General features: G+C 47.6%; 1 protein-coding gene and 2 pseudogenes across 7 annotated transcripts; 2 read left to right on the top strand and 1 right to left on the bottom strand.

Moving 5' to 3' along the window:
• The first annotated feature begins 19,160 nt into the window (after nt 1-19,160).
• On the top strand, nt 19,161-24,780 carry LOC109771995 (protein NRT1/ PTR FAMILY 4.6). Of its 7 annotated transcripts, none has more exons than XM_045233151.2 (8): nt 19,161-19,526; nt 19,679-19,996; nt 20,084-20,599; nt 21,396-21,534; nt 21,670-21,887; nt 23,084-23,524; nt 23,623-23,747; nt 23,856-24,780. In XM_045233151.2, the coding sequence occupies exons 4-8, from the start codon at nt 21,447-21,449 to the stop codon at nt 24,661-24,663; spliced, it is 1,680 nt and encodes a 559-aa protein (XP_045089086.1). In that variant the 5' UTR covers nt 19,161-19,526; nt 19,679-19,996; nt 20,084-20,599; nt 21,396-21,446; the 3' UTR covers nt 24,664-24,780. The 7 variants fall into 7 exon arrangements, with proteins under 7 accessions (XP_045089086.1, XP_020186276.1, XP_045089088.1 ...); XM_045233152.2 differs by lacking the exon at nt 19,161-19,526 and having other exon boundaries at nt 19,612-19,996; nt 20,084-20,142; nt 20,454-20,599; XM_020330687.4 differs by lacking the exon at nt 19,161-19,526 and having other exon boundaries at nt 19,601-19,996.
• A 278-nt stretch (nt 24,781-25,058) lies between these two features.
• On the top strand, nt 25,059-31,054 carry LOC109772006 (protein NRT1/ PTR FAMILY 4.4-like; annotated as a pseudogene).
• Nucleotides 31,055-31,064: 10 nt separating this feature from the next.
• LOC109772002 (uncharacterized) lies at nt 31,065-32,742 on the bottom strand (annotated as a pseudogene).
• Nucleotides 32,743-72,089: the final 39,347 nt, after the last annotated feature.

Raw genomic sequence — 72,089 nt, forward strand, 5'->3', positions numbered from 1 at the left:
AACTCCTCGTGACGTCCGGGATCTCATCCGGGACTCCGAACAACTTTCGGGTTTCCGCATACTAATATCTCTACAACCCTAGCGTCACCGAACCTTAAGTGTGTAGACCCTACGGGTTCGGGAGACATGCAGACATGACCGAGACGCCTCTCCGGTCAATAACCAACAGCGGGATCTGGATACCCATGTTGGCTCCCACATGTTCCTCGATGATCTCATCGGATGAACCACGATGTCGAGGATTCAATCAATCCCGTATACAATTCCCTTTGTCAATCGGTATGTTACTTGCCCGAGATTCGATTGTCGGTATCCCAATACCTTGTTCAATCTCGTTACCGGCAAGTCACTTTACTCGTACCGTAATGCATGATCCCGTGGCTAACTCCTTAGTCACATTGAGCTCATTATGATGATGCATTACCGAGTGGGCCCAGAGATACCTCTCCATCATACGGAGTGACAAATCCCAGTCTCGATCCGTGCCAACTCAACAGACACTTTCGGAGATACCCGTAGTGCACCTTTATAGTCACCCAGTTACGTTGTGACGTTTGGTACACCCAAAGCACTCCTACGGTATCCGGGAGTTGCACGATCTCATGGTCTAAGGAAATGATACTTGACATTGGAAAAGCTCTAGCAAGCGAACTACACGATCTTTTGTGCTATGCTTAGGATTGGGTCTTGTCCATCACATCATTCTCCTAATGATGTGATCCTGTTATCAATGACATCCAATGTCCATAGTCAGGAAACCATGACTATCTGTTGATCAACGAGCTAGTCAACTAGAGGCTTACTAGGGACACGTTGTGGTCTATGTATTCACACATGTATTACGATTTCCGGATAACACAATTATAGCATGAACAATAGACAATTATCATGAACAAGGAAATATAATAATAACCATTTATTATTGCCTCTAGGGCATATTTCCAACAAGGGCTTCGTACTCGGCGACGTTGTTGGAGGCGGCGAAGTGGATCTGGAGCACGTAGCGGAGCCGGTCGCCCTTCGGGGACGACAGTACGATGCCGACCCCCAAGCCGAGTCGCATCTTGGACCCGTCGAAGTGCATGCGCCAATGCGTCGAGTCGGGAGGCGGCGGCAAGTACTGGGTTTCGGTTCAGTCGACGAGGAAATCGGCCAGGGCTTGAGACTTGATCGCGGTGTGGGGCTCGTAGAGGATGGTGTGGCCGGCTAGCTGGATCGCCCATTTGGCGACCAGGCCAGAGGCATCCCGGCACCCGATGATTTCTCCGATAGGCGTCGTGCTGACCACGGTGACGACGTGCTCTTGGAAATACTGCTTCAGCTTCTTGGCGGTGAAGTACACGCCGTAACACATCTTCTGGTAGTGCGGGTAGTTCCGCTTGGAGATGGAGAGCACCTCGCTCAGGTAGTAGACTGGGCGCTGGACGGCTTGGATCTTGCCCTTCTCTGGTCGCTCGACCACCAGCACCGTGCTGACCGCCCGCGAGGTCGCGGCTATGTAGAGCAACAGCGGCTCCTTGTCGGTCGGCGCGGCCAGGACTGGCATGGTGGAGAGTATGCGCTTGAGGTCTTGGAAGGCCTCGTCTGCCTTGCCGTTCCATTCGAACGGGCTCGTCTTCTTCATCAGCTGGTACAGGGGTAGCGCCCTCTCGCCCAGCCGGCTTAGAAACCGGCTGACCGAGGCCAAGCATCCGGTGAACTTCTGGACATCGCGCAGCCGAGCCGGCTTGCGCATGCGCTTGATGGCCTTGATCTTCTCCGAGTTCGCCTCAATGCCGCGTTCTGAGACGAGGAAGCCGAGTAGCTTTCCGGCCGGGACGCCGAAGACGCATTTTTCCGGGTTAAGCTTGACCTTGTATTCGCAGAGGTTGGCGAAGGTTTCCTTCAAATCGTCGAGGAGCGTGAGGTGCTTCTTGGTCTTCACCACATTGTCGTCCACGTATACGTGGATATTGCGACCGAGTTGCGGTAGCAGGCATTTCTGCATGCAGCGCTGGAAGGTGGTGCCGGCGTTCTTCAAGCCGAACGTCATGGTGATGTAGCAATATGCCCCAAAGGGCGTGATGAAGGACGTCTTCAGGGCGTCGGCCGGGTCTAGCTTGATCTGGTGGTAGCCGGAGTAAGCGTCCAGGAAGGACAGGAGCTTACACCCGGCGGTCGAGTCGATGACTTGGTCGATCCGCGGGAGGGCGAATGGATCCTTGGGACAGGCCTTATTGAGGCTGGTGTAGTCGATACACATGCGCCAGGTCTTGTTCTTCTTCAGGACGAGGACTGGGTTGGCCAGCCACTCGGGGTGAAACACTTCCATTATGAAGCTGGCCACCAAAAGCTTGGCGACCTCTTCACCAATGGTTCTTCTCTTCTCTTCGGAAAATCGTCGTAGGGGTTGATGGACAGGCTTGGCGTCCTTGCGGACGTGAAGTTTGTGCTCGGTGTACTTCCTCGGGATACCCGACATGTCCTTGGGGGTCCATGCGAAGATATCCCGATTCTCACGGAGGGAGTCGACGAGCTCGCCTTCCTATTTGCTGTCGAGGCGGGCGCCTACGACAACGTACTTATTGCAGCTGGGGTCTTCTAGGTTGAGCTTCACTTTCTTGGTCTCCTTGGAGGGCTTGAAGGCGGCCTCGTCGGCCGAGTCCGGGGTCGGGATTGACGCGGTGGAGGCCTCGCCTGCCAGGGCGACGATCCGGTCGAGCTGGCGCCGCTCCTCGGCAATGACCAGCGACTCGGCCAACTTGGCGCCGTCTCGGGCGCACTCAAGGGACTTGCGGTAATCGCCGGCGACGGTGATGAGGCCCTTGGGACCCGGCATCTTCATCTTCAGGTACGCGTAGTGGGGAACCGCCATGAACTTGGCGAGCGCGGGCCGGCCCAGCAACGTGTGATACGCGCTGGACAGGTCCACCACCTCGAACCAGACCGGTTCGCGCCGGAAGTGGCCGCTGTCACCGAACAGGACATCTAGCCGGACCCGGCCAATGGGGGAGCAGGAGAGGCCGGGTACGATGTCGTGGAAGATCGTTCGGGTTGGCTCCAGGTCCTCGGCCTTGAGGCCGAGCTTGGTCATCGTGTTGCGGTAGAGGATGTTGATGTTGCTGCCGCCGTCGATGAGGACTCGGGAGAGCTTGCATGTGCGCCGTGCGACGATGGTGGGGTTGAGGACGAGGGCGTAACCACCCGGGTTGGCATGACTGCCGGGTGATCCTCCCGGGTCCAGGTGATCGGACGATCCGACCAATGCATGAACTCCGGTTTGGCCAGGACGACGGTGTTCACCTCCTGCCGAAGGAGGCGCTCGCTGCGCTTGTCGTCGCCGAGGCTGGTGAAAACGACGTAGGCCGCGCTCTGGTCTGGGTAGGCGTCGTCGCGCATCGCGCTGCCAGCTGGAGGCGGCGGTGGAGGCGGAGGCGGCTGTCCCGCGCCTGGAGCCGGAGCCGGAGGAGGCGGGATGTCGCCCTCATGATGCGCTTGGTGATGGCGCACTGCCGAAGCATGTGTGTGGAGGGTCTTGCGCCGCTGTGGTGCTTGCAGGGGGCGTCGAGCATCTGCTTGAAGCTCATGGCGGGTTGCCATGCCATCTTGTCGGTTTGCCGGCGCTTCGCCGCCGGGTCCGCCGCGGGCTCGGTGGCCGCGACGAGCCGGTTGTGGTGACGTGGCGCCAGCTGGTCGGCCTTGCGCTTGTTGTTCTGGTGATGCTGCTGCCGGCTGCTTTCGCCGGCCGGCCTCGGAGGGGGAATCGGCTTCGCCTTGCAGGCTTCATCCAGCGCCACCTGGATCTTCATGGCGGAGTCGGCGTTGGCGTACTTGTCCGCCGTCACCATGAGCGCGGCCATGGTGGCCGGCTCGGAGCGTAAGAGCTTGTGCTTGAGAAGGGTGCCGTCTCGGCACCCGCTGACGAAGTACTGGATCGCCTGGACTTCATGGACGCCCTCGCAGCTGTTCCGGAACTCGGTCCAGCGTGCAAGGTACTCGCGACCGGTCTCCGTAGGCCCTTGCACGCACATGGCGAGCTGGCTAGGGCGGCCGGGTCGCTTGTAGGTCCCCGTGAAGTTGCGGACGAAGGCTTCCTCGAAATCCACCCACGTGTTGATGTTGCCCATCGGCAGGCTATTCAACCGCGTGCGGGCCGACCCTTGGAGCATGATCGGTGCGTAGCGCACGGCGAGACGACGATTGGCACCGGTGATGCCAATGGCCGTGGTGTAGTCCGTGAGCCAGTCTTCTGGCTTCACCGTCCCGTTGTACTTGGGGGTGTCGTGGGGAGCATGAATCCTTTGGGGAAGGGCTCCTCCCGGATGCGCAGGCCGAAGCACGCTGGCCCGATTGCGCCGCTCTCCTCCACCTCCAGGGAGCGAGCGTGCTGATCGAGGCAGTGGCGAGCGTCGGTGTCGTCGATGGCGCGCGGGCCGAGTCGACTTCCGGCCAGGCCACGGGGGGCCGGATCGGTTGGAGCCGGACGCCGGCCATGCTGTCCGGGTCCGCGCTGGGTCTCCAGGACGGGCTCGTTGCCCAATACGCCAACGGCTGTAGTGGCCAGAACGCGCCGAGTCCGGGCTTGGTCGGAGCGCGCCTCGCCGGGTGGCGAGGAAGCGGTGTGCAGAAGTTCGCCGGGCCCGCCAAGGCGGGCGGAGCCGGATCCCGCCGGCTTGGCGAGCTAGTTGAGGCGGTCCTGCTCAGTGTTGGCGGCGTGGAGGAGTTCGCCCATCCGCTCGATGCACTCTTTCAGCTCCTCACCCGCGAGCTGGTCCAGGCCGACTGTGGCTGCCTGGGCCGCGCGCATGTTCTTCGCTAGGGTCTCGTAGACGGTTGGGACAGCGCCGAGGGCCCGGCCGATCGCTCCTCCCCGGGCACGCACATCGGCGACCCGGCTTGGCTCGGCCACGACGGGCGTGAATCCGTAGGCGGCGTCGCGCTCCAGCTGAGCGGCGTCCAGGCAACGCTGAGTGGCGGCGAGCGTCTCAGATAGGTCCATCATCTGATGGCGCCTTTCCTCGAGCTGGGTTCGGGCCTCAGCGACGTTGGTGGCGTCGACGTCGGTGCCGATGGGGATGCGGAGGCTCTGCATCGCGGCGCGCAACGGATCGGACGGCTCGATCCGATCTGCTGCGGCCCTGGCTTCGACAGCCTTGCTCGTCTTGCTCGACGAGGAGGAGGCGCCGTCGCCGGTGACGAAGACCTCCACATGGACGCCCGTTACCCCGGCGGAAACACCGCCATCGAGGGAGAGGGGAGAGTCGGAGTAGCTGAGCACCTCGCTGGGTACTCGTCGGCCGCGAACGCATCGGAGATGCGCAGCGTGGCGAAGGAGGCGACAAGCGCGCCGACGACGTCGTCCGCCAGAGTGACGGACTCATCGGCGTAGGAGAAGGGCCCCGTCCGAAGCATGCTCCCGGCCAGCTCCTCGAGCTGCCCCACGGTGGGCGCCAACTGTCGTGGTGGGCGCACGACAGATGCCAAGGGATGGCTAAAGAGAGGAGGAGGCTCGATGGCGCTGGTGGGCTCCAGAGGCGAGGTTGGCATGAGCGGGCGCGGGACGCCGGACATACCCAGGTTCGGGGCTCTCCGGAGAGATAATACCCCTAGTCCTGCCGAGTGTAGTTGGATGATCGATAGTACAATGTTGCTCCTGGAGCTGTATGAAGGAGGAAGGAAGCTGGCCAAGGCTTGGGCTGCTCCTTCTCTCCGGTGTTGCTGTTTTTTTGTGGCTAGTCCTTCTGCTTCGCCCCCCGAATGATCGTGGGCTCCCGGGGGTTTTATAGTCCAACCCCTCGGGGATACAATGGTAATGTTATAAGTCGGTGGGTCCGTGTAGTCGGTGTCCCGGGCTGGGCCCCGCTGAGGGCTTGTGGTTCGCCGGGTTCCCCTAGGTGCGGGCCCCGCAAGCCTAGGGGGACTGTGCGCCGTCTTGTCGATCGTCAGGGCGTGGCCGAGTCGAGCCGCGTACAGTGCTCTCCGTCAGGTTGCCGCTTGCTGTCGTCAGCGGTGAGGGTGGGGGCACTGTTGCCACGCCGGCCCTGGTCATCGGGTAGGTTAGGGGCACTGTTGCCACGTTCCTGCTGACCAGAGGCATGGGCGGGGCACTGTTGCCTCGGTCATCGTTGATTGAAGTCTCGTCCCCGTCATACGGCCTGGATGGGACGGGAGTTGACCCGCGGCTGGATTGCGTAGCACGCCATGGGTGGCGCTGGCTCGGTGAGGAGGCTTTGGCCGTGCCGGGTTCGGCTGTCTTGCGCCAGTTGTTGGGGCCGAGTCGACGTGTCTTGCCGGTTCGGCTAGTCTGGCCGGCTTGGGGGGCTTGGCCGGGTCGAGCGACCCGGCCAAGCGCGCGCGCCGGTATTGAGGGGCGGTGCCAGCCCCGTCGTTTTTGAAGAGGATCTGCGTTCCGTTGCCTGCCCGGGGTCCATTCCCCCGACGGCCAGAATATGTTGACTGTTGGTGTCGGACATCCTGCAATGAGTTCAACTGATTAGATTTTCTAGTGTAAACAGTAACCAAGAAAATATATCAATGTATTGAACTTCTTCGTTTAATGCTGTAGTAATACCATAATTACCTACCGCAACATAAAAAAATCATTAATCATAGCTCAAGCATTTTTAGTAGAAATACATATAAACTAACATTAATAGATTCCCATTCTCTATAAACACTTTGGAATTATTATTTTCATAACAACACAAACAACACAGGGAATTGAAAAGTATCATTTCCATGCATCCAAGAATCTAAAATTAGATAGCAAAAACATGCATGGATTGAACTCCTCCTCTAAAAATGTTTTAATTTCACATGCATCCCTTCAGGACACCTATTTTCAAGACTGTATAGGATATTTTAAGTAAATGGGAGATCTACCTCTTTTGCCTCAAACGAAGTGTCCAAATAAGTTCAAATGATGTCCAATTTCATATTTGACTCGCTGGCCCTGGTAAATGTGAAAATAAGACACGGTTAACAAAGATGGAAATGAACCGATTATGCACCATATATTGCACCAGCTGAAAAAAACTGAAAAAGACAATGCGTCATTAGGATGCTACAACAACGAAAACAATAATCCTAATAAGGGAATAACAGCAAGAAAATGCTCGATAAGTAATAAGGAAAATAGAATATACCTCTCTCCCCACTAAGCTGCAAGTATGCTACCCCGTTGGTACTAAAGTTTCACTAGAATAACCTGTAAACCAATAGGAACAAAAAATCCATGTTGAATCACAGGAAGCATCAAAAGAACATATTGGAGAAGAATGAACCGCTTATGTACCCAGACTGAACTCAGTGTGTTCATCCCTATTCTATGTAAAAAATTAGAAAAGTAAGCTATGACAATCTACTATACCTGGGGATGTGCAGCTCGCCCACCTCGTCGATGTCTCCTTTCCAGCATTTCACGCTCAGCCTGTTGAGCGCCGGTGAGGAAGAAGGGGCGGAGCACTGGCCGCCGCCTTCTGGTGGTGTCATGCGCTAGGAGTTAGAAACCCTAGTGCGACGCGCGTGCCGAGCACGATGTAGCCGGGGGCTCGGTGAAGGAGCAACGACCACCTACGCGAAGGATCCAACAGAGGCGGCGGCTGGGCAAGACCTTGTGGGACGGGGGAGAAGGATTGGGCACCGCATCATCTGCCCTCACCGCTTCCAGGTCGAGCCGGCGGCTTCTGGTATGCCTCCATCGCCGTCTCCGGACAGCGCCCAGGGGAGGGGGGGTGGGGAGCTTGCAGCTGTCACTCTAGAGAGCGCTAGCCGGCGGCTCGAGATGAGGGGCGACGGGGACGGGGTGTGGAAGCCGAGGCACAAGGTCGCGTGGATGGGGAGGAGGAGAAGACGATGCTGGCAGCGGCGGCGACTCTCCTCACACGGGAACATAAATATGGAGGGGAGGAAGCCGATTGGGAGAAACCTAGGGCATTGGCGTTTTTATACAACCACACAAAATTCAAGTTTTGCCTTCCGCGGGTGGCCAAAATTTCGCGCGGTGGCATGATTTTTCCGCCGCATGTAGACAACACCGGGAGCACTTGCTTTTGCAGTCGCTGACAGGCGCGACCCACCACCTCCTGACCCCACCTTTCATAGACATAGAGGACGGCAGATCGGGGGAGAAAAATCACGCACTATTCATTGCTAGTCACATCAGTTCGATCCGACCGCCAGGATCATCTCACCTCAAGATCCGACGACCCAGATCATTTTGGGTAGCTAATCCGACGGCCGAAAATCCAATGCCCTGAGAAGGCTCCATCTTTGGCCAAGATGTAATAATGGGATTGTAGAATATAATAGTTCAACTTTTATTTAATTTCTGGAAGCTTTTATAAAAAAGGCCATGGGATTGTAGAATATAATAGTTCAACTTTTATTTAGTTTCTGGAAGCTTTTATAAAAAAAGGCCACCTCCTGCAAAGATAGATAATACTCCCTCCGTTCCTAAATATAAGTCTTTTTAAAAATTCCACTATGAACTATATACAGAGAAAAATGAGTGAATCTACATTCTAAAATATCTCTATATACATTCGTATATAGTTTGTAATGGAATTTACTAAAAAGACTTAGATTTAGGAACGGAGGGAGTATTTCGTTAGAATTCATGAATCGTGATGAGCAGGGCCTCTAAGCATGGAGGCCCTGTGCGGTCAAATAGATGTTGTTGCTTTGACCGTGCTTGCTGCACGGTGAATCAGGCACCTGGTCACCACCTTTTATGCGACGCGATGTTCCCCTCGATTACCGGTGTGGTACTAATCGACCGGGCTGCCGTGGAGGAAAAACGCTAGCTGCCGTGCCGTGCCCTGGCGGGAGCATGCGTGCATGCCATGCACGCGGCCGCGCGTACCGATCGTGTCCAGCACGGCAGCCTAAAGTGCTTATCATAACCGGCCATGCCTGGGGGGTGTTGGCAGAGGACTGACGACGACGTAGGTCTTGGACTTAGAGCAACCGATCGGGCTGAAGGATGAAGCAAAGCATGGGCGCGCACACGCCGTAGCCCGTATGGCGTAGGTTAACAGACGCAGCGATATGGCGCCCTACTAGTCAGGTGGCTCCCCAGGTCCTCCAAAGGCCGCCCGCGCATGGATTCACGTGAGACACGGGCCCGGGAGAAGGCACACGACACGCGCGGCTCGGAACGGACGCCCTGCCGGCTGCGCCCGCGGCATATCCGCGGCGGCGGCGGCGGCGGCCGTGAACGTCGGTACGTGGCGCCGCTCGATGGCTTGACCTTGACGAGTGGACTGTTGCTCGGAGTGTCGCGCTCCGCGCCGCGCCGCCCGCGCGTGGGCACGGCGCGGCGGCCAGCGCTGCGGCGCGTGCGTACGCACTCGGGTACGGGTTTTTCAACAGAGGGACACGGGCGATGCGGATGGCCGCCCGGGAGCGGTTCCGGTGCGGCTGCCTGCCTGCGTCCCTTTCTGGCGCCGTGGTACACAAGGCAGGCACGTGACGCCACGCAGGGGCGGCCCGCCCCCACCCATTTTGACTTCCTGAGTTAACCAAATCCTGCATGCCTGCACGCAGAAAACAAGTCAGTATAGATACGCGCATCGGCGTGATTTGATCTGGACAGGAGGATCCGAGTTCAGAGGTCGCACTTTCCGGAGAAAGCGCTCCTGCTCCATGTATTACTACTACAGGTTCCCATGCAGAGCAAGCATGTTCTGATTCTTCTCTTCTACAGTACCGTATAGTACTGTATGTCACAGTACGCTGATTGTATCCCTGCTCTTTCCCAACGCTTGTGAATCTCTTGTAGGAGAAGCTAGCGCGTCTTCTGCGGCCGTGCATATCTTTAAATTGTTGCTTCAATGTACAGGAACCACCAGGTCAGATGATCTTCTGACTCAAACACACCAAATGGTGTATCAACTAAAAACACATTTTTAGTTGAGGGAGGGCACAAAATCATTGTTAAAACTAAACACAGGATGGTCAAACGCCATGTGCATCATCCCCTATGCGTGCTAAAAGCAAGTTTTTAACTGCAAATCGTGCCGTCCCCTGTAATATTTTATCTACAAACAGCTGTAAACAGATAGATACACCCCTGCAGCAAGTGCAGGATAATATATTACGCAGTCTCCTCAGCATGTACTACTTGCAGAAGACTTTTCAAGACAAAACAAAATGCACCCATTTGCAAGCTAGAATGATACATCCGCAGTTTCATATTGTAGCCAGCTAATCAGTTACCAGCTCTCAATATGCTTGTTAGTTGCATCTTTAATTGCACACAAGATCTGCTTGACGCGAACAGAAACAGTGACATCGCCGATCGATCGACGTGGGAGACTACTCCAAAGTTCAAACCAGCCAAGAGATCCGATCACAATGGTATCAGCGATCCACAAGCTGGGGCTGTGGCTGGGCTGGTTCTCCATCTTAACTGGAACTAGAGGACAATCCACAGGGTAAACGCTCGGCGGGATCTCAGCTCCATAAAACAAACCACCCTCCACGTCCCCCGCCGCGCGGTCTATACGCGGCGTCACCTAGAGAAACGAGAGGCACACATTTAAGCGGAATCACGTGAATGATCTATCTATCTATAGATTAAGCTATCACTTGACTTCCGGAGTGCTTTGCTTCTCTTTTGTTTTGTTTTGTGCCTCCAACAAACACTGTCCATGAGTTTGCACAGCTTCTACATACATATATAGGAGCTAGCCAGCCATGAGCACTACGTTGTGTTTGTGTCGTGCCATCCATGCATGTGAGAGAGGGATAAACTAGCTAGCCAGGGCTGTAGAGGAGCATATGCTGGTTAGCCTGGGATAACCAGGAAGCATATATATACTCGATCATGGAGCTTGAAGGGTGTGTAGATTGGAGAGGGAATGCTGTGGATCCAAGGAAGCATGGAGGCATCAAGGCTACAATCTTCCTCTACGGTGAGCAGCTAACCATGCATATAGCTTGTTTCTGTCATACTTTTGCTGGGCGCGCATGCATGCATATGGTTCCGTGTGATGCACTTGGGGTTGTTTTTGAGAACTCTACTTGTCTTGGCTAATGTTCCATAAACTGCGCACCGCTTGAGATTCTGTGACACATGAATGTGTTATTTGCTACGTTGTCTCTCAGCCTCTGTTGTTTCTGTTCTTCGATATGCTTCTTGTTATACAACAATAATTGTACCAACACAACATGCTAAGGATCGACGATGCAACAATCTAAGGACCTAGGAAGAGGTGCTTGTTGCATTGGATGAAGATGACCCTTGCTGCATGCATGCCCAGTGATTTGGTCGCATTCTATCTTAACTGACATGCAAAGTGTAGGGATCGATAAGTACGTCTTTGGTGCGTCAACTGTTCACATACTAGTAAACTTTGTCCCTTTATATCTTGGTCCATCATCTCTCTAAACCGGGCAAACTTGATTCCTTAGCCGATCTGAAGCAGCACCCTTGCTTATATGGCTCCATGCTGGCATATATGAACTTGCCACATCATAGCATACGAACACACACCAAAGTAGAGGAGAAACATGGAGGAGGCATGGCTCCGTTGAGGGCGGGGCTAAGAGCTTGCTGGAGCTAGAAGTTTTATCTCATAGACTATTTTTGTGTGTGCATGAGTAGCAGTCAACTAAACTAGGGTGGCATGTACAATATATTACACGTGGCAGTCTATGACAGGGTCTCTTGTCGTCTCCCCCCGCAAAAAAGAGATCTCCTACCGCCTTAGCAAAAAGATACATTTTTTTCGGGAAAAGGCAAAAAAAAAAATGATGGAATATCAATCGAAATCTCAGTACATAGTTTATGACTTCCAAGCATTAAACAAGAAATAGGGGCGAGTAAGTTAAAGAGCAGCCAAATCCTCATTGATCATGCTAATCATGATAAATTTTGACAAACTCTCATGGTCAAGAATCAATGATCCTTTTCTCCTCTTCTTACACTTCTCTCGAGCAAGAAAAATAAAAACGTTGTCATGGGAAATATTGAAATACGATGAAAATACACCACATCTGACGAAAAATGTTGGTGAAGATCATCTGTGCAGCTGCAACATTTTGTACCTACCATGGATATAACAAGAAGTTTGACACTTCAAATTTTGACTCAATCTCCACCAAATGAACAATTTTACATGTACAATATATTACACCTGCCATTGTATGACAGCATGTCCCCACCCCCGGCGCATGAAAAAAAGATGATCTCTTACCAAAATGGAACATCAAACAAAATCTGAGGACATAGTTTATGATTTCCAACCATTAAACAAGAAATGGGGCAAGTTAAAGAAGCAGCCAAATCCTCGTTTGATCATGAGAAATTCTGATAAAATCTCATGGTCAAGAATCAATGGTCCTTTCCTCCTCTTCTTACACTTCTCTCAAGCAAGAAAAAATATATAAATAAATAAAAAGACGGTGTCAGGGCAAATATTGAAATGCGATGAAATACACCGCACCTGACAAAATGTTGGTAAAGATCATCTGTGCGGCTGCAAGTACCATGGGCGTAACTAGACATTTGCCACTTCAAATTTTGACTCAATCTCCACCACATGAACAATTTCTAAGGTTCCACCTCTTGAGAGAGTATGTTTTTTCTTAACTAGAGTGACATGTACAAGATATTGCACTTGGAAGTCATGACAGGACCTCTTGTCATCGCCCCAGCAAAAGGATCTCCTATAGCCTCAGCAGAAAGATACATCTACCAAGATAAAATATCGAACAAAATCTCAGGACATAGTTTATGACTTCCAAGCATTAAAAACGAAATGGGATGAGGAAGCTAAAGAACAAGCCAAATCCTCGTTGATCATGCATGGTCATGAGAAATTATGACAAAATCTCAGGACATAGTTTATGACTTCCAAGCATTAAAAACGATTTTTTTTTAAGAAAAGGAGGAAGACCCCGGCCTCTGCATCTGGACGATGCATACAACCATTTTATTAATTATTAACACAAGACCTTACAAAGTCATACAACAGTAAGACTAAAACCACCGTCTAAGCAACATCTGTCGCTACTCCTATCCAGTTGATGAAGGGGCGCTGATAGTCTAGGCCTAATACCAAACAGACCTCGCAGCCAAACCTAACATCTAAGACCTGAGGTCCCAACTAGGACGCCTGCCGGGTATGGGCACCCACTAGTCTGGCGTGCTCCTCAACCAGGACGCCTGCCGGGTACGAGGCCGCCACAGCCACCTGCCACCAATCCATCTTTAGAGCTGTACTGCTGCATCTACCTTGCCCGGTCTAGCTGCCGCCGACGCCACCACTACGCCAGACAGGGTCGACCTCCTGCGCGTGTCCATCGCCACACATCTGACGCCAAGCCTCCACTGCTCCCATGCCGCCAAGAGCCGCCGCCATGAATATGTAGAAAGAAACACCGCTCCACCGAAGAAGCCATCCGCTGGTCCCTCGAGCCCGAGTGCATCTCCAAGAATGCCGCCCCCAAGGGGGTAACGACACATGAATGCCGCCGTCATCCGATCAACTGATCTAGGGTTTCCCCCGGAGGTATTGGGTGAGGTTGGGAGTTTTACCTCGATGATGCCTTCATGAAGGAAACAATGATAAAGGCATCGTCATCACCGGCTCCGGCCAACGACCGAAGACCAAGTTTTCACCCGGATCCGTCCCAAGAAATCCACCCGACAACCTGTGCACTGTCTTGACCGCCTTCAAAGCCCCAGATCTAGCCGCCTAGATCCGGCGACCAACCGCAACAGCAGTGCCACCGTAGGAGCCCTGGCGCACCGGCCACTGCCTGAATGCGCCACCACTGGAGCCTGGGAGGAGGGCTCCCACTCTACCTCGCCAAACCGCGAGAGCCGCCGAGATGGATCCCGCACACTCATCACCGTCTCTAATCGGAACCAATCCGTGGCAAAACCACGAGATCGCCGACGCAGATCCGCCTTGGATATGGACTGCACCACGCCATGCCGCCGTGGGAAGCCCGAGCTTCACCCGCCGCCACCTTCCAGGGCCGCCGCCCCGGGATCCAGCCGCCGCCGATAGGCCGAGCTGCCGGCCACCGCGACCAAAGCCGCCATGACCCCGTGAGCCCACCGACGGCCGGCGCCACCAGATCTTCCTCGAAGCCTAGCAACTCCGTCGCCTCTGTCCAGCACCACGCCGCCACCTTGCGCCATCGCCCAAGACGAACAGCCGCACCGCCGCAACGCAAACCGGGGAAGGAAGCGCCCCGGCGCCATGGGTGACCCGCCTCACCTGATGGCGCGGGAGGGAAGAGGGCCTTCGCCGCCGCCATCAGCCGCCCGGGGCTTCGCCCGGCGACCTCCTCTAGCGGCGGTGGAGGGGAGGGGGAGGATGGACGCGCCCGGCAGCGGGAGCTAGGGTTTCCACCCGAGCCGCCCTAGCGGGAGGGCGACGCGGGGGCTACGTAAAGACAAAAAGGGATGGATGAATGCCTGGGTCAGCATTAAAAACGAATGGGATGAGGAAGCTAAAGAACCAGCCAAATCCTCGTTGATCATGCATGGTCATGAGAAATTCTGACAAAATCTCATGGTCAAGAATCAATGTTCGTTTTCTCTTCTTAGACTTCTCTCAAGTAAGAAAGAGGAAAATAGTTAAATAAACAAAAAGACGCTGTCATGGCTAATACTGAAATACGATGAAGATAAACCACATCTGACAAAATGTTGATAAAGATCATCTGTTCAGCTACAACATGTTGCACCTACCATGGATAAGTAGAAGTTTTACATTTCAAATTTTGACTCTACACCATATGAACAATTGTAAGATTCCACCTCCGAGAACCACCTCCCTTCGCTGATCATGCATCTACCAAGATAGAATATCAAACGAAATCTCAGGATATAGTTCATGACTTCCAAGCATTAAACAAGAAATGGGGCGAGGAAGTTGAAGAACCGGCCAAATCCTTGTTGATCATGCATGATTATGAGAAATTCTGACAAAATCTCATTGTCAAGAATCAATGCTCCTTTTCTCTTCTTCTTACACTTCTCTTAAGCAAGAAAAAGGAAAACAGATAAATAAATAAACGAAAAGATGTTGTCATGTCTCCTATCGCTGCAGCAAAAAGATATATCTGCCAAGATATATAGGATACCAAACAAAATCTCAGGACATAGTCTATGACTTCCAAGCATTAAACAAGAAATGTGGCGAGGAAGTTAAAGAACCAGCCAAATCCTCGTTGATGATGCATGATAATGAGAAATTCTGACAAAACCTCATGGTCAAGAATCAATGGTCCTTTTATTTATCTATTTTCCTTTTTCTGGCTTAAGAAGAGAAAAGGACCATTGATTTAATCAATGGTCCTTTTTCTCTTCTTATTACACTTCTCTCAAGGAAGAAAAAGGAAAATAGATAAATTAACAAAAAGACGTTGTCATGTAATACGATGAAAATACACCACATCTGGAAAATGCTGGTAAAGATCATCTGTAAAGCTGCAACATTTTGTACGTACCACGGATAAGTAGAAGAACAACCTCCCTTTGGTTGAAAGCGGCATGCTGCATGTGCAAAATAACTCTATACTGAATATCTGGAAGATCTGCCACAGCATGGTCAACCTCAGACGGTATTACCAGCAACTCAGTTTCGGGCAAAGCAAAGTTTGGGCTCAACTGAATTCAGACTAGTTGTGTTTGTTCAAGCATGATATATCTATTAATTGGGCATCTACAACTCAGCTTGGTAAAACTGAGTGAATCTCATTGGTCCACACAGATCTGTTTGTAGGAATCAAATGGCTTAGCCTAACCTGAAAAGTATGATTCGTTTCACTCTTGCTGATCCTAAAATAATATAGTTGCATGTATCTTGAACCAGAATTGAACAATCTGTCGGAGCTGAATTCTATGTTCATTTGCAGTTTTGGTCGTGCTGCGAAGTTGCCCCAACAGTGCAAACTTCAGCCTTGTAGCCTATTTCCACAGGATACTACATCTGGATATTGTGACCTCCTCAGCTGTGATCACCTATCTGGTCGGTGCAATATTCTTCTTTGCTGCCCTGATGAACTTTATCGCTGGCGCATATATCCAGCGAACCACTGCTATATTTGTATTCAGTCCCCTTGCAGTCCTGGTAATTCTCCTTGCCCATTAAACTCCCTGTAAGAGCAATGTCAATCAAGCCTAATAGTGAAGTAGCAAACTTTTAATGGCCTTCATTATCTTGGTACTATCAAGTAAACTGTGAAGCTTTATGTTTCCCTTTGGCTTCTTAAGTTTCTATTTCGGCTACCAGGTTGAAGTAGAGATGCTGTAGTGAAGCATATTATCTAGAATTTAGTTCCCTTCTTTTTTGTTACTGACGACTGCAGTTATTGTATAAGATAGGATATAATTTTAGTCTTCTATAAAGACAATAAACATAAGAGCATGAACCAAAGGGTTGATAGTATTTTGTTTCAGTAACTGACCAATTCAAGAGAGTGACCGCCCGTTGATTGAGCAATCTGCCAACAACTTAGACAATTTTGGCCATGTGTATCAGTGTATGATCATGCTCCCATATACTCCCTCCGTTCCATAATTCTTGTCAACGGGCGGTCATTGTATGGAACGGGGGGAGTACTTAACAGTAACTACTATCAGATCATTTAGGTATCTAATAATTGTGATTGTGGAAGTAGATGACAAATCCTGAATTCTAAATATTTTCTGTTCAACGACACAGGGCTATATGTTGCTAGCATTGCAGGCATACTTGCCTTCACTACATCCTCTGGATTGTGAGATAAACAAAGAACCAAACAACTGTGAGTCAGCTAAAGGTTGGAGCTTAACACTGCTCTACTTGAGCTTATTAATGTTTGCCATCGGAGAAGGCTGCATGCGCGCTTGCATACCATTGCTTGGTGGAGATCAGTTCAGCAATGATGATCCAAAAGAAACACATCTCAAGAGTACGTTCTTGAGCTGGATCAAGTTTGCAAACTCCGTTGGAGCACTCATGGGATTGGTATTCTTAGTCTGGATCGAGAACAATTTGGGCTGGGCCCTTGGCTTTATGATATCTGCACTTATTGTACTTGTAGGGCTGTTTGTGGCAGCCAGTGGACTGCCTTTCTATAGAACACAGAAGCCTAATGGAAGTCCTCTAAAGGGAATATTGCAGGTAAAACTTCATACAGAGCACAGTATGCATGCTAATTATGAAGGTTCCAGTACTCATTAGTCTCATGTCATCGTTCCTACATCCTACTCCAAGTGAACAACACAATTCTAGACTATCCGGTCCAAGTTTTACAGGGTAGAACAGAATTTTGCTTGATCCCAATGCACTGTATTAGTCATTCTTATAATCTTAATCCTGAAAGGTCACCATGTCCCATCCCTAACTAGCATATTAGTTACTCATCAAGCAATAAAGGAATCAACACGCTAATTTTGAAAAATTGAATGTGTCTCCTCCTGCATCTATCAAGTTAAAACAAGAAAAACTGAAGATGCAAATGGTTCTCAACATTCAAGTTATATTCTCCAGGTTCTTGTCACTTCATCAAAGAAGAGGCAGGTTGCTACCATAGATGTTATCGAGCTGCAGGAGATAGGAGCGGCGGATAGTGTTGATGGGGAAGGCAAATATGACAGCAAGAGCACTGGGTAAGTTCCTTAGTGGTCAATATTCCCAAACTCTTGCCTTCTGTTTAGCTAATTGTTAGTACATTTATATTTCTGAAAATAAGTAGAAGTGTTACAACCTAGGATGTCAACAATTTAAAGAGTAAAAGAAATGCCCGGACGTAGCAATATCGTGATATTAACTCAAGTACTCAACTATAATCCTTTTAGCATATTCTTAGAAAAATCTAGAATATATTTGATGGAGGTAACAATTCATTTTCATTCTGCAGCACCACTCGGGTCGAGGAGTTAACAAAGGCCATCACCCAAATGCTTCCAATCTTCATCAGCTGCTTGCTCATCTACCTGCCCTTCACGCTGCTAATGACACTAACGATACAAGTCGGCAGCACCATGGACAAAGGGATAGGCGCGATCCAGATACCTTCCGCCTCTCTCATTGCAATCCCAACAGCATTTCACATGCTTATGCAACCATGCTACAGGCAGATATTGACGCCACTGCTAAAAAGATTTACAGGCCACACACACGGAATCACCCCACTGCAGAGTATCGGTGCTGGCTCGGTGTGCGGGGTAGCAGCAGCATGCCTTGCGGCGTTAGTGGAAACAAGAAGGCTGACCGTCGCAGAACAGCATGGACTAACATCGACAGGAGCAGGCGTCCCGATGTCCGTGTTCTGGTTGGTGCTGCAATTCTTCCTGCTAAGCATCATGGATGCAGCATCCTTCAGTGGACTGATTGAGTTCATAAAGAGCGAGTCATCCCCAGAAATGAAGCTGGTAGCACCGGCGGCGCAATCCATCGTTGCTGGAATAGCAGCCTGGTTGGCATGTGCCTTCATACAGCTAGTGAACAATGCGTCACGGCACGGAGATGGCGGAAGAGGGTGGCTAGATGGAGCAGACTTCAACAGGACGCGCCTTGATCGTTTCTTCTTGTTGCTGGCAGCCTTGGAGCTGGTGGCACTCATCAACTATGCTTTCTGGGCGAGGAGATATGCCAAGACGCAACAGAGCAGTGGTACTGGATTAGTTGGTGATAGCTCTGAAAACTAAATAGCCAAGCATAGCGAGATACATAGGCAAATAGGTGATAGACCAAATATTTTTTGATGAATTGTTTTAGATAGTGTATCAATGCTATACAGACTGTAACTGAGAAGTACTATAATTGGACCGATCAATATTCAATAGTAGCTTGACAGCACCAGTGATCGATAAAATGTGTCATATAGATATGTTCCCTTTCAGGTGAAAATGGACAAAACTGGCCCTTGTCTGAAACTTCAACACAAAATGAACCCAATCTGAAAATGTTTCACAAAATGGCCCTTTTTTGCACGACGCCCCAAACTGGGCGCCATGCTAGAGAGCATGACGCCCCGGGCTAGGGGCCATGGTTGCGACATGTAGCATGACTCCCCGGGCTGGGCGCCATGCTGAGTCATATGTAAAAGGGCCACTTTGTGAAATATTTTCAGGCCATTTCGTGTTGAAGTTTGGAAAAAGGGCCAGTTTTGTCCAATTTCACCCCTTTTAGTGAAGAGAAAAAAGAAGTGTCACACAAAGTCATCAACAGATTCATTGCGAATCGTGGTAGATGGAGTAATTGGGTAAGAACCATCGTATCCATCTTCCCAAGTCGATAACCCTCGCAGTCTTCCAGCTGGAGGCCTCAGCGCCGCGGCACCCCCAAACTAACCACGAAACGCGGTGGCCGGAAAGTAAAAGTGATAAAGCAGTCCAGATGCGGATAAGGAAAACCTACCGCGGCGAGTCTCCGGCGAAGCGCGGGGACCAGAGGTGTTGGACAATGCGGGGACCGAAACGGCGAGGTGGACGGCCGGTGTGCGTGAGATGGTAGGGAGAGTTGGGGAGTGGAGGGGCTCGTTCGCTCGGCTCGGCTCGGCTCGGCGGTGGACGCCGGTGGCGAGAAGAAATGCAGGTGGGTAGTCCAGTTTACCTCGACAGCTGGGATCAGCTTATCAGTCACACCGACGAGTGGGTCCCACCTGTCAGCATGCCCTTCTTGCTCCTCTTCCTCTCTCTCCTTTCTTGTTCGGCTCTTCCCCTCACCAATCAATCACAAGCCCCCAGCATCGTGGACACTGGCGCTGCAGTTTTCAGGGTTGGCAGAAGCTACGTCTGAGGTCCACGAGACAAGGAGTGCGGACGCGGACCGTGGAGGCGACGGCGGCGGCTGAGCTACGTCTGACTGAGGCACCGCCGCCGTTGGCTGCGGCAGGCGCGATGGAGGGACTCGGTGGATTTAATCCACTCAGAGCCAGCCTCTGGCCACCGGCGCCCGCCCGGCGGCCACTCGCCCTGCCTCCGAGGCTCCGTTATTCTTCCCATCCATCCCAGATTGAGGCGGAGATGCCGCTGAGAGAATTTTGCCCCAGGAGAATGCAGGAGGTAGTATCTTTACAGTTTATACGCTTTACTTCATGTAGCCCACATCGATTTGTCAAACTTGACATGCATTGCTTCATTGCTTGACAGATTCTTGCTGCGGTATGTACAACATGACCATGTGGATAATGGTTATGAACACAAGAACTGTATGTCTTTCTTCTTAGCTTTCAACTCTCAGATATGACTTTACTATTGTCGATATGTCGTTCTTTTTTTTCTTTTGTTGGGCTGTTCGTGTTTGGCTGTGTGCATCCTAACTATGCAGAGGCCGGGTGTTGCTCATCATGCTTTGTATCCGCTTGATGCTACATTTTGAGTTAATAAAAGCACCCTTTATCGGAAAAAAAAACTCTCGAATGTCACAAGCAAACACATTCTTGTAGTAGTCACGACATCAGCAGTACATCATAACCTCACAAGCTAGATGGATACTTGGATATGGATGAAAATGATGCAGGGATGATGAATATACCACAAAGGCTCCCCCCCCCTTGCTTGTGTGCTGGAAAGAGATACGTTGTTGTCCGTTAGCGGCTTGGAGGAGGATTAACATACCTAACCAACAAGTGATGTTGATTGCAGTTCTTTGACTTCTCTACTCTGGTATGGCCAATGATGATATTTGAATTTAGACTTCATTTTCTTATTGGCTTAATGTGCCTTGCTTTCTGATTTCTAGTAAACCACTAAACATATTAATTACGTTAGCCCATGAATAACAACGAGTAGAAAATACTCACTCCGTTTGGAAGTGTACGGCGCAGTTTGACTGTCAAGTGAAAGCTCTGACCAGCAATCAGTACCGCAGTGTGAACACAAAGTTGATACCTTATGCCATACATTTACAAACATGGGGAGTATATTTTTTGTCTTGACTCAATGCATTGAGCACCGATTGATAATTTGTTGTTTTACTTTTGAATTTTTATATACATTGTTGTCAGGTCGCTTTCATACGCGAGCCTTCCAGTTCATAAGCTAAGGTGCACTACTCTAAAGGAAGTTAGCCTATCAAAGGACTTGTTCTCGAAACAATTAATGAATAAGGAGCCAACTTACAAAATGTTGCTATCAGGATGATGGCACACTGATATCAATATCTGCTAGTTGTTGATACTTATTGACTTCAATAGCCTCATTGTACATGGCACCTAATCTTTTATTTTTCTACTTCATCATTGCTCAATGTCTTTTGTAATGCCCAAATTTTTAGTTAGTAGGAATTATGAACAATGGGAGTCAAATTATTGTTGATAGTTTATAAAATGGAAGTCAAATTAGTGTTGATAGTTGGTAACAATGGAATTAAATATTTAAGAATGTTTGATTAATCCTGTTGATGCTGTCACTCCTTTGAATATGGATATCACCTGCTTATTTATACCCCTCTTATGGTCAGGGATGCTATGGGCAGGCAGAAAGGAAGTGATTAGGAGGAATAAGAAGCACCATGGCACTTGTAGGCTTCGTGGATTGGAGGGGAAATGCCATCAGGAAAGAGGTGCATGGTGGAGTCAGAGCAGCATGGTTCTTGTACGGTAATTTACTATACACCGAATCTAGTATGCAGACATTTATATATGTGTGGGCATACAATATCTCATTGTTTCTATTTTCAAGCTTCTGTTCTGAGTTCAAAACATTGAACTATTTTTTTGTAATCTCCCTTGCAGTTCTGACTGTGGTAACCAACGTGGTTATTATCCCAAACCTGCTGAATCTGGTTACTTATCTTCATGGAACAATGCATATGGGGGTCTCGGCCTCTGCAACTACAACCACTAATTTTTTTGGTGCCACATCCGGGTTTGCAATGATAGCAGCTTTCCTCTCCGACTCCTACATTACTCGCTTTAGAACTATGCTCCTCTTTGGTCCATTTATGTTTCTGGTAATATCCATCTTCCTCTGTTCAGTCATCTGCATGATTTCTGATTTTCCTTATGATCCAATTATTATTTTGTTACTTACATGTTCTCTTTCTTTTTGTAACAAGAATTGTGCCCATGATAGAGATTAGAGAGTGTTAATAATACCTGTTGGGCTTTATCAAATACTCCCTCCGTTCCTAAATATTTGTCTTTTTAGAGATTTTAAATGGACTACCACATACGGATGTATATAGACATATTTTAGAGTGTAGATTCACTCATTTTGCTCCGTATATAGTCACTTGTTGAAATCTCTAGAAAGACAAATATTTAGGAACGGAGGGAGTAGTTTTTAAACACAAGCAGCTATGTTAGCTAAAGAAGTGAAAATAAAATCCTACCACCTTACTACCCTTGGATTGGTCCTAAAAATGATTACAAAGTTGCTGCAAATTTATCATAATTTTGATATACTTTTATTGTAATTATCCTAATTGTGATGTGATCCCACAAACATGAGTAAACCTGTTATCTGCTTTGATGAAGACTTTTCAGAAGCTGAAATGTATGGACGTACAAAATTGGAAGGGGTGAGGTGAGAATGGACTGTAAATAACTAACTATATTACTAAAGCAGCGATGCTTCTCTAACATATGGAGAAAATACTAAAACCTAGAACTGCCTTATATAATAATAGAAAAAAATCAACCAACAGGAACTAGCACCTGTGGTGTTTATATTTAGAACAACCGTGAGGCACCGCTGGGAGACCAAGCCTCGAACATGGGTGGGCTGACCAAGCACACAAGCAGATAGTTAACTGGGTGATGCTCAGTTCTTGAGAGCTGCCTTATAACATAACATGCTTTAGTACAGCTCAATTCCTGACAAATAATACTTACTCTGGCATATCCTGGACCATTAGATCCACTTAATGTGAATATGACGATAGTTACGGATGCCTTTTGGTGTAAAAGGCTACTACGCCATCTTCATTGTTGTCCTATCCTATAAATCCTTACATTAACACCCTTCATGATCTTTACTTGTAAAAAAATATAATTATGCTGCAAAATATTTTTCTCAGCCTCTAAAATACCTTTATAAGGATGTCCACGAGTGAAATGTCACTGGCTGACAGCTGTTTTATGCACCTTCTATAGGAAATTATATATATAATGCTATTGTTTTATAATCAAACATGCATCTGTGCAGGGTTATGGATTGCTCGCACTGCAAGCCTACCTTCCTTCACTCCGTCCACCAGCTTGCAACATTGAAGCAGAGCTAAACAGCTGCGAAGTGGTCCATGGATGGAATGCTACCTTATTGTACACAGCCTTGTATATGACTGCATTTGGTGATGGTTTTATCCGTGTTTGCTTGCCATCCCTCGGAGCAGACCAATTTGACCATGAAGATCCCTCTGAGTCCCGCCAACAGTCCAGCTTCTTTAACTGGTATACCTTCGGAATCTCCTTTGGAGGTTTTGTAGGGCTTATTCTCATAGTGTGGCTCGAGAACTACAAAGGGTGGGATATCGGACTTGGGGTGTGTGCCATCCTAATTCTGCTAGGATTGCTCATAGTTGCTGCCGGTTTTCCCTTCTACCGCAACCAAGTACCACAAGGAAGTCCTCTAACTCGAATACTGCAGGTCGTGCTTCGTATTCCTGGCTTACAACATAATATGCCATCCCAATTCTCAGGAAATGTGTTAGAAACATTACTTAACTACAATTTTGCCTCTCCCAGGTTCTTGTGGTTGCATTTAGGAACAGGAAACTTGAACTTCCTGAAAAACTGGAGGAAGCGACGGAAAGCTGCACTGGGACAAGGGCATGTTCTGTTGATGCACTCGCTCCAACAAATAGTCTGAAGTAAGATTCAGTGAAATAATACCTTTTTCTGACTTTTGTATGTACTACTTATCAAGTTGGCATTGAGAGTAGTGTATGAGATTATAGACTGTTCATGCATCTTGGCAGATTCCTCGACAAAGCTTGCATCAACCGTGGCCAAAGTGGAGCCTGGTCAGTTAGCAGTCTGAGAAAGGTGGAGGAGACAAAAGTTATCCTCCATGTGCTTCCTCTCTTCGTCAGCTCCATGATCGGATATATATCGAACGTTATCCTCTTCACATTCACTGTGCAGCAAGGCACCATGACGAACACAAGGCTGGGCAAGATCCATGTTTCCCCCGCGACACTCTTTATCATCCCCATCATATTCCAGATGCTAATGCTTGCTGTCTATGACCAGTTCCTTGTGCCATTCTTGCGTAGACGCACAGGCTATGTCGGTGGTGTCACTCATTTGCAACGCATTGGTATTGGGTTTGTCACCATGCTACTTGCGTCAGTCATTGCAGCAATTGTTGAGAGGAAGAGAAAGGAAGCTGTGGTGCAGATGTCCCTCTTCTGGCTTGCACCTCAATTCTTTCTTCTTGGTGTGGCAGATGTGACATCATTCACCGGGCTCCTTGAGTTCTTCAACAGCGAGGCACCACGCGGCATGAAGTCTATTGCCACAGCGTTGTTCTGGTGTGCTCTGGGGCTCGCGTCCTTGCTGGCCACAACGCTGGTGGAAATTGTGAACAAGGCCACAAGGCATAGGCGCCAGGGAGGCTGGCTCGAGGGTACAAGCTTGAACAACAGCCGTCTTGACCTGTTCTACTGGGTTGTGGCTGTTGTCGGATTGCTTGGCTTCTGCAACTATCTGTACTGGGCCAAGAAGTATGTGTACCAGCACAATCCACACATCGTTGAGACATCGGTTGATCAGGATTCGCCTTGAAATATTGCATACCCGTTGTTTTTACTTGAGTACAAATGTAACATGTATGATTCACCATAACATGGATCAGTTAAGTTTGCAAAGCAATGTAGAAGCCTGTAACCGGTGTTCTGCTCTGATGTGCTGTGCTGATTGGTTGGGTTCATCCTTGATATACTCCATTTGTGAAATTGTCAAAAGAAATGGCTTTCTGCATAACACTACCTAACGTGGATTGTTCATGTCAAAATAATATCCAAGGGCAAATATCTTACTTCTCCTAACAGTGAGTTATGGTCTTTGGTTATATTTCAGCATTGGTTACTACGTACTCCTGTAGAAGGTGTGTATATCATTCACCTTCAGTATGTATTAGTTGTATACATTATACGGTAGCTTTGCTTTACTCCCATAAATTCATTTACTTAGCTGAGTCTAATGATTAAACTGGGATCATCAGTTTCCTTTGGAAAACTGAATCATCACTTCAGGCTTTGGAGTTGAGGCAGGGGCACGCAGCATTTGTGCCACCTAGGGGCGCTGTTGCTCCTCCCCACAGCTTTGGGACGCCTCCCAGGTGACGGCACCAGTAGTCCACTGCTCACTGAGTAACCGAGCATGGCTTCGACTGGCACCCGACACCGCAGTAACCCCACTGGCTACAGCACAGGTCAGGGGGGCAGTTGCCGCTCTGCGCGGCATTAGTTTGACTCTCCAAGTTCAGTCTCCTGACCAAATTAATCTAATAAAGTAATATTGTATGGGTTATGTTACACAATATTGATAGGATTCGTAATCAAGAGCACTTTCTTATAATTCTGATATTGTAACTGCTTACAAAATAGAGTAAAAGAAATTTACAGGCAAAGTTCAATCTTGGGCAGTCATATTGCGCCTTTCATTTCCAAACAGAGGGAGTATGCTATTTTGAAGAAGAAAAAACAGAGGGAGTATGCTTTTTGTCCCATGGACCAGTGTGTCGAGCACTGGTTGATAATTTATTTTGTTGTACTGCTGAATTTTTATATACTTGGTTATCATGTTGCTTTCAGACGTGAGGTTTCCAGTTCACAAGTTAGGGTGCTCTACTTTGAAGGAAATTAGCTTATCAAAAGGACTTGCAAAATGTCACTTTCATGATGATGACACACTGATATCCATATCTGCATGTTTGTACTTGTGGAATTCTATAATCTCATCTTACATGTCCCTAATCTTTTTATTCTGCTTTGGCATTAGTGAATGTCTTTATAGTGTCCAAATCCAAGTCAGTAGGAGTTACCAACAAATGGCAAGAATCAATGATTCTTCCTGTCGATGTTGTGTCTCCTTTGAATATGAGCATCCACATCTGCTAATTTGTACCCCTGTCAATTACTTAGGGATGCCACATGCAGTAATCCGAAGGAAGAAGAAGCACCATGGCACCTGGAGGCTTTGTGGATTGGAGGGGAAACGCCATTAATAAAGAGGTGCATGGCGGAGTCAGAGCAGCTTGGTTTTTGTACGGTAAGTCATTATGCACCAAATCCTTCTGCAGACATATTTGCATATGCGTGGGCTGGGCATATGCACTATCTCACTGTTGCCATTTGAAGCTTCTGTTCCGAGTTCAAAATATTGAAGCATTTTTGTATGATCCCCCTTGCAGTTCTGACTGTGGTAACCAACGTGGTTATTGTCCCAAACCTGCTGAATCTGGTCACTTACCTACACGGAACAATGCACATGGGGGTCTCAGGCTCTGCAACTACAGCCACTAATTTTATTGGTGCCACATCTGGCTTTGCACTGATGGGAGCTTTCCTCTCGGACTCATACATTACTCGCTCTAGAACTATGCTCCTCTTTGGTCCGTTTATGTTTCTGGTAATGTGTGTTTTAGTCTGTTCGGTTACCTACATGATTTCTGATTTTCTATTACGATCCAACGGAACTATTCTTTTATTCTTGCATCTTTTCTCATAAAATTTATTTTCTTGTATTTCTCGTCATTGTGATGTGGTCTGACCAAAGTTAGGGAGAAGCGTTATCTGCAGTGAAGAAGTAATTTCCCAAAGTTGAGATGTATGGGTGTACAAAATCATATGGTGTAAGGGTGAGAATGGACTCTCAGTATATCTAACTCAAACAGCTATGCGCCTGTTACATATGGAGCAAATGCTAAAACTGAGAACTACCTTACAATTTGTGGTGGTTTAATACAGCTCATGTCCTAACAAACATATAATACTTACTCTGGCATATCCTTTACATAAAATCCACTTGATGTGGATATGAAGGGATACCTTTTAGTGTAAAATGCTAGTATTAGCATCTTCTTGTTTGTTGTATCCTATCAGGCCTTACGTTGATACAGTTTACGATGTTGACATGTAAAAAATGTAGTATTAATTATGATGCTACACAATTGTTTTCTTAGCTTCTGAAATTCCTTCATAAGGATTTCAAACAGGCTTAGATTTTAACACCAAGTTCTTACTAGTTGACAGGTATTTTTGCACCTTCCATAGGCAATTGCACAATTGTAGTATAATCAAACATGCATTTGTGGAGTGCTGGCTGACAGCAGTACTTTTGCACCTTCTATAGGCAATTGTGCCATTGTAGTGTAATCAAACATGCATTTTTGCAGGGATACGGATTGCTAGCACCGCAAGCCTACCTTCTCTCACTCCACCCACCACCTTTGCAATAGTGAAGCAGAGGTAAACAACTGCAAAGAGGTCCATGGCTGTAATGCTACCTTACTGTACACAGCCTTGTATATGAGCGCACTTGGTGCTATGCGTGTTTGCTTGCCATCCCTCGGAGCTGACCAATTTGACCACGAAGATCCCTCCGAGTCCCGTCAACAGTCCAGCTTCTTTAATTGGTATACCTTTGGAATCTCCTTCGGAGGTTTTGTAGGGCTGATTCTCATAGTGTGGCTTGAAAATTACAAGGCGGCTGCTACGAATAAGTCGGGTGATTTCTCGAGAAAATCATCCGCCTAGCCAGCCGTTGGATCTGCCAGCTTGCAGCCGCTCGATCGCTGCAAGGCCACAGCAGCAGCAACCACGCGATGCTTCAACGCAGCGGTTATGGCACCTCGGCAAAGCTCCACTGCAGCTCTCATGGTGCACTGTGCGGCGGCAATTGCTCCAATGTAGCATCGACGACATCCGGCGAAGCTCCAGCGCAGCATCGACGGCGCCGGCGAAGCTCCATTGCAGCGCCGGCTATGCTTCCGGCGGATTGCCGTTGCTCCATTGCAACACCGGCGGTGCTACCTGACAGCTTCAAGGCAACATCGCCGGAGTTGCGACACCTCTGTCGAACACTCGCCGCGGTCACCGTCGCAACAACGCGCGACGCTCCATTGCAGCTCACGGAGACGGACATGGCGGGCGGTGGTCGGCGTAGAAGCTTCTCTCGATTTGTGGTCTCCGACGCGGCGGTGCTCCATCACAGCACCGACTGCCTCCATCGCAGCTCCATCCCGTCTCTCTCCTCACGGTGTTTTTGGGCGGCGGGGCTCGCAGCATCCCTCGAACTCGACGGGGAGGAGGGAGAGGGGGAGGAGGAGGAGCAAATCTCCAGCCGGCTCCGCTTCCTCCCAGCGGTCTGCATCAGGGGAGTTACCAGAGGGAAAGAGACGAGGGAGAGAGATGCTCGAGAGGAAGATGACTCGCGTGTGGATGAGGATTGATAGGGGAAAACGATGGAAATCAACCGACTGATTTCAGCGTGTCGTAAGCCGCCTCGTTTTCGTGACACGTGTCCCCTCACGCGCTCTCCCCCTACCTCCGCATAACCACTCATCCCTGGCATCCTTATCCTTTCCCGTCCCCCGACCCGGCCTCCACACTCGACCCCACCTCACCCCCCGCCCTCGCCGCCGACGACGCGCCCCTCCTCTGCCGTAGCGGCGACCCGAGATCCGCCCTTCCCCGACGACCATGCCGGTGGCGCAGGCGGGAGGGCAACCCGTGGCTGCAGACAGCGCCTCGTCCCGCAGGAACCGCCGCCGCCAGAAGAAGTCCTCCAACGCCAACGCCGCGGCTGCCCCCGTGGTCGCTGTTCCGGCGCCGGTGCCGCCCACGCCGATGCAGCGCCTCTTCGACACCAGCCACGAGGTCTTCGCCGGCTCCGCCCCCGGCTTCGTCCCCCCGCCCGACGCCGTCGCCCACCTCGCCGCAATCCTCAGTGAGCATCCCCTCCAGTGCCGTCATGCTACGTGGGGGTCACCGGTGCTGCTACGGTGGAGCTGCAATGCAACACCGGTGGCGGAGCTGCAACGCTGCGTGCATGGACCTCAAGTCATCGGCGGCGCGGCAGAGCTGCGATGCAGCGCGTGTACTGCTGCGATGGAGCATGGACAGGCGGCTGCCGGTGCTGTGATGGAGCACTGTCGGACCACCAGTGCTGCGACGGAGCAGCTCCCTTGCTGCTATGGAGCATCGCCGGACCACCGGTGCTGCGATGAAGCAGCTCCCTTGCTGCTATGGAGCATCGCCGGACCACCGGCGCTGCGATGAAGCAGCTCCCTTGCTGCTATGGAGCATCGCCGGACCACCGGCGCTGTGATGAAGCAGCTCCCTTGCTGCTATGGAGCATCGCTGATGGCTACCTGTGCTCCGATGTAGCACTCGGCGGCGGCTCAAGGTGCCGCATCGCAGCGCTTGCGACGGCCACCAGTGTTGCGACATCGAAGCAGAGAGGGGAGTGGGGGGCTGGTTCCTGGTTGTCGGGGGAGATGTGCGTGCGTTGACCAGTCCATTGGCTGAGAGGAAGGATCAGACGGTTCGGCCGGGCTGATCTAACGGTCAACTAGGCGGCCTAAAATTTCCTGGCATCAGCCGGCTTACGCCTAGCATCGGCCATTGATAGGTGGAGAGGATAAGGCTGGGGATGCGGTGGGCTGGCCTCAAAGAGGGGCACGTGTCAATCGGAGGAGCAGGTTTACGTGAGAGACAAATCATCCGGCTGATTATAAACGTTTTCCAAATTACAAAGGGTGGGATATCGGACTTGGGGTGTGTGCTGCTCGGATTGTTCATAGTTGCTGCTGGTCTCCCTTTCTACCGCAACCAAGTACCAGAAGGAAGTCCTCTAACTCGAATGCTGGCATACTGCAGGTTGTGCTTCATATTACCGAAAAAGGCTTTCTCCCCGCTTTATAAATAAAGCAAACCACCACCACAGCCAACGGATACAATAAGGTTCACACCCACACACACAGACAGAAAGCGAAACAGGACAAGTAGTGCGAGGTTCTGCTGAGGGCACAACTCAACAAGCCCAAAACATAAAAACAAGAACACAACAACGCGGGCAGGCCGCGGGCAGGCCGCAGATGACGAGATCTAATCCGGCTCTGGAGGTTGTGCTTCATATTCCTGGCTTAAAACACAATGTGCCATCAGAATTTTCAGGGAATGTGTTAGAAACATTAGTTAACTACAATCTTGCCTCTCCCAGGTTCTTGTGGTCGCATTCAGGAACAGGAAGCTTGTACTTCCTGAGAAACCGGAAGAAGCACAGGTAAGCTGCACTGGAACAAGGACAAGTTCTGTTGCCACACTCTCTCAAACAAACAGTCTGAAGTAAGATTCACTGAAACAGTAACATTTTCTCGCTTCTATGTGGACTATTTTCATATTTTGGCATGGGGATGCTGGGAAACCTTTTGTTACTCCATTATCTCATTGATAGTGGAGCGTGGTCATTTGTTTCGTTTGAAAATAGAAGTTGTAGACACTCTAGAATTATAATAGTGTTCCCTACTATAAACTCTTTCATGCATCTTGCTAGATTCCTCGACAAAGCTTGCATAAACCATGGCAAAAATGGAGCCTGGTCAGTTTGCAATACAACGAAGGTGCAGGAGACGAAGATTGTGCTACGTGTGTTTCCTCTCATCATTAGCTGCATGATTGGATATGTGTCGGACATTATCCTCTTCACATTCACTGTGCAACAAGGTCGCATGACGAACACAAGGCTGGGCAGGATCCATGTTTCGCCCGCGACACTCTTTATCATCCCCACCACATCCCAGATGGTAATGCTAGTTGTCTATGACCAATTTCTTGTGCCGTTCTTGCATAGACGTACAGGCTATGTTGGTGGCATCACTCATTTGCAACGCATTGGTACAGGCTTCGCCACCATGATACTTGCATCTGTCATCGCAGCAGTTGTTGAGAAAAAGAGAAAGGAAGATACAGTGCAGATGTCCCTTTTCTGGCTTGCACCACAGTTCTTGCTGCTTGGCGTGTCAGATGTGACATCATTCACCGGGCTCCTTGAATTCTTCAACACCGAGGCGCCACGGGGCATGAAGTCAATTGCCACAGCCTTGTTCTGGTGTGATCTAGGGCTTGCGTCATTGATGGCCACACTCCTGGTGCCTGGTGGATTTTTTTGAAAGATCCAGCATCGCTGGCATTTCATTGATAATAGCAGGAAGCAGCGGAAAACAACAAGGTGGTGAAAGTCCTAGGACCAGATCCGAAGATCAAAGAAAGAGAAAAGGGAAAGAAAAAAAAAACTACAGCCCTAATAGCCGCGGCTCAACACTCCAAACCAATCCATACTAGGCAGCGCAGCGACTTCGACGGCGAACTACTAAGGAAGCTAGGCAGGGGTGGCATCACAGAGATCACCGAACGAGCCATTTGTTATGCGTCATCGTATACCACCGCCCCCCACTATGGCTTTGACTTCACAACAAAAGGCAGTCGAGGCACACCCACGGACACGCCGGAGAAGAAGAGCCGACTACCATGACCAAGGCCACGCCTCCGACATTGCTCACCATCGTCATCGTTGCCACAGAAACCACCGTGTCATCGTTGCCACAGAAACCACCGTGCGTGTCCAGTTGTTGGAAGCACCAAAGGGATAAAAGTCTTCAAGATGGTGCCCTAAAGAGGGGAACGGCGTTGAAGACGACGCCACCGCCCGACCCTGCAGCAGGATCTGGGTTTTCACCCGAAAGACTTGACCCGGGAGATCTGGCTGTGCTATTCCCGACGACGCCTCCAAGGAGGATAGCGACGCCCACAGGCGCCGTCGTCGCCTGCCGGCCAGCATCGGCCAAGCTTTCACCCGGGGCAGCCACTCCCATGCAGCAGGTCGAGGTCGACCCGTGCCTCCACTGAACCGCGCACCCCCCACACAGCAAGCGCGCCACCGCTGTGCCGGGCCACCACCAAGCCTCCCCGACGGCGGGCCTGCAGAGACCATATCGGGTCCTACACTCCGCATCCAACCGCGGTCGGAGCCTCTCTGCTCCAGCACCGCCCGCGCTCGCCCGCTGCGCAGCCTCGGACCTCCTCCACTACGCACTGCAACCGCGCGTAGCCTCCGGCCTGGACGGGCCCAGATCTGGTCGGCCGTCCGCAACCTTGCGCCTCGCCTCACCAACGCCAGCCCCAACATGCTCGCCGGATCCGCGGCCGTCCCTGGCCACCAACTAGCCGGATCTGCAAGTGCCCGCCACACCACCGCCAAGGGCGCTCGCCGCAGCAGCGAGCCACCCGCGCCCGCCCGGCCACTCAAGGCCCTGGTAGCACCGCACCTCCCCTCTGCCTCAAGCACCGGCGACTGCGCCAGATCGCTGCAGCCCCGCGCCGTCTCCTTGCGCCTGCCCGCCCGCTCAAGGGCCCACGTAGCACCACAGCTCCTCTCCGCCTCGTCCACCGGCGACGGCGCCAGATCCGCGCAGCCCCGCGCCCGCCATGGCACCAGAACCTCGCGAGCTTGCCCCACTCGCGCTCCTCCACGCACCTCGCCGTGCCGAGCTCCCTTCCCCGCCAGATCGAGCCACCCGCGCCGCTCGAGCCTGAGCAGAAGGGACCAATGGCCCCGCCGCCGCCGACGCTGCACAGGCTTTGCCTGGCTGCGCACACCGGCGGCGGCGAGGGGAGTAGGTGTGGTGGGTGGGCTTCCGGCGGTGGCTAGATTTTCCTCTCCCGAGCCGCCCGTGGGAGCGGCGCGAGAGAGGCCTGTCAAACTGGCATTTGTCCTAGCCTCCTGGTGGAAATTGTGAACGTGGTCACAAGGCATTTGCTTCGGGACCGCTTGCCCTCGGGGACAGAAGTCCGTAAGCGCAACGGCCCGGGCGACGACATTTGCCCTCTCTGTAGTGTCCCGGAGATGGGCTCTCACATCCTGTTCTCTTGCATGGCGGCGAGGGCGCTGTGGAGCTTTGGGCGGGACGCACTCGGGCCCGACAGGGAGGGCGGAGACCTGGTGGAATTCTTGCAGGCCAGGGCAACCCAAACTGGGCGCAAGTGCCGCCTATTCTGGCTTATATTTGCGGCATTGACATGGACCCTTTGGACTACTCGCAATAAAATGGTGATTGAGCGGATCTTCCCGCGACAGGCGTCTGATTCGTTCTTCAAATTTCTGGCTTTTTTGCAGCACTGGTACCCGCTTGCTAGGCGGCAGGATCGCGAGCAGCTTGGGTTGATGATGGATGTGCTGGTGGCTTCGGCGCGGCGTCTTTCAGCTCCATAGACTTCCTTAGGAGCTTGCCACTAGGTGGCCTTTTATGTTTTCTCTCTAGTTTTTTGGGCATGCTTGTGCTGTGGCCCCAGCTGTTTGCATCTTCCTTCATGTTCGTCACTTGATTGTATGGATGTTGGCTTTATTTATAAAGCGGGGCGAAAGCCTAGTTCGAGAGAGGAAAAAGTCCATTTTAAACCTTGATCTCGTAAAGGTTCGGCGAATCAAACCCTCAAGTCCAAATCTGTGTCGTTTGCACCCTGAACTATGCAATTCCGGTCTAAATCAAACCCTGAAATCGTTTGCCAAACAGGGATTGCAAAGGATGGCCGGGATTGGTGGCTAAACCTATTTGCCGCCCGCAGTAGTGGCTACGCCCGCGGGTGGGCCGGCCCATTATGCGGCAGCGCGCTGCCCGTTCACTGCTTTGTTTTTTCGTTCATTTCTTTTGTTGACCTTTTGTTTTATTTTAACTTTTAGGTTTTTTCTTCCTGGTTTTCTTTTCTTTTTTCTTTCTTTTCATTTTCCTTTTTCTTCCATTAATACATGTATTATGAAAATGTTCATCATATATTTAAGAAAATGTTCATTATGTACTTAACAATGTTCAGCGTATATGAAAAATGTGTTCAATATGTATGTTCAAATTGTTCAGCGCACATCACAGTAATGTTCATTGTGTATTTTCGTGAACCAGATTCTGGAGAGAATATAAAGTTATTCGTGAACCAGATTATAAAATTATTTGGGAATTTTAAAAAATGTTCATATTTTGACAACTTTTTAAAGAAACCTTTGTGATTTCAAAAACTGGTTCGGTTTCAAAAATTGTTCACAAAATTAAAAAATGTTCGTGTGTTCTAATTTTGTTCTGGAGTTTCAAAAAATATTCCTACATTTCATAAAATTCTAAAAATGTCCGTGTTTTCAATAAAAATCGGGAGTTTAAAAAATGTTCCCGTTTCAAAATTGTTTGCGAATTTTAAAAACTGTTCATTTTCCAAATTTTGTTTTGGTGTTTTAAAAAATGTGCATGTTCCAAAAGTTTGTTTGAATTCTCCAAATTTATTTTCGTAAATTTGTTCACAAATTTGAAAAGTGGTCGCTGTTCATAAACACTCAAAAAGAATCAAAACATTTTTTGCGTTCGAAATTTAAAAAATATTCGAATCTGGTGTTGATTCATATAGCTTTGTGTTGCTTTGTTTTAGAAGTATATTGTTTTGTGTTGCTATATTTAAATAGATATAATCGGTATCTCAATTGGTAGTCCCAGCGTATATGTAGCTACAGATCCGGGGTTCGATCATTGTCTAGCGCGCATTTTTTTAGTCAGTTTTCATTGGCCGGTTTTCCTAGAGCAACGAGGGAGTCGTTCAATAATCCGGCGACCGTGGCCAAGTTTCTCTTACCATGCATAGCCTTGGTGTGAATGAACCTGCTCAATATACCGTAAGTACAAAGGATGGTCGCATGATGATTGATGCTAAAGGATGGTCAAGGTTCAAAACTAAATCAAATCTCGCGGTAGGGGATGATGTCAAAATCGAACTTTCTCGGCAAGGAGAGCGGGTCCAAATCAACTTTAAAATTCTTCAGTAGCAGCACGCAACTGCCGAACTGATCTATTCTCCGAGAGCTTTTGATGTAATAATATGGCATGGTGAAACAAGTGTCCTGTGTGTATAAGTAGCACGCTGGTATTATTTATCACGTAGGATATCGTGAAAGAATTGCAACTCTGATTGTTGGTTAGGAACTGTCGTTCGATTTCATTCTAACAGCAGTCGTGCTTTATTTAATTTTCTGTATTCGCCGTGCGACAACATCTAAAACCAGCGCTGTACCGATCGCTTGCAATATGAAATGCACCGAGTTAGAACACATGGGCCCCCAAACATGCAGGCCCACCGGCCTATGGCCCAAAGTCCAGAACCATGAGCCTGTCTGAGTATTATATTCTCAGCTGAACCCCCATATTATGTTTTATATATTCCCATTGATTTTTCTTATGTATAAAGTTGCGATATAAAAGATTTTAATATTTCTTTACAGAGGGAGTATCTCTCTATCAAAAATATATTTATGTGTAATTAGTTACTCCTGCCTTTCTACTCCCTTTCGCTGATATGTGGGGCATCCGGCAATGGGGTCCATGTGCCATGCACCAAATTAGAGTGCACAACTGCACGGTAGACTCACCCCGGTCGTAGCGCCGCAGTAATGCCCAATGAGCCATCAAATCACAAAAACCCCCACATTTCCAGCTTTAGCAGTAAGCTGGACGGACGAAGCAACAATATTTCACAGGGCCTGAATCCCCTTCTCCCTCGTCTGCTTGTTCAGAGAAAACCCCCTCTCGGCGATTGCATGGGTTTTCTCATGGAGAACCATGCACGAATTCTTCATCCATCCCCAATAAATCCAAGTCCCTTCGTCGCGGGTAATCCTAGGATGGCAGCTGCCGTCGTTGATGCATTTTTCTTCTTACTGAATCTAGTGTGTTTCATTTGCAGTGCCCAAAGTGCGAGGACCCTACAGGTTTCTGCACCCTCGGCGAGACGCCACACTTGTTCCTTCTTATCCTAACACATGACTTTTAAACACGCACAGTATGTTCCTAGAATCCTCTTTTCTATCCGGGAGGGTGGGGGTTTTTGAACATGCTGTCGACTAATTTGGAAATTTGGATTGCTATATATTTGGATAAAAGGTACTAGTACCATGGTCAACACTGCGTGAAGGAGGAATTATTTCTAGATTTGGATAGCGAATACATTGTGTTCTCATATTATTTTTCCTGCAGTGCATTCCTTGCTCTGCCAGAACATATGTACTCAGGATGGTCGGCCTTGCCATAACTGGATACACCGTTTAATGGTCACATTGAAGACAAGCCATGGATATAAGTTCCGAGTTGGGTTCATGAACCAAGAAGATCGCTGCTTTTTTTATGGCTGAACTTGGATAAACTTTCTCAAGTGTTACAGACTGAAAGTTGGCGCACGAATGTTGATGGAAATAGCAAAACCTGGTCTCATCTTCACTGCGATCTTCCACCCCGATGTTGTTCCAGTAGTTCATCCATCTTAGTTTTGTATCTTGTTCTTGCTTGTTGCCTCGATTACTTCTTAATCAACCTATTCTGTCTAACTAATCACAATTTAACTTTAGAAGTAGCAACGTTATGATTCCTTCTCTCACGAAGATGCTACTTCTAACTAATATTTCTTATAATTGGTGGCACGTTTGGATTATTTCAAAGTTAAGCACGCTACTCGTTTATTATTCTATAAGAACTCGACTGTTACTGATGGCACTGAAGTTGACTGGGACGACATCCACCAGTTCCTACACTTTATTGATCGTCTTGAGGTCCTTGTGGGGCGTTTCAATGGTGGAAGGCCACGTGGGATATGTGTGCCACTGCTGCACACGTTGAATAAACTCTTGCTTATACACAATTTTACTGTTGTGATCTTCTTGAAACAGAAGTTGCCCAGTTATATTGTTCCTATACAGATGCCTGACCATGGTCGGGTCAGAGTTGCGCTTGGTCACAACATGATGTTTATGTCGACCTACTCCATTTCCCTTGGAGGTGAAAAGATAATTATTCATGGGTGGTCTCAAATAATGAAGGCCTGTCCATCTTGGAGAATAGGACAGAAGGTTATGCTCATGCTTTTCCATGGCTCTAAAGTGAATATCCTATTATTGACCACATTGCGAGATGAAGCCACTTTCAGAAGGTTGTGGATGCGCGGGGTGGCGCCTGGGCCTTGTCCTGGGGCTTGGTGGCCTCACCCTTGGTTAACTGTAGGCAAAGTAGCACTGTTCGAGGCGTGCTTTGTACGGTTGAACCTGTATAAGTACTCATACTGCTTTCAGCTATGGTTGTTAAGTGCCCCTGATACGTCTCCAACGTATCTATAATTTTTGATTGTTCCATGCTGTTATATTATCATTCTTGGATGTTTTACAATCATTTTATAGCAACTTTATATCATTTTTTGGGACTAACCTATTGACATAGTGCCCAACGCCAGTTGCTATTTTTTTGCTTGTTTTTTACTTCGCGAAAAATCAATACCAAACGGAGTCCAAACGCAGCGAAACTTTTTGAAGATTTTTTCTGGACCAGAAGACACCTGTTGGGCCAAAGAAGTACCAGAGGGGGGCTCCGAGGGGAGCACAACCCACCATGGCGCGCCCAGGTGGGTTGTGCCCACCTCGGTGGCCTCCCGCACCGCCTCTTTGCTCTATAAATACCCCAATATTCCAGAAACCCTAGGAGAGTCGATGAAAATCAATTCCAACCGCCGCAAGTTCTAGAAACCATAGATCCAATCTAGACACCATCACGGAAGGTGTTGAGGATATAGCTACTGGTGTAACCCGCCGTAGATGGGCCGGGTTACGTTGCGACAGCTCTTCGTTCAAGAAGCCCAAGGACAGGTTAAGGATGGTGGTTTAGTAATAGGTTTAAGGCCCAGAGGCGGCTTAAGGCCCGTAGTGGTAAACCGCCATAAGGCGTGACTTGTAGTGTAAGGCAAGAATAGTTAAGAGTATGAGGTGGACGCTGTTTATAAGCCGGCCGGGACTCTGAGAGCCGCTGGGCGTTAACCTCTCTATGTAAAGGGACGACCCGGCGGCGGTTCAGGACAAGTAAGATCAGATCGATAGCTAGGCAGAGCGGTTTAGCTCCTGGTCATCGAAACCCTAAGCAATACCACCTCAACTGGAAGTAGGATTTTACCTTCAACGTAAGGGGCCGAACCAGTATAATCTTTGTGTCCTTTGTTCCGTTTAACCCCTTTAAGCTTCCTAGCGGCGATGGCTCCACGACTAAGTCCTTGCTCGAGGACATCTGCCGTGACAATTCCACGACAGTTGGCGCCCACCATGGGGCCAGCGCACGGTGGATTTGAGTTCTTGAAGGTCAGCTTTGAAGGGCTCAAGGGATACGCTGTGGGCCGGATGACCAAGAGTCGTCGCGGCAAGCTCTACATCGACGATGCAAGCTGGGGCCCCGACGCCGGCTCAATCGAGTACGGGTACCGGGTCCCCTTCGGCGGAATCCACGTTTTCATTGGCAAGATTGGCAAGCCGGGCCCTGAGCTGGACCTCCGCGTCGACCTCATCGAGACGGCTCAGCGTGCAAGACCTGCCCGGACTCTGCCTGCCTTGAAGCGTGCTTTCGTGGGATGCGTCCATGGAGGACTCTCTGAAGGATCTGGATCTGGCGATGAGACGGCCGCTCGCTCTGACGGCGAGTCGTCCACAGATGAGACCAACTCGTTATATCAACTTCAAGATGGCAGGCTCAAGGGTTGTTCCGATGGCGACCGTATTCCGGACCCCTTTGAGCCGCCCAGCCGGGTTGGAATCTTCATGGCTGGCGCACAACCTGTTCAAAACCCCGCCGCTGGGGCAGGGGGCCTTGCGCACTCGCCGGCTCAGGTGCTAATGGATCTCACAGATAAGATGACGGCCCTGTTAACCGCTACGGTCGTCCCAGCGGATCAAGCTCAGCATGATGCGGAGGTGGCATAGTTAAAGCTGGATATAGCAAGAGCCAAGGAAGATCTGGCAGCGGAAGGGATCAGGATGGCTGCAGAGCGGGCGGCTCTCGACGCCCAGACTCAGCTGATTCAGGCGCAGTCTTTCCGGCTCACGATGGATCAGAACGCATCCAATGAGATCATGAGAAGGAGGCATCAGAAGGCTCAATCTCGACTCCCTCCGGTTTACGATCCTCGAAACCTCTTCAACACGCCTGGTGCCGGGCCCAGTAACCCGCCAGAGATCACGGCACCCGGGGCTGGAACGCCGATTCTGCCGCAAGTGATGGGGCCTCCCCGTGTGAACACTACCCCGCCTCAGTACGTGCCAATACCACCGGGTCATTATGCCAACCCGTTGGAAAACATGGTCGCCGCGGCGGCGCGACTGGCGGCTCTCCCAATCGAGGGCGACTCTCCAACGGCGGTCGAAACCCGCCGGGTCAGAGAACTTCTTCAGACGGCTCTGGCGCAACAGGAGGCATATTCATATAGCCGGGACAGGATTCATTCAACCCCTCGTCCAGGCCGGAGCCCAAGTTATAGCAGACACATGGTTTCAGCGACCGGCTCAAGCAACGTCCGGCGCCGTGACTTGCCAGCTGGCCATGGCCCGGCTCATAATGGAGCCTTTAATGCGGCAGACCCAGACAGAGCACGGCAAGAGGCGGAGCAGATGCCTCAGTTGATGGCTTACCAGCCCCTCCCGGTTTATCCGACGGCTTCTATCAAGGCGGGTATACCTGCAAGGACCGGGGGTGTCCCTTGTCTGGTGCCGGCTCTCCGTAATGAACGTCTGCCCAAGGATTTCAAAGGACCTAGGAAGGTACCTAATTATACGGCTGATTTACAACCCGGAGCATGGATCGAGAGCTACGAGATGGCTATGGAGTTACTAGAGGTCAGCGAAGCAGCAATGGCCAAATACTTCACCATGATGTTGGATGGGACCGCCCGCACTTGGTTGAAAGGACTGCCGCCTAATTCTATCGGGTCATGGGCAGAGCTAAAAGCCCGGTTCATCCAAAACTTCAAAGATACATGTAGGCAATCTATGTCAATTGTGGATTTGACTAACTGCAAGCAGCAGGAGGGCGAGTCTACAACCCATTGGGTTCGCCGGGTCAAAGAGATAATACATTCGTCTGATAAGATGGATGCCGGCTCTGCAGTTTTAATGTTGGAGCAAAATTGTCGTTTTGCGCCCCTGAAGATGAAGCTCGGGCGGCTCAAGCACGATTGCAATGATATGGGTACGCTGATGGCGGCTCTGGTCAAGTACGCCGACTCTGATAGTACCAAGGATCCCGCGTCGGATGATGAAAGGACAGGGAAGGGAAAGAAGAACGGCAATGGCAAGGGCCCTCAGCATAACCCGACGAACCAGGGAGGTAACAAACGTAAGGCTGATGGCAGTATGGAGTTTGTGGCCAACGCCAATGCACAGGGTAACAACCACCGACGTAAGGGGAGACCACCTCCCCGAGCCGGCGGGTCAGGCCCGACGCTTGAGCAGTTGTTGAATGAGCCTTGTTCAAGGCATGGCTCTAGGGAGAAGCCGGCCACTCATCTATGGAAAGACCGCGCAATCATGAAAGCCTTCAAAAATTCCAACGCTTTTAATGGCAACAATGGGCAGGGCGGCGGCTCAGGCGCCGGCGGCTTTCATGGCCCGGGCGGCGGCTCAAATTCCAATTCTCAGAATTTTCAAGGGGGTTTTAATCAGCAATCTGGCCAGGGTAATCAGCAGCAGCAGCAGGGGGGATACCAGACCAATCCAAAGCAGCTCAATGGTGGACAGTATCATGTGTTCACTACCAGTCTGTGCAAGCGAGACCAGAAGCTTCATAAGAGGGCTGTAAATGCTGTTGAGCCGGTGGTTCCCCGCTATTTAAGATGGTCTGAGCAGCCTATTGTATGGAGTAGGGAAGATCATCCTCCCCGGGTTGATAATCCTGGTCACCTGGCCTTGGTGGTGGCTCCTCAGGTTGGGGGTATATATTCACTAGAGTGCTCATGGACGGAGGCAGCAGCATCAATATCCTCTATTATGAGACCTTCCGTCGTATGGGATTAACTGATAAAAACCTCAGCTAGTCCAACACTGTTTTCCATGGGGTAGTGCCCGGTAAGTCGGCGTATCCAGTCGATAAGATCGAGCTGGAAGTAGTCTTCGGAGATGAGTACAACTACAGGGCGGAAAAACTAACCTTTGAGGTGGTTAAAATAAGAAGCCCGTACCATGCTTTATTTGGGCGGCCGGCTTACGCCAAGTTCATGGCACGACCGTGTTATGTGTATTTGCAGCTCAAGATGCCGGGTCACAATGGGACCATTACGGTTCATGGCAGCCGAAAGATAGCCTTGGAGTGTGAGGAAGGTGACGCTGCTTACGCTGAATCTGTTTGTGCGATAGAGGAATTGAAGTTTTACAAGGATAATGTTGACCCGGCAGATATGACGTCTTTGAAAAAGCCAACCACGGAGCATGAGCCGGTAATGAAATTTAAGTCAGCTGATGAGACTAAACTTGTTGACTTTGTTCCAGGTGACTCATCTAAGCAGTTCAACATCAGTGCCAATCTGGATCCGAAATAGGAAGGCGCGCTCATCGAGTTCATCCGTGAGAACAGGGACATCTTTGCATGGAAACCTTCTGACATGCCAGGTGTACCAAGAGAACTCGCTGAGCACACTCTCAATATTGATCCGAAATTTAAGCCAGTCAGGCAATTTCTCCGGTGGTTTAATGAGGAGAGATGGAAAGCCATTGGTGAGGAAGTAGCCCGGCTCTTGGCGGCCGGGTTTATCGTTGAAGTCTTTCATCCGGAATGGTTAGCTAACCCGGTGCTCGTGCTCAAGAAGAACGACACCTGGCGTATGTGCGTGGATTATACGGATTTAAACAAAGCTTGTCCGGTTGATCCTTTTGCTCTCCCTCGTATTGATCAAATTATTGATGCTACGACGGGTTGTGAGCGTTTGAGTTTTTTGGATGCGTATTCTGGTTACCATCAGATCAAAATGGCTGTTAAGGACCAAGAGAAGACGGTGTTCATTACTCCTTTTGGAGCCTTCTGTTATGTGTCTATGCCTTTTGGGCTCAAGAGTGCACAGGCGACTTACCAGCGTTGCGTGCAGAATTGTCTTCATAATCAGATTGGGCGCAACGTTCATGCCTATGTGGATGATATCGTGGTCAAATCCAGAAAGAAGGAGACCTTGATAGATGATCTGAGAGAGACCTTTGATAATCTCCGGGTCTACAAGATGATGCTTAACCCAACCAAGTGTGTTTTTGGTGTTCCTGCAGGCAAGCTCTTGGGTTTTCTGGTTTCTCACCGAGGCATTGAAGCTAACCCGGAGAAGATCAAGGCAATCACCTCTCTGGCTAAGCCGGCGTGCATAAATGACGTCCAGCGTCTGGCGGGTCGGATCACTGCTTTGAGTTGGTTTATAAGCCGGTTGGGGGAAAAGGCCATGCCACTGTATCAGATGATGAAGAAAACAGATGACTTTGTCTGGAATGATGCTGCTAATGCTGCTTTTGAGGATTTGAAAAGACAGCTAGCTGAGCCGCCAGTCCTTGCTGCTCCTGTCGACAAGGAGCCTTTGTTGTTGTATGTAGCCGCTAACACACGAGTCGTCAGTGTGGCTGTGGTGGTGGAGCGTAAGGAAGTGGGTAAGGAACATCCGGTTCAGCGGCCGGTTTACTACATCAGCGAAGTACTCATTGAGTCCAAACAACGGTATCCACATTGGCAGAAGCTTGTCTATGGGGTGTTCATGGCAAGCCGGAAGCTTAAGCATTATTTCCAGGGCCACCCTATCACTGTGGTCAGTTCTGGTCCCCTAGGAGATATCATCCAAAACAGAGAAGCCACAGGAAGAGTTGCTAAGTGGGCTATAGAACTTGGACCTCATGGTCTAAAGTACGTGCCACGCACTGCTATCAAATCTCAAGCATTGGTGGATTTCATCAACGATTGGACAGAGCTGCAGGTGCCTGAAGAGAAACCAGATAATACATACTGGACTATTCACTTTGACGGGTCCAGGCAATTGGAGGGCTCGGGGGCTGGAGTTGTGTTAGCTTCCCCTCGAGGTGACAAGTTTTGTTATGTACTACGGTTGATGTTTCCCTGTACTAACAATGCAGCTGAGTACGAGGCCTTGCTCCATGGTCTTCGGATGGCTAAGAAGATGAGCTTAAGCCGGGTAAGGTGCTTTGGCGACTCAGATTTAGTGGCCCAACAAGTATCAGGCAAATGGGATTCCAAGGACCCCCTCATGGCGGCTTATCGCCGCGAAGTTGATGCCATTGCGGGACATTTTCAGGGTTACCAAGTAGAGCACATCGATCACAGAAAGAACGAGGCGGCTGATGCATTAAGCTGGTTAGGCTCTCAGCGAAAGCCGGTGCCGCCTAATACTTTCTTGGATATTCTACATAACCCTTCTGTCAAGTTGCCTACAGAGGAAGACTTGGCTGTTCCTGACCCAGAAGCACAGTTGGTGGCGGCTCTCCACGTCATCCCAGATTGGACAGTGCCATACTTGGCTTACATGACCCGGGGAGAATTACCTGAGGATGAAACTTTGGCTAGACAAATAACCCGGCGATCTAAGTCAATGGTAATTATCAATGGTGAGCTGCATCATCACAGTGTCACTGGAGCTTTTCAGCGTTGTGTTTCCTCTGAGGGAAGGTCAAGAAATTTTACGTGAGATCCACGAGGGGGATTGTGGCCATCATGCCGGCTCAAAGTCCCTTGTGGCCAAGGCTTTTCGTCATGGTTTTTATTGGCTGACGGCTCATGCTGACGCAGAGGACTTAGTCAGTAAATGTGACAGTTGTCAGAAGTTCTCAAGACGTGCTCACGTGCCGGCTCAAGAGTTGAGGATGATTCCAATCACTTGGCCGTTTGCAGTCTGGGGGCTTGATATGGTTGGGCCTTTCAAAAGGTCCAAAGATAAGAAGACCCACCTCTTGGTGGCGGTTGACAAGTTCACAAAGTGGGTTGAGGCAGAGCCCGTTAGTAAGTGTGACGCAGCCACGGCGGTTCAGTTCATGAAATAGGTGATATTTCGCTTTGGTTTTCCACACAACATTATAACTGACAATGGGACCAATCTGTCTAAAGGCGCCATGAAGGAGTTTTGTCAACGAGAGCATATTTGGCTTGATGTTTCATCAGTGGCTCACCCTCAATCCAATGGTCAAGCTGAGAGAGCCAATCAGGAAATCTTGAAGGGCATCAAGCCCCGGCTTTTGGTCCCTTTGCAACGGACGCCGGGTTGTTGGGTGGAGGAGTTACCCTGCGTGTTATGGAGCATCAATACTACTCCTAACAGGTCTACGGGTTACACGCCTTTCTTCATGGTTTATGGAGCGGAGGTGGTCCTCCCTAGCGACATTCGTCATGACTCGCCTCGAGTGGCGGCTTATGTCGAGGCGGATAATGAGCAGGCGCGTCAAGATGCTCTTGACTTGTTGGACGAACAACGTGACGTAGCAGCAGCTCACTCGGCGATTTACCAACAAGACCTGTGCCGCTATCACAGCCGCCGGGTTAAGTCCAGGGTCTTTTAGGAAGGTGATCTGGTGCTCTGGCTCATCCAGGATCAAACAGATGCACACAAGTTATCCCCGCCTTGGGAAGCGCCCTTTGTGGTCAGCAAGAACTTGCACAACGGGTCATACTACCTTATCGATGTTCGGGAGCACAAAGATTCACGTAAGTCGGAGGAGGAGACCCGCCGGCCGTGGAACATAGCTCAGCTTTGGCCTTATTACACTTGAGCCACCGGCTCTCATAATGTATATATTTCTATAGCCATGTATATATTGTGATAAATAATAAAGCAGGACCTCTGTCCTTTTTTCCTCCAAAGGTAAATGTATCATTGTTATTTTCATTATAATATTACATGGTCACTTGGAGGTTGATCTGGCTTATGATCGTATTCGAATCTAGCCGTTAAAAATATGATCACTTGGGGGCTTCCTGTTCAAACATAGGTCGTATTCGAACCAAAGAGAACATAGCTGTCGATACCCACTTGATTGACATATTGCCGAGCTCATTGGGGAGTTTTTCTTGATCATATTTGAATCATAGCTCAACCCCCTTTGGGAACCGACGTGGATCGTATTCGAATCAGCGTCGTTAAACAACTCTCAAGGTCATTTGGGGGCTTCCTGTTCAAACATAGGTCGTATTCGAACCAAAGAGAACATAGCTGTCGGTACCCTCTTGATCGGCAACGCCAAAGCCACTGGGGGCTATATGATCGTATTCGAATATTAGCTTAACCCCTTTGGGACGGTTCTCTGGTCGTATTCGAATCAGAAGCCTCCAAATTTTTGACATCTTTTTGTTGCAAACAAGTTCTTTTGATCATATCAAAAGTATTCAAGGGTGGTTCTAATTCCACCGGCTTAACCTTGATTAATAATGTTGATGGCACATAATAAGTATTATAAGTGCTGGTGAGCCGGAGTTCTCAACCTCATTATTCGGGTTATATAAACCGGAAGTATATTTGAAGGCTCGCAGGTATGCTGTTATGGTTATCTCGAAGATATAATTGAGGGCCAGTTTATTATGACCTTGATTCATATTCCGGGTTATATGTGAAATAGGTGACTCTCCATGCAGTAAGCTGCCTAGAGACTTGTGCTTTGTTTTTTTTATGCAGGACAATTGAGGACAACTCTTTAAACATAAGGAAAACAGAGGATCAAGCATAACCCGGAAGAATATAAAAAGGGCAGCTTACACAATGTTGAGCGTTACGCACATGCACGATGGCACGACAAAATTAGGTGTTTGTCCTACTCTATTACATGACTCCCCGAGTCCGAAAGGTGAGGCATCATTTTTTAAAGACATCATATGAGCCGCCTGCGAGATCAAGGGCGTTGTTGGCCTGAGGTTTCCGGGTCATCCCTCTCCGCTCCTCCGGCTGTGTCCATGACCTGGAAGGTTGATGATTTCCAGTCAATGCCACTCAAGGCTTCAAATTGAGCCTCATCATCAATTAACCCGGCCGGGTCAACTTCAGGGGCGAAGGTATGCTTACGAGTCAGAGGAATCAGGCTGACTGCTTCATAGCATGGTGTTGGGATCCTCTACTTCTCCGCGTCATAGCCCGGCTGATACTTGGTAAGGTCTGTATCATTACTAATCAAGGTGGCCACCGGGCGAACGCTCTTCACACAGGCGGCGAAGTCTTTCTGGTCAAAGGGGGTGCCGTCTTCCTTCAAGCTGGGGTATCCAAGAGCGATGTCGGCCGGGTCTAGCTCCGGTAGAAACGCCTTGGCCCGGCTCAGAGCGGCTATAGCTTCGGCTCTTGCAGAAGCCCGTCTCAACTCTTGGAAGCGTTGAGGAAGTACGGCAAGCCGCCTGAGTACATCTGCCAGGTGAGTGGGAACCTCATTTGACAGAGCCACAACGGCTAAGGCACGCTGTGACCCGGTGTAAAGTTGTTCTACCAAGGTATAAACCGCCTTCAGCTTGGTCAGCACGTTCTAATTGAGATTGGAACTTCTGGGACCTGCATTACAAAGTCAGGTGAGCTGATGGCAATGGTGATACTTATGGGAAATGAACGATGTAAACTAGTTAGAAACTTACAGAGTAACTTACCGAAGATTGCGGAGACCATCTGAGATACATGGCGTTTTAAGCTGGAAAGTTCGGCGGTTCTTTCAGTAAGAGCGGCCTCTGCTTGTTCGGCCCGGCTGAGCAAGGCAGTTTTCTCGTCCGCCCAGGCTTTTCTTTCTGCTTCAAACTTTTTCTTCAGTTTCTCTTGTGCAGATACACGGAATTCGAATTTGGAATTCGCCTTTTGGGTCTCACTTTCCTGAGTCTTCAGGCGGTTCTTTAGATCAGAGATTTCCGATTCAAATTTCTTACAGGTGGCCTGTACAAATTCCGAGTTACAGTTAGGGTGATTATAATGCAACATTAAGTCCCAAGCACTTTGCAAGCAAAGACACTTGGCACTTGGGGGCTAATGTATGCTGAAAAGCTCTATTTACAGTGCCGGTTCATGAAAATAAGTCCCAAGCACTTTGCAGGCAAAGGTACTTGGCACTTGGGGGCTAATGTGTAAAGTTGCTCAATTACTTGATTAAAGTAAGGAAGGAACCGGGTCAACTATGCTGTTTAAGCCGGCCCTTGAGTGTTACCAGGTAAGCCAGTTTTCTTGCAGTGATTATTAAGCCGGTATTATGTCTACAACATATTTTATCATAAGTCATAGACTTGGGGGCTGGCATGGTAAGGATAACTATGGAGTAAGCAAGAGAGTCATACCTCAGATTTTTGCTGTATTTGCTTCACCATGTCAATTTCCAGGTCCCGGCTGTTGTGCACCTGATTAACATAGCCAGAGACAATATCTCCAATGCTCAGATTGGTATAGTCAGTGATGTCCAGCCTGGCCCTGCGGCGTTCCAAAAGCTCTTCCTTGGCAGAGCATCTAGCTAACACGGTGGGTCTTCCTGGTTCGACAAACTCTGTCCGGGTGATTACAACGTCTGGATCATCTGGATGAGCCGGGCTGGGGATCTCTGGGTTATCCGAACCTTCCATAACTTAATCATCAGATGGAGCAGTGGTGGTGTCAGGAGCCGGTGCAGACGGCGGCTCATGAGCAGAAGCTTCAGGCTCAGTCAGGACAGGCTCTTCGGCCGGTTTATTTTTCTTCGCCCTCTTGCTGGGCTTTACTTGTACACTGAAAGTCAAAGAGTTAGTGCAAAAACATGAGTAAGATAAGCACAAAGTAAGCTGATCATCTTTACCCGGGTGCGGTCTTGAAGGCCGGCAAGCTAGACTGCATTGAGTCGCCGGAGGAAGGTGAAGTTCCCTGGTAGTTTGAATCAGAAGAATTGAGTGGTTGACGAGTGACGCCCGCCAAAGGATGAAAAGGATATAAGTCGGAGATAACCTCAGTCCGACGCTTCCTTGTTGCTTCGGGTAAGCCGGAGGAGAGGTCTGCGTCTTTGCTGGTCCGGGTCTGCCTTCGGCTCTCATAAATCTGTCGCTTCAAAAGAAATTGAGGATCTCGATAAGCTAAAGGATGTGAAAATCTTACTTTCCGGGTTACTCTTCGAACTTTCCGTCTCGGCAAAGGCTCGGAGTCGGATGAGATTATAGTTACCTCTTCATTCACTTCGTGACTTGTTCCAGTATCCTCCTGCTGATAATCCGTGTCAATAAGATGGTTAAAAAAGGAGCCTAAAGAGTCAAGAACTACCTCTGACTCGGAGGTGTCTTCCAGACGAAGCAGGTCCGAGGCGCTAGGTTTACTCCCCTTCTTATGAGGAGCGGCTTTCCTGGCGGCTTTTTTAACTTTCCTGGCTTTTTTGGCAGCTTCATGGTCATACTTGACCTTCCAGAATTTATCATTAGCCTGTAAAATACAACAAAGATTAGTAAGTTAAGACAAAATCGTTAAAATGGAAGGAGAAGCATTCAGGTCAATGGTTTACCGCAGGAGCCGGGTTAGTCTTGCAAAAAGGGCTTAAGCCCACTCTCCCGCAATCTGCCAGGCTCTCGTTCAGAAGCGACTTGGTTGTATCATCAATGACGTCCTCAGGTAAGTCGTCTGGACTGTGTCGTAGAGGATCATCTTTCTGGCCTGTGTAATCACACATCAAGCCGGGGCGGCGGCTTAAAGGAATCACCCGCCAGGCAACCCAGACCCGGACCAGATCAATACCATTCAAGCCATTCCCCAGAAGAGCTTTGATTTTGTTGATGGTGGGTGTAAGTGGTTGACGTTCATCTTGAGATAATTTGTCTGGCAAGGGGTGATTTGATTCCAGACGCAGGGCGCGAAAGCCGGGCAGAGGGTTCTCGTCAGCCGGAGAAGTGTCCTGGCAGTAGAACCATGTCTGGTTCCAATCTTTCGGGTGGCTTGGCGGCTCAGCATAAGGAAAAAGACAATCTCTCCATTGTTGGATTGAAATTCCGCCAAGTTCCAAGCTAGGCCCGTTGGCACATTCATTCTGGCGGTTCAGGTAAAATAACTCCCTAAAGAGCAGCAAGCTGGGTTCTTCTCCGAGGTACACCTCACAGAACACTTGGAAGTTGCAGATGTTTGACACGGAATTGGGTCCGATGTCTTGAGGTCGCAGGTCAAAGAAGTGCAGGACATCTCTGAAGAACTTTGAGCCGGGAGGAGCAAAGCCCCGGTTCATGTGATCAGTAAACATGACAACTTCCCCATCCTTGGGTTGAGGCCTCTCTTCTGACGGGTCAGGAGCACGATAGGACATGACCTCTTTCTTTGGCAGATAACCCGTTTCATGAAGTCAGCTAAGATGCTGTCGGTGACGTTGGATCTAACCCAGTTGCAGGTGATGGGTGCTTTGGGAGCCTTAGGTGGCATTGTGAAAGATGGAAGCCTATGACAAAATAAAGTTTTTGGTTCAAATTTAAGCCGGAGGAAAATTTCAGTTCAGTATTCAAGATGGCGGCTTATGAAAGGGCCTAATGATATATGGTTAATTGTGTCAGGTTATTTAAGCCGTCGTGGATATCATGAGCAATTAAGTTATTTAACTCTATTATGAATGATCCAGAAATTTCACAAGGCATGGCTTCTTTTAAGCCGGCGATATGACCCGCCATGGTTAACAGATGCAGTTTTTTTCCTAAGTGTTGTACAAACAAGTTTCACAGATTACAGGGATTATTTTGGATCAAACGATCGTCTAGAAAAGAAAAATTTCTAGACCTAAAAACTGATACGGAGAAGTTCATAAGCTCTAAATGAGGTCTTTTTGCAAGCAAAAGGGGTCTGCTAATATTGAAAATGGGCGTGAAACGACCACCGCCGGAGTTGTGCATTACTCTTGGAACAAAGGGAGCCATTGTGGAAGAACTGCGAAGGAATCGCGAGGAACCACGAAGAACACAGAAGAACTTGCGAACCCTAATATGGATCTAGCATACAGGACGACAATGACTTATTGGTGCTGACGAGCAGCGGAGATGCGTCGCGGTTCTCTGGTCAAGACAGGTCGATGCAGCGGCCTTGGTTGGTGCAGACGGGATGCGCGGCGGCGGCGGAGCTCGGGCTCTGGGGTGTCGAGAGGAGGAAGATGATGGAAAGGGAAGAGTGATGAAGACCTGAGGGCCGGACCTATTTATAAGGGACGGCTGATGAGTGGGCGCGAGAAACGAGGAGGCTGAAGACATGATTATCCAGCTGCAGAGGCGCCTCGATTTTCAGGATAGTTATTAAGATAAGGATCTGTTGAGATACGTTGGATGGAACGAGCATTAATGGCGGATGATGTCACGGCGGGTTACCAAGAATCCAGAAGATGACGTCATGGCGGGTTATAGCCTTCGCGCGAACAGAAGCCGGAAGATTTTTCTCTTAAGATACTGAAGATTGACATGAACCGGTTCAAATCAATCTGGGGCCTAATGTTGAGGATATAGCTACTGGTGTAACCCGCCGTAGATGGGCCGGGTTACATTGCGACAACTCTTCGTTCAAGAAGCCCAAGGACAGGTTAAGGATGGCGGTTTAGTAATAGGTTTAAGGCCCAGAGGCGGCTTAAGGCCCGTAGGGGTAAACTGCCGTAAGGCGTGACTTGTAGTGTAAGGCAAGAATAGTTAAGAGTCCGAGCTGGATGCTGTTTATAAGCCATCCGGGACTCTGAGAGCCGCTGGGCGTTAACCTCTCTATATAAAGGGACGACCAGGCGGCGGTTCAGGACAAGTAAGATCAGATCGATAGCCAGGCAGAGCGGTTTAGCTCCTGGTCATCGAAACCCTAAGCAATACCACCTCAACTGGAAGTAGGCTTTTACCTTGAACGTAAGGGGCCGAACCAGTATAATCTTCGTGTCCTTTGTCCTGTTTAACCCCTTTAAGCTTCCTAGCGGCGATGGCTCCATGACTAAGTCCTTGCTCGAGGACATCTGCCGTGACAATTCCACGACAGAGGGGTTCATCATCCTCATTGGTGCCTCTCCGATGATGCGTGAGTAGTTCATTGTAGACCTACGGGTCCGTAGTTAGTAGCTAGATGGCTTCCTCTCTCTCTTTTGATTCTCAATACAATGGTCTCTTGGAGATCTATTTGATGTAACTCTTTTTGCGGTGTGTTTGTTGAGATCCGATGAACTTTGAGTTTATGATCAGATCTATGTTTTTATCCATGAACGTTATTTGAGTCTTTTGATCTCTTATATGCAGGATTACTTATAGCCTTGTATTTCTTCTTTGAATCTTTGGTTTAGTTAGGCCGACTAGATCGATTTTTCTTGCCATGGGAAGAGGTGCTTTGTGATGGGTTCGATCTTACAGTTCTCGATCCCAATGACAGAAGGGGAAACGACACGTATGTATCGTTGCTATTAAGGATAAAAAGATGGGGTCTATTTCTACATAAATAGATCTTGTCTACATCATGTTATCGTTCTTATTGCATTACTCCGTTTTCCATGAACTTAATACACTAGATGCATGCTGGATAGCGGTTGATGTGTGGAGTAATAGTAGTAGATGTAGGCAGGAGTCGATCTACTAATCTTGGACGTGATGCCTATATAATGATCATTGCCTGGATATCGTCATGATTATTTGAAGTTCTAGCAATTGCCCGACAGTAATTTGTTTACCCACCGTATGCTATTTTTCTTGAGAGAAGCCACTAATGAAATCTACGGCCCCCGGGTCTCTTCTTTATCATATTTGCCTTTGAGATCTATTTTTATTCATTTTTATTTTCAGATCTATATTTCCAAAAACCCAAAAATACCTTGCTGCACATTATTTTATTTTGCATTTATTCGAGATCTATTTATCCAATCTATCATATTTTTATCTCGTCAACTTGACAATTTCTGGCACCGTTACCCGAAAGGGATTGACAACCCCTTTAACACGTCGGGTTGCAAGTATTTGTTCTTTGTGTGCAGGTACTATTTACGTAGTGTTGCGTGATTCTCCTACTGGTTCGATAACCTTGGTCTCATCACTGAGGGAAATACCTACCATCGTTGTGCTGCATCATCCCTTCCTCTTTGGGGAAATACCGACGTAGCTCAAGCCGCAATCAAAAGGAATTTCTGGCACCGTTGCCGGGGAGACATCATCAACATCTACCAGGTTCCTAATCACAAATCTCATCTCCTTACAATTTACATTATTTGCCATTTGCCTCTCATTTTCATCTCCCCCACTTCACAAAAATTTGCCGTTTTATTCGCCCTTTTTTTCGTTCGCCATTTTCTCGTCAGATTTGTCTTTTTGTTTGTGACCTTGTTGCTATGGCCTGCATGACTACTCCTCCTTCTATACTTCAAACAGAGGCAAGGAGAAAATTTGAAAGATGCTTGGTATAGGCTTATGGAATCCCATTGCATCTGCAATCTAAAAGGGGATGCAAAAATTTTGCTTCAAAATTTTTATATAGGTTTAGCCTTGCATCATAGACAACTTTTAGATTTTGCCGCTAAAGGAAATTTTATTGAGCTTGATGCTAATACCGCTTATGAGGTCCTAGAGGGGATTCTGGGAATTCCGCCTATTAAAAAGGGGATTTCCTTTACTCAAGAAGGAGCTCCAATTTTGGATAAGTTGAGTGATTTGCATAAACATATGGTTGAGTTACAAAAATACCATGAACCTCTGAAACATATCAGTGGAAACCTTAATTGAATGAATACTTTGATTACTCTTTGCGATAATGTAGAAGTGCATGCTCTAGCCAATGCAACCAAAAGACCGATCTGATGGAAGAGACTAGACAATACATTTATACGTCAATACTCACCCTCACGTGTGGCTCCCTCAGGCCTAAACGTGGACCGAAAGTGGGCTGCAATTTAATTGCGCCAGCCGGGTCTTGAACTCAAGACCTCTTGGATCCGGTACCATGTAGAAGTGCATGCTCTAGCCAATGCAACCAAAAGACCGATCTGATGGAAGAGACTAGACAATACATTTATACGTCAACAAATAAGCGTTTGGATATTTTGGATCCCAAAATGGTCTCTTTTCCTTGGGAAGCGTAAAGAACCTCCTGGGTTTGAAAAGGCCCTTACAAAAGTTGCAAAAAATAAAGATGACAATACTTGAATCTTTGCATTATGCCTAGCTAGGGGCATAAAACGATAGCGCTTGTTGGAAGGCAACCCAATGAATAACATTTATTTTTTTCTTTTTCTTTCTGTTCTTGAGTGTTTGCACAATTATGCTACTGTTATGATTGTTTTTTATGTTTTAATTAGTGTTTGTGCCAAGCAAAGCCTTTGGGATCATGTTGGGTGATAGTTACTTTGATCTTGCTGAAAAATAAAAACTTTTGCGCCCAGGAAAATAGTTCTCATTTTTAACAGAAGCGCGATAAAATAATGATTCTTTTTGAAGAAGATTAATATACAAATTGCCCACGCTGTCCTAATTTTTCAGAATTTTTGGAGTTACAGAAGTATTCGAAGTTTTCATATTACTACAGACTATTCTGTTTTTGACAGATTCTGTTTTCTTTGCGTTGTGTGCTTATTTTGATGAATCTATGGTTTGTATTGGAGGGTATAAGCTATATAAAAGTTGGATTACAGTAGATATAATGCAAAAACAAAATATGAATGGGTTTGCAACAGTAGTTATAGTGGTGATTTGCTTTGTTATACTAACGGATCTCACGAAGGTTTTGTTGCGTTTTGTGTGATTGAAGTTTTCAAGTTTTGGGTGAGATCACGATGGATGAAGGAATAAGGAGTAAGAAGAGCCTAAGCTTGGGGATGCCCCATGGCATCCCAAGCTATTATCTAAAATAGAAGCAAGCAACTAAGCTTGGGGATGCCCGAGTGGCACCCCTCTTTCTTCTAACGACCATCGGTATTTTACTTGGAGCTATATTTTTATTCGTCACATATCATGAGTTTTGCTTGGAGCGTCTTGTATGATATGAGTCTTTGCTTTTTTTGCTTTTTATTTGAAGTCATCTATCCTTGCTGAACACACCTATTTGAGAGAGCCAAAATTATGCTATGATTTGTTAGAATTGCTCTCTATGCTTCACTTAAATCTTTTTGAGCTATGGAATTGCTCTAGTGCTTCACTTATATCTTTTTGAGCACTGTGTGCTTTATTATTTTTGAAGAAATGCTCTCATGCTTCACTTAGATTTATTTGAGAGTTGGTAAATTTTTTAAGAAATTCTCTCATGCTTGACTTAAATTAGTTTGAGAGAATAAATTTTTTATGCTCAGGTTCTTCACTTAGATTTGTTTGAGCTATCAAAAGCAACATATGAAATTAGTCCCAAAATGATAGATATTCAAGAGGGATATAATAAAAACTTTCATGAAGATCATTGGAAAAAATAAACTTGATTCCTGGTAATAGTTTTGCAATATGATGATATAATGTGTGAATCATGTTGATGAGTAATTATGCTTTAGTAAGAATATTGGTGTTAAGGTTTGTGATTCCCTATGCAAGCACGAAAGTAAATAGTTATGCAATGAAATTACATCCTACTTGTGGTGCATTATTCAGTGTTAGTTATGCTTAATGCTCGCTTATGAGATTTTTCGTTTCTTGGTTGGATGCTTCTCAATCTTTTGCTAGCCTTCATTTGCACTAAGTATGATCATTACTTGTGCATCCAAAATCCTTAAACCAGTTTTGCCACATGAGTCCACTATACCTAGCTATATGCGGTATTCTTTTGCCGTTCTAAGCAAATTTGTATGTGTCATCTCTAATTTTCAAAATAAACTTCTCTTTTGTGTGCTCGTACCACTCATGAAACGGTAGGGGGTGGCTGATATGTTTCCATGCTAGATGTGTTATTCTCAAGATGAGTGTTTATTCACTTGTCATTGCACAAGAATACGGCAAAGGTATTAGGGCTGCCCAGTCCCAAAATGAAAAATGAATTTTCTTTATGTTGCCAAATAATAATTCCTTGGAAAGTGTTGGTATGGACAGCACCCGTGGATTCGGCTTGCCGTGGAATGTGAAAGTATAGTGGAAAAAGGAATAAACCTTATTTTCTGTTTGGGAACCGCCTATGAGATATCTAGTATGGAAAGTATTGGGAACTACTCGATCGTTTTTGTTGACAGGAAAAGCATGCCACCCAAAATGTTTTTATCTCTTTTTTTTTCGCTTTGAGCTCTAGCACCTCTACAATTCCCTACTTCCCTCTGCGAAGGGCCTTTCTTTTACTTTATGCAATTTTATTTTTATTTGAGTCTCCATCTTCTCTTATAAAGCACCAACTAAGGGGCACTATGATCGTACTTGAGCATTGGGTAGCTAATAAGCGAGTGTGTTTCATGAATGGATCAATGATTGAGCATAATGGGCTAGGGATAACTTGCTTTAGTGTTGATATTTTGAAAGACATGGTTGCTTGTTGGTATGCTTGAGTATTGAAATCTTCATGTCAAAACTATACTATTGCTTTGAATCATATAAAATTCCAAATGTCCATGCTACAAAGAAAATAATATGTGATGAACATGTTAGGCAGCATTCCACATCAAAAATTCTGCTTTTATCATTTACCTACTTGAGGATGAGCAGGAATTAAGCTTGGGGATGCTGATACGTCTCCAACGCATCTATAATTTTTGATTGTTTCATGCTGTTATATTATCATTCTTGGATGTTTTACAATTATTTTATAGCAACTTTTTATCATTTTTTGGGACTAACCTATTGACATAGTGCATAGTGCCAGTTGCTGTTTTTTTGCTTGTTTTTTACTTCGCAGAAAATCAATAACAAACGGAGTCCAAACGCAGCAAAACTTTTTGGAGATTTTTTCTGGACCAGAAGACACCTGTTGGGCCAAAGAATTACCAGAGGGGGGCTCCGAGGGGAGCACAACCCACCAGGGCGCGCCTGGGGGCCCAGCCGCGCCCAGGTGGGTTGTGCCCACCTCGGTGGCCTCCCGCACCGCCTCTTTGCTTTATAAATACCCCAATATTCTAGAAACCCTAGGAGAGTCGACGAAAATCAATTCCAGCCACCGCAAGTTGCAGAAACCACAGATCCAATATAGACACCATCACGGAGGGGTTCATCATCCTCATTGGTGCCTCTCCGGTAATCCGTGAGTAGTTCATTGTAGACCTACGGGTCCGTAGTTAGTAGCTAGATGGATTCCTCTCTCTCTCTCTCTCTCTCTCTCTCTTTTGATTCTCAATACAATGGTCTCTTGGATATCTATTTGATGTAACTCCTTTTGCGGTGTGTTTGTTGGGATCCGATGAACTTTGAGTTTATGATCAGATCTATGTTTTTATCCATGAAAGTTATTTGAGTCTTTTGATCTCTTATATGCATGATTACTTATAGCCTCATATTTCTTCTTCAAATCATTGGTTTAGTTAGGCCGACTAGATCGATTTTTCTTGCCATGGGAAGAGGAGCTTTGTGATGGGTTCGATCTTACGGTGCTCGATCCTAGTGACAGAAGGGGAAATGACACATATGTATCATTGCTATTAAGGATAACAAGATGGGGTCTATTTCTAGATAAATAGATCTTGTCTACATCATGTCATTGTTCTTATTGCATAACTCCGTTTCTCCATGAACTTAATACACTGCTAGATAGCGGTCGATGTGTGGAGTAATAGTAGTAGATGCAGGCAGGAGTCGGTCTACTAATCTTGGACGTGATGCCTATATAATGATCATTACCTGGATATCGTCATGATTATTTGAAGTTCTATTAATTTCCCAACAGTAATTTGTTTACCCACCGTATGCTATTTTTCTCGAGAGAAGCCACTAGTGAAATATACGGCCCCCGGGTCTCTTCTTTATCATATTTGCCTTTGAGATCTATTTTTATTCGCTTTTATTTTCAGATCTATATTTCCAAAAACCCAAAAATACCTTGTTGCACTTTATTTTATTTTGCATTTATTCAAGATCTATTTATCCAATCTATCATATTTTTATCCCGTCAACTCGACAATTTCTGGCACCGTTACCCGAAAGGGATTGTCAACCCCTTTAACACGTCGAGTTGCAAGTATTTGTTTTTTGTGTGCATGTATTGTTTACGTAGTGTTGCGTGATTCTCCTACTGGTTCGATAACCCTGGTTCATCGCTGAGGGAAATACCTACCGTCGCTGTGCAGCATCATCCCTTCCTCTTTGGGGAAATACCGACGTAGCTCAAGCCGCAATTAGGCCCTGCTGGTTTCAGTTATGGTTGTTAAGTACTCCTGCTACTTTTACAATCTGTTGTGTTTCTTCGTCCTGTCTTCCTCCAGCTGCCAAAATGAAATCAACGCCGGCGGGGCTGCCTGCTTCCACCTCCCACGGCTGGCTGCGCCTCAGCGCACGCATCGCTGCCCCACCATCTCCTAAATTGTTAACGCCGACGTCCGAGGCCTCACCGTCGTCCTCAGCGCTCTTTGGTGCGCTCGCCACGGTGCCGCCCTCTCGTGTTGTCAACATGGTCAACAAACAAGAGGAATCGGGAGAGGGTTGTACATGGAGAGGATGACAGCAGGGGCCCACCATGTCCATGGCCGTACGCAAGCAAATTCCTCATTTTTTGTTATATACTCCATTGTCAGCGTATAGAAAAAGAAAATGCTTCCTCCTAGTGGTTTGCTAACATCTGTGACCCACAACATTGTCAGTGTATAGTCAATAGACAAGAGAACAACACAAGATCGGCTGACACCTGAGACATAGCTGCTCGAGCAATATTTTTTTGTTATTGTTGAGACGGAGCAGGATTTCAATTGGGCTGTGGCCCGTCTAGCCCAGGCTTATATTTTACATTCACCACATGACCAACCCAACTATTTTTTCTTTGTGAAAATGAGCCCAGTTTATTTTTTCTGAAGAATACCCAACCCAGGCCTACTTATTTTTCTACGCCCTGCTGGGTTGCAACTCTTTCAAGACGGCTGCAAATCTTGAAAGTAATATGAAATGGGCTGTAAATATAAAAAACTAACGACAAATTGGCAATTACTTTCAAATTTCTGAATTTTTTCACATTTTGAGATTCTAGTTTCATTGGGCTTTAACCTAATTTAAATATATCTTCAAAGTACTTTTAATCTGGCTCGACATTTCGGTATTAAAAATAGTTTGGACCCCACCGAAATATGTAAAATTTTGTTTAAATTTTAAACCCCAGCCCTGCCCAACAAAAAAAACGGACTGCAATAAATTGCATAAGAAGTTGAAATGAGCTATTAATTATTTAAAAAATAGGGAATGGTCTGACTTGTGGGCCCATTAAGTTGACGCGTATGCAAGATTTTTTACTTATTATATACGTCAACAAACGATTCTAGCAGACGTGACCATCGGATGTGAATCCAATGGTCGTCGTGCTTCTTCAATCACTGATCTTCTTGTACCAGCCGCCAAATCCAGCGCCGGCGGGACTGCCTGCTCCCGCCTCCCGTGGCCGGCTATGCTGCCGTGCAGGCCTCACCACCCCTACTACTCCCACCGCTAGCCAGGCCATCCCTCTACTCACTCACATCCCTCCACTGCTATGGCTTCGCCGCCTCCGGGTCATTCCCTTCCAGGGTCTCGCTGTCGTCCATCGCGTTGGTCTTCTCGGCACGGTGTGGTCAACGTTGTCAACAAACGACAACATCGGAAGAGGGATGTACAAGGAGAGGCTGACAGTTGGGACCCACATGGTCCATGGCCACACGCAAGCAAGTACCTCCTTATTACGCCAAAAAGAATGAATCCTCCCAATGACAGCTGGGACCCACCAGCTATATCTTGGCACAGAAGGAAGTGCCTCCTTATTAAGCGAAAAATAACAAGTGCTCCCCATGACAGCTGGGGCCCACCAGATTTGGAGGCTGACTTGTGGCCCTACTAAGTTGATGCGTACGCAGGGCTTTGTCAACTTAGTCAACAAACGATTCTATCACCAGTGACCGTTGGATTGCTAACATCCAACGGTCGTCCTACTTCTTCAACCTCTGATTTTCTTGCTCCAACCGTCCAAACCACCACGTGCTCCTGCCTCCCATGGCTGGCTGTGCTGCCGCGCAGGCCTCACCGCCCCCTACTACTCCCACCGCTGGCCAGGCCATCCCTCTACTCACCCACACCTCCTGTTATTCTGCGACGATGGCAGCCTCACACCACAGCCGAACCAGTCAACCCTCATACTACCCTCAGCATGTTCCCAGGCTCCGCGTCGTTCCCTGCCTCACCGTCGTCCATCGCCTGGAGCTGTCCGCGCGGCGTGGTCAACATGGTCAACAAACGACAGCCATCGGAAGAGGACTGTACGCGGTGAGGCTGACAGATGGACCCACCAGCTACATCTTTGCACACAAGGAAGTGCCTCCTTATTATGCGCAAAAAAAGAATCCTCCCCCTGTCAGCTCGGACCCACCATCAATATCTTCACACGCAAGGAAGTGCCTCCTTATCCTCCCTGACAGCCGGGCCCCCCCCGGTCGAAGCGTACGTAGCGTTGTCATTCTAGTCGCAAACGTGTACGTACATATGATACGTCTCCAACGTATCTATAATTTTTTATTGTTCCATGTTATTATATTACCTGTTTTGGATGTTTTGTATGCATTAATATGCTATTTTATATTAATTTTGGGACTAACCTATTAACCTAGAGCCCACTATCAGTTTCTGTTTTCCCCTTGTTTTTGAGCTTCGCAGAAAAGGAATACCAAACGGAATAAAACTTTCGCGATGACTTTTCTTGGACCAGAAGATACCCAGGAGACTTAGAGTTCAAGCCAGAAGAGCCATGGGGCGGCGATAAGGGTGGATGGTGTGCCCAGGGGGTAGGGCGCGCCTCCTACCTTGTGGGCCCCTCGTGACCCCCCTGACCTAGTTCTGCCTCCTATATATTCACATATATTCCCAAACCACCAGAAGCATCCACGAAAACATTTTCCACCGCCGCAACCTACTGTTCCCGTGAGATCCCATCTTGGGGCCTTTTCTGGCACCATGCCGGAGGGGGATTCGATCACGGAGGGCATCTACATCAACTCTATTGCCCTTTCGATGAAGCGTGAGTAGTTTACTTCAGACCTACGGGTCCATAGCTAGTAGCTAGATGGCTTCTTCTCTCTCTTTGATTCTCAATACCATGTTCTCCTCGATGTTCTTGGAGATCTATCCAATGTAATCTTATTTTGCGGTGTGTTTGTTGAGATCCGATGAATTGTGGATTTATGATCAGATTATCTATGAATATTATTTGAATCTTCTCTGAATTCTTATATGCATGATTTGATATCTTTGTAATTCTCTTCGAACTAACAGTTTAGTTTGGCCAACTAGATTGGTTTTTCTTGCAATGGGAGAAGTGCTTAGCTTTGGGTTCAATCTTGCGGTGTCCTCACCTAGTGACAAAGTAGGGGTAGCGAGGCACGTATTGTATTGTTTCCATCCAGGATAAAAGATTGGGTTTACATCATATTGCTCGAGTTTATTCCTCTAGATCATGTCATCTTACTTAAAGCGTTACTCCGGTCTTCATGAACTTAATACTCTAGATGCAGGCAGGAGTCAGTCTATGTGTGGAGTAATAGTAGTAGATGCAGGCAGGAGTCGGTCTACTTGACATGGACATGATGCCTATATTACATAATCATTGCCTCGGATATCGTCATAACTTTGCACTTTTCTATCAATTGCTCGACAGTAATTTGTTCATCCATCGTATTATTTGCCTTCATGAGATAAGCCTCTAGTGAAACCTATGGCCCCCGGGTCTATTTTCCATCATATTAGTTTCCGATCTACTGTTTTGCAATCTTTTATTTTCAGATCTATAAACCAAAAAAACCCAAAAATTATTTTATCTTTTGTTTAGTTTTATTTATCTATCTCTATTAGATCTCACCTTTGCAAGTGATCGTGAAGGGATTGACAACCCCTTTATTGCGTTGGGTGCAAGTGTTTGATTGTTTGTGCAGGTATTGGTGATTTGTGCGTTCTTCTCCTACTGGGTTGATACCTTGGTTCTTAACTGAGGGAAATACTTATCTCTACTTTGCTGCATCACCCTTTCGTCTTCAAAGGAAAAACCAACGCAAGCTCAAGAAGTAGCAGGAAGAATTTCTGGCGCCGTTGCCGGGGAGATCTACGCCAAGTCAAGCCCACCAAGTACCCATCATAAACTCTCATCTCTTGCATTACATTATTCACCATTTGCCTCTCGTTTTCCTCTCCCCCACTTCTAAAATGATTTGCGAAAAGATTTGCAGATTTTAGCAACTTAACACAAGTCAAGCAATCAACCTACACATGCAATTCTAAGAGTATAACAGCGGAATGTAAATCATTGCATATGAAGGTAAAGGGGAGGAGTTTGGAGGGAGCAAGCGAAATGTAGACACAGAGATTTTTGGCGTGGTTCCGATAGGTGGTGCTATCGTACATCCACGTTGATGGAGACTTCAACCCACGAAGGGTAACGGTTGTGCGAGTCCACGGAGGGGGTCCACGAAGAAGCAACCTTGTCTATCCCACCATGGCCATCGCCCACAAAGGACTTGCCTCACTTGGGTAGATCTTCACGAAGTAGGCGATCTCCTTGCCCTTACAAACTCCTTGGTTCAACTCCACAATCTTGACGGAGGCTCCAAAGTGACACCTAACCAATCTAGGAGACACCACTCTCCAAAAGGTAATAGATGGTGTGTTGATGATGAACTCCTTGATCTTGTGCTTCAAATGATAGTCTCCCCAACACTCAACTCTCTCTCACAGATTTGGATATGGTGGAAAGATGATTTGAGTGGAAAGCAACTTGGGGAAGGCTAGAGATCAAGATTCTTGTGGTTGGATGGGAATGTCCTGGTCTCAACACATGACTAGGTGGTTCTCTCTCAGAAAATGAATGCTGGAAGTGTAGGCACGTTCTGATGGCTCTCTCCTTCAAAGGAGAATGGGTGGAGGCGTATATATAGCCTCCACACAAAATCTAACCGTTACACACAATTTACCAAACTCGGTGGGACCGAATAGTGAAACTCGGTCAGACCTATATGGTTCAAAATGTGAACGTTAGGCTTTTCGGTGGAACCGACATCATCAACTCGGTGGGACCGATGCATTAGGGTTAGGGCATAACTTGATCTCGGTTTGACTGATTACTTCAGCTCGGTGAGACAGATTTCAGTAGCAAGCAAACAGAGAGTTGGTCAGGCAAACTCGGTGGGACCGATCGCTCATTTCGGTGAGACCGAAACATTACAGAAAGGAAACAGAGAGTTTGCATTGCGAACTCAGTGGGACCGATCGCTCATCTCAGTTAGACCAAAAAGTTACGAAGGGAAATAGAGAGTTTGCAATCCCATCTCGGTGAGACCGAGATCCCTATCGGTGAGACCGAATTGATTAGGGTTTCTGGCAGTGGCTATGTCAAGAGAACTCGGTGGTGCCGGATAGATCAAATCGGTGGGGCCGAGTTTGACTTTAGGTTTAGGACATATGTGGAAAATGAGAAAGTGGTTGAGGGCTTTTGGAGCATATCACTAAGCATTTTGAGCAAGCAAGCCATTAAGCAACACCTCATCCCCTTTTAATAGTATTGGCTTTTCCTATGGACTCAATGTGATCTTGGATCACTAAAATGAAAATGTAGAGTCTTGAGCTTTTGCCAATATGTGTCCTTAGCATTTTGAGGGGTCCACATCTCGAGTCCATGCCATGCCAATCATTGAACTTTCTGAAATGATTATCTTGAAAGAATATTAGTTCAATGAGCTATGTTGTTAAGAATTACCAAAACCACCCAGGGATTAGTTGCACTTTCAATCTCCCCCTTTTTGGTAATTGATGACAACATATAGATCAAAGCTTCGACAAATGATAATAAGAATGAAATACATCGTCGCTTTGAGAAGTATGTGATAAGCAAGAGCTCCCCCTAAATTTGTGCATTATTTAAAATTTACTTTTGAATGCAAATGCACAGTCGATTAGGATTATGGGTTACTCTTCCATGTCACATACATCTTGGTGGAGCGCTCAAAATGATAGAATATGAAATATGCACTCATCACCACGATAAGATGTGAATGATCGTACATGAGAGATAGAATATCAACATTCAAGCACAAACATTAAAGTATGATATGATCAAGCACATGACCATACAAGTATCTCACACACACATAAATAGAGTATCAACCAACCAAGCAGGCAAATATGTAGCAAGAGAGGCAAAAAGACGCAAAGCACACACACTCTCTCTCGAAGCCTATGATCTATACATTTTCTCCCCCTTTGGAAACAAGTTATCAGAAAGCTTGAAAATGCATAGTGCTATGCGGCTCTCTAAGCTTGATCTCTGGGAGCTCCGGAGTGCGAAGGCGGCGTGTGGAGGAGTCCTGCAACGAATGCATCCGAAGAGGTCTGAGGAGCTGGTGGAGTTGCAACTGAGGTGGTAGCTGCAGGTGCTGACACTGTAGGTCTGGGATCAGTAGCAACTGGCACAACTGTGGACCTTGGTCCCCTTGGGACTTGCTGAAAAGCATCTGTTGTAGGTCACTCATCCCTGTCTTCAAGCTCTTCTTGAATCTTCTCCACAGAAGTTTGAATCACTGTAACCTTGACATCTAGATCATGTATTTTTGTCTCGATAATCCTTTCAAGACTCTCTTGATTTTGAGTCAGGGTGCCAAACCTTTCTCAATCCTCAAAGTAGCCTGAATGAGATAGCCAAGTTGATCTTGTTTGGACTTGAGAAATACCTGGGATGCCTCTTCAGCACTTGGTATCTTGGCTGCCATCTCTGCTTTTGCTTTTTCTCTCTTCTCCTGAGCCTCTACTGATGTAGGATGTGAAGCATCCATAACAACTGTGTTGTCGTCACGATCAGGCCTCAAGGGAAGGTGCTCTTTGTCCAGGAGATACATGCCTTTGCCCATCTTGGAGTTGATGAGCATCTGAATGTGTGGAGCATACCCACATGATCTGTTCTGATCTGCTGCAGTCCTTTTGATTGTTTCAACTATCAAGTTCATCACCTTGAATTTCTATGGCACATCAAACATTTGAAGCAAGTTGATGGAGTGGCCTCTGATCATCCTGTGATCTCCTGACTTGGGCAGCAAGGTGTGCCTCAATATGGTGTTCATGGTGGCCAATCCAGACAATAGATAGTACACTGAGCCTAGCTTGTGTGTCTCCAAGGCCTTGTCAGGTATTTCCTTGTACATATTGGCCATGGAGTTGTGATCTTTTCTGGGCTTTGCATAGACATCAATGTCATCCTCAGCTTCTTCTGGAGCATTGATAAGCTTGGCCCACTCCACAACTGTAGACTGGTACCTTGTACCCTCAGACATCTAGACAATCTTTCCATCTGGGTAAAAATGAGCAGTAGAGTAAAACTGCATGATCAGCTCATCATTCCATTTGGTCAATTTTTGAACCAAAAAAGTGTCAACTCCATTGAGTCTGAAGCTCTCATGCACTCCAGGGAAATGATCTTCATTATTGTCAATGTACTTCCAATCCACCCATTTCATGTCACACACAATGGGCTTCTTTATCCAAGAGGACTGTCTCATAGAAGTCCTGCTGTTCCTTGGTGTGAAATCTGTAGTCCACATCAGTTATTCTTCTCACAACGTAGGGGTCTGACTGTCTCCACAGTCTGAGACCTGCATCCTTTCTTTCCTTCATGTTTTCAGCCACTGGATGATTGTCATAATGATCAGGAACCTTTGGCTTCAATTTCCTAAGCACCTGGGCTTCTTCTTCCTCCACTTCAGGCATTGGGGCCTTGTTCTTTTTAGCAGCTGGTATATTTCTAGTGCTTCTCTTTGGTGCAGACTTAGAAGCTTGAGCAGTAGCCTTGGGGGCAGTCTTGGGCTTTGATGGAGCAGCCCCAGACTTGATGGCATCCCCCATCAACTTCTGAGTCTTTGGTTTTGGTGCAGCATCTTCTTCCTCATCCTCAGCTGGGTCTCTCATCATAGAGGATCTGCCAATTACTCTGGCCATGGTCTTCTTGACCCTTTCCTTTCTCTACTTACCCTCACCAGCCTCCTTTGGTTCAAGAGTGAACTCAATAGTTTCCTATGTTGAGGCTCTGGCTTTGGACATGGACACTCTCTTGGCAGGAGCTTTCTTGTGCAAACCAGGCTTGGTTGCAGCAGCAACATACTCCTTCTTTAGCACTTTCTTTGAGGTGACTTCCTCCTCAACAGCAACATAGTCCTCATCTTCAGAATCTGAGTTTCTCTTCCTCCTTGTCCTGGTTGCAGCTTTGGTCAAATTGCTTGGGGTGCTTCTGCCACCCTCATCATAGCTGCCAGAGGGACTAGTGCCCTCACTCAAGTTAACCTGTTCCTCAGACTTGTTTTGATTGTCACTTTGATCTGACATGGCTGAAGCTGCAAACTGACCAGAAAGCTGACCCTGTGAATAGATATAGTTGAGATAGAATGGATGAGCATCACAAAGTGCAGAGATTTTGCAAAACAATTGAGTCAAAAACTTAGTTTTAGTTTTCTGCAGAAAGCATTTCAGAGCTACCGATTGTTAAACTCGGTGACACCGAAGCAATATTAGAGTCTAAACTAGTGGAATCGGCCAGACTAAGACACAGTTCGGTGACTCCGAGATTGCTAGGGTTTCACTGAGAATCGAACTTGGTCACACCGATTTGTAAGTTCCGGCCAGACCGAAAATCACAAGTGCAATGGCCTAGGCCAAATCAGTGAGACCTATTCCTACAACTCGGTCGGTCCGAGATGAGTTCGGCGGAAACCTAACCCTAAATTTTCGAATCAAAACTAATCTAGAGGAAGTTTTTGCTGGATAAAGTAATCTCATACGTGGTAAGAATCATGGCATTGACCTAAGTGCAGGAATCAGAGGTTAGGATTGCACATAGGTGTCGAGTTCATACCCTAACCCGGCGGTGAACTCGCTACAGCGACAACGGCGGCGGAGAGTTTCGTTGACGGCAGCGGAGACCAGTGGCGGGAGGTCGCTGGCGATGAGGAGATGATCCAGAGACCTCGAGTCGGCAGAGCTGGATACGCGCGAGTGAAGGGTTTTAGAGAAATTTTCAAAATTTGACCCGTGGGTATATATATCCAGTCCCTGCCGGTGTGACCGAGTGGAACGACTTGGTGGCACCGAGACGCAGAATCGCAAGCGGTTACTGCAACTCGGTGTGACCGAATTGTTCAAATCGGTTGCACCGAGATTGAAACCTAGATCAACTCAATGATCTCGGTATGACTGAAAGGAATGAATCGGTCAGACCGAAATACACAGAGAGGTTTTGGAAGTTTAAGTCTATGACGAATCGGTGGCTCCGAGTGCTCCTCACCCAGAGGGTTCGAATCTGACTTGATCAAACTTTGTGATGTAGCATGAATAGAGTTTGAGATGAGAAAAGCATAGATAGCTAGAGGGTGTTCTTAGGCATTCTTGTCCATCCATTTGGCAAAAGAAGAGACCAAACAATCAAAGCAACAAATGGATGTCCTCGAATGAGAAAAATATGCACCCAACATGCTCACACAATAAGATGGCAAATGAAATATGTGGCAAAGCATGCTCTATTATCTATCAAGCAATTGGCGATAACTAGGTCATCTATATATGAGTATATTGACTGAGGAGTCAAATGAGAACATTTGATCGTAGGTCATACTCATCGTTTAAGTGCAAGTGGGGTTACCACTTTTACATAAAGAATTGTTGTGTTCACACCATTAGAGTTGCTTTAGCTCAATTCTTAGAGTAAAGCTCCCCCTAGATGTGATATCCCCCCTAAGAGGGATGAACTAACCTTGGGTTTTGTCGATGATGACTTCATATAGGTGTTGAAGATGTAGATGCTCAATGTTGATGTAGATCGTTTGGAGCAATTCATTGGAGTGAGTTGCACTTTCAATACCTACATGGGTTAGTCCCACAAGGAACAAACAAGGATATCCATAGAAATAGAGTGAAGTACACACAAGATGATGTCCATGAAAGCATTAGGTTACCTTGTCCCTTGACTTACCAACAAGAGGGTTTGTGACTCCTTGAACTAGTGCAAGATGTGAAAGTTGTTTGCACTTGTCCTTGCCAAAATGAATATGAGTGAAGTGTGTTGGCGGAGTCACCCTCAAGAACTCTCTAGTTCTTCTTCTTTGGGATCCACATCAGCTTGATGGGAATCCTTGGAGTTGTAGTCGTACTTGATGAAGTAGAACTTGATGTAGTCTTGGGAACCCACTTGACCAAGGCCTTAGGAGCTTCTTAAAATGCATCAACCTCCTCTTGAAGCCAGTCTTTGCCTTTTAGCTTGTGGTATTGTGGTGGAAGATCATCTTGAGCTTATGTCCCCTTGAAGGAAGTAGGATCACACTTTTCTTGTTGAGGAACAAACTTCGTCTTGGGGTATTAATCTTCTTCCCACTCAACTCCATTGGCATTGAACTTTCATTCAAAACCAACACCTTGATTCTTCCGGTGCCTTCCTTCCTTGCATACAATTTCCTCAAATTGCTTACTTCCGGCAAGGCTCTTGTAAACACCTTTCTCGATAATTCCCTTCAATAAGCTATTTTCTTGCTCAAGTGTAAATTGGCTAAGAGAATCATTAGTGGAATCAAGAGAACAACTAGAAGCAACAATATTGGATTTAGCATGATTATTGTTACTACTAGAAGAAGAATCTTTCTTACTCTTGTTGCTAGATTTTACTTGTGGCATGTAAGTAGACAAGAGTAAACGCTTGGCAATTTAAGAAGAACTTTTCTTACGAAGATCATCATTGATTGCTTTTAAGAACCCATGCTCTTGCTCTAGGTTGAGCTTTTCAAAGCGTAGCTTCTCATGAGTCTTTAAAAGCTCTCGATGATCTTCCAAGGTAGTTTCATGAGCTAACTTAAGAGTGTTTAGTTCTTTAGTTAGACGTTCAATCTCCTTCTTATCATCGTCATTCGTTTTATCTTGATTAGCATGATTAATAGCAAGTTCATCATAGTTTTCATCACTAGAATTGTCAACAAGAAAATCATCATCACCTAGCAAATCATCTTCATCACTATTGAAATCAACATACTCGGGATGTGATACCTTTGGGCTTTTAGCCATGAAGCATCTTCCAATTCCTTCATTTGGTGAGTCAAATATGTCATAGGAGTTGGTTGACACAAGTGCTAGACTGGCAACACCTTCATCTTGAGTATATTCGGAGTCGGAGTGATAACTTCTCTCGGAGTGGTGGTTGGAGTCGGAACCGGATACCCATTCACCAACATGAGCTTGATGTCTTCGTTTTGTATAGCTCCTTGATGACTTGTCCTTCCTTTCCGAATCCTTGCTTCTGCGAGAGGTTCTTCGTTCATAACGATCATCTCTACTCCTTCTCTCCCTTGGAGGTGATTCTTCTCTCCTACTTCTCCTTTTAGGTGAGTCTTCTCTTATTTTGTAGGGAGCCGTACACTCATTGGAGTAGTGTCCGGGTCTTCCACAATTTTAGCAATTACATTCACGACTAGAAGATCTTTTGTCATTGTAGGACCTTGACTCGGAACTTCTTTCTTTGCTTCTACTCTTGTAGAACTTGTTGAAGTTCTTCACCATTAGGCTCAATTCTTCATTGAAGGATTGTTTCTCACTTGATGATGTAGGAGCATCACATGAGGCTTTGTAAGCACCACTAGACTTGTTGTGAAGCTCTTCTTTATCCTTGAGGGACATCTCATGAGCAACAAGTCTACCAATGACTTCCGTTGGATTGAGATCTTTGTAATTAGGCATCATTTGGATCAATGTGCACATGGTATCATATTTTCCATCCAAGACTCTTAGGATCTTCTTGATGATGAATCTATCGGTCATCTCTTCACTTCCTAAGCCGGCAATCTCATTTGTGATGAGAGCAAGCCTAGAGTACATTTCAGCGACACCTTCACCATCCTTCATTTTGAACTTGTCAAGCTGACTTTGAAGCACATCCAATTTGGATTCCTTGACGGAGTCGGTACCTTCGTGCATATCAATCAAAGTATCCCAAATTTCCTTTGCATTCTCAAGACGGATGATTTTGTTTAATTCTTCGGGGCACAATCCGTTGAAGAGGATATCGCAAGCTTGAGCATTGTATTGCAACATCTTCAATTCTTCCGCAGTAGCTTCGCGACTTGGTTCTCTCCCATCGAAGAATTCACCTTGCAAGCCAATACACACAATAGCCCAAACAGCGGGGTTATGTCCAAGAATATGCATTTTCATCTTATGCTTCCAACTAGCAAAATTAGTACCATCAAAGTAAGGGCCTCTACGATGGTAATTTCCCTCGCTAGATGCCATACTCTCCTAGGTTGTGAAACCAAGGCTATGATCACCAAACTATGGAAATCAAGGCAAATGGAGACCAAAGCTATGATACCACTTGTAGGATCGAAAGTATGTCTGGAGGGGGGGGGGGTGATTAGACTACTTGACCAAATAAAAATCTAGCCTTTTCCCAATTTTAAGTCTTGGCAGATTTTAGCAACTTAACACAAGTCAAGCAATCAACCTACACATGCAATTCTAAGAGTATAGCAGCGGAATGTAAATCATTGCATATGAAGGTAAATGCACTATTGCAGGATGCTGCTAATGCGACACTACGATCAGAGACCCTTCGAGAAACTATGTGCGATGCAATAATCGCAAACGGTGGTGTATGAAAATCGTCAAAAATGTATAAAACGTTTGCGATGGCGGAGCCATCAAACATGGTTCAGATTTTAGTTGCGTGTGCGACCCAGGGCATACGGTTAAGTCCAATGAACTATTTGCGATGAGGCGGAACAAAAGAAACGGGCAGCCTGATGAAGGCGTGTGCGATATAGAGCATACGGTTCACTCGGATGAACTGTTTGTGATTAGGCAACACAAAAGAAACGGCTAGCCAGATCAAGGTGTGTGTGATTGAGGGCATACGCTTCAGAAGGATTAACTGTTTGCGATTAGGCAACATAACAGAAACGGGTCAGCCAGATCAAAGTGTCTGCGATTGATGGCATACACTTCACATGGATGAACTGTTTGCGATTAGCCACAACAAACTAAAACAGTTAGATAGATCAACGTGTGTGTGCTAGACGGGCACACACATTCTAATTAAAAGAAGAGTGCGCGATGGTAATAACGAGCGTGCACGGTTGTTGGAACAAGACGTGTGCTGACATTGCCTATTGCGGTGCACCCTATGGTGCAATGCCACGTATGCGGCCGAGAAGGCGTACGTGCCCACGTTACGCCTTCTGGGAATAGTGCCGCACTTATAACCGTCAGTAAATTTTAAGCATATGTCCCGTCACATTTTTTTTAGAAAAACAGGGAGGCCGCGTCCCGTCACATTCCAAATTGCAAACCTGTTGACACCGATCAAAACCTAAACAGTTTCCCACTTAGGAGTATATTACAACTCGGTTATAAATACTACTACTCCAAGATGACTGCACATTCCTCCTCAACTCCTCATCCACAAAAACAAACAAGTCATTCATCATTGTTCCCTTGCGTCTTCCATGGCCAGCGTGAGTTCTGGGTCGAGAGATTGCCACCAGGGAGAGGCAAGCCTGGAAGAGGAAGCACGAGAGATGTCCCGCCTTGCCGTGAAAGCAACCAACATGTCCCGTCGTGCGGCCGTAGCAGCAGAGAGGTCCCGCCGCGCCGTCGATGCAGCAGACTGGTCCGGCCGCACCGCGGAAGCAGAAGAGATGTCCCGCCGCGCCGCGAATGCAGCAGAGATGTCCTCCCGTGCCGCGGCGGCCTGGGAAAATGTCTCGCGGGCAGACGAGGACTCTTACAGGCGCATGCGTGCCCTCATCCTTAAGCAGATGGATCAGATCTCCAGGTGGGCGAGGTTGTAGGATGACCTGAAAGCCTCATTTGAACAGTCTACCGGTGTCATCCGGCAACTAAATGAGAGCAATGCGAAGCTCCAGGCCGAGCGTGACCTGCTGAGGGCGAAGGTCGTTAGAAGTGCGGAGCAGCAGGAGCAGACCACTTCCTTGTTGAAGAGGACCGGCGTCATCGTCGAGAAACTTATGGACGAGAATGCCATGCTGCGCATCAAGCGCAGAAGGCTGGTGGAGGAATCCGTGGATGCTCTCAAGCAGCATCTTGAGGACAAGAAAGAGCTCATCGCCGCTCGCCGCGGAGACTAGTTCCCGCGGCCTGCAGCAACGCATCAACAAAGTAAAGATCAGCGAGCCAGATAGTTGTCTTCCTTCTTCTTTTGCCCATGTGTATTTCGGGCGTTGCCGCATGTTGCTTTTTTAAATTATGTTCCTAAATATGTAAGACAATTATTATCCACTGTCATCGTCCTTATATTCATCATGCTTTTTATAAGTCGCAGGCGATACTATATAGGTCTATCGGATCTTACATCAAGATCCGTGCAAAACTTTCTTTTCAGATTTTCTTTTTTCTCTCTTAAATCTCAGTCCAGTGAGACATATAGCCACGCCATAGAACAGGTGCTCGTGCGCCATTAATGGGGACGTTGGGAGGGAGGTGCGCGGCAGGTAGCGGTCAAAGGGCTGTCCTCCCGATGAGCACGCGCAGGGGTCTGATAGCACGCCTCCCATACTCAAATAGCTACCCCGCACGACACCTCCTAGCCAATAAAACAAGGGGACGCGTGGCGACACGTAATTGGTAGTAGAACGCCCACAGTTTCAATAATACTTGTGTTTCCGATTTGTAACGTGATAACACTTGTTCCAAAATGACTTTGTTGATTGTTAAAGTGTGCGCCTTAGCAAATCGGACAGAAAAATTACCATAGCATGTTGGTGCCATGTGATGACACCATTCCAGGTTTCATGATTTCCAGTCGTGTTTTGGATTTACAGGAATTAAAAAACCAAGTTTCTCAATCTTTTCGACCGAGCCACGACGCCCAGATGTTTGAATTTCATTCCCATCTCTTGCATAGGACCTAGAAATTCACCCAAGGACACACATGTGGTTTTTCAAACAACTTTGGTGCACTGGAGCCTATGCTTGTAGTTCAAATTTGAATTATGCACATTAAATGCGCAGAAACTCAATTAATGTATAAAAAGGCCAAACGAACCCGGAATAATTCCAAAATTTAGCATGATACTTCTATTTAGTCTAATCTGCCTGTGTAAAAAATTATGGCGGGAGAAGGCAGTGTACGTATGTCGTTTCGCACACGGAGGTGGCACGTTCCCTCTCGGAACTACGAGCCTTCTTGACGGAAGCTCCGGTTTGCAAGAAGCTTACACCAAAGCTTGTCCCAATTCGGCCAAAAAAATTACCGTAGCATGTTGGTGCCATGTCATGACACCATGCCAAGTTTCATGATTTTCAGGCGTGTTTTGGATTTACAGGAATTAAAAAACCA

The sequence above is a fragment of the Aegilops tauschii genome, chromosome 2, assembly GCF_002575655.3.
Source record: "Aegilops tauschii subsp. strangulata cultivar AL8/78 chromosome 2, Aet v6.0, whole genome shotgun sequence".
Classification (NCBI taxonomy): Eukaryota; Viridiplantae; Streptophyta; class Magnoliopsida; order Poales; family Poaceae; genus Aegilops; species Aegilops tauschii.

Coding starts and splice junctions, on each gene's coding strand:
- LOC109771995 (XM_045233151.2), top strand. CDS start 21,447: ATGGCACTTGTAGGCTTCGTGGATTGGAGGGGAAATGCCATCAGGAAA. Junction 21,535..21,669: donor AGCAGCATGGTTCTTGTACG/GTAATTTACTAT, acceptor TCTCCCTTGCAG/TTCTGACTGTGGTAACCAAC. Junction 21,888..23,083: donor TTGGTCCATTTATGTTTCTG/GTAATATCCATC, acceptor GCATCTGTGCAG/GGTTATGGATTGCTCGCACT.